Source organism: Hyaena hyaena, unplaced genomic scaffold, assembly GCF_003009895.1.
Source record: "Hyaena hyaena isolate Hyena2069 unplaced genomic scaffold, ASM300989v1 scaffold_260, whole genome shotgun sequence".
In the NCBI taxonomy this organism is placed as follows: domain Eukaryota; kingdom Metazoa; phylum Chordata; class Mammalia; order Carnivora; family Hyaenidae; genus Hyaena; species Hyaena hyaena.
The window spans coordinates 1,363,500-1,435,588 of record NW_024080892.1 but is presented as its reverse complement, the minus strand read 5'-3'; the positions used below and the strand labels follow the sequence as shown (position 1 = coordinate 1,435,588).

At 40.1% G+C, this 72,089-nt stretch overlaps 2 protein-coding genes, 1 long non-coding RNA gene and 1 other non-coding gene across 4 annotated transcripts; 2 read left to right on the top strand and 2 right to left on the bottom strand.

Annotated features, from left to right (window-relative positions):
• The first annotated feature begins 17,069 nt into the window (after window positions 1-17,069).
• On the top strand, window positions 17,070-29,246 carry ZBED3 (zinc finger BED-type containing 3). Its single transcript, XM_039245570.1, has 3 exons — window positions 17,070-17,156; window positions 25,276-25,399; window positions 26,336-29,246. The coding sequence occupies exon 3, from the start codon at window positions 26,350-26,352 to the stop codon at window positions 27,055-27,057; it is 708 nt and encodes a 235-aa protein (XP_039101501.1). The 5' UTR covers window positions 17,070-17,156; window positions 25,276-25,399; window positions 26,336-26,349; the 3' UTR covers window positions 27,058-29,246.
• Window positions 21,303-26,398, bottom strand: LOC120240738. Its single transcript, XR_005530710.1, has 2 exons — window positions 26,315-26,398; window positions 21,303-22,348 (listed from the first exon to the last, which is right to left on the bottom strand). It is a non-coding gene; the product is annotated as an uncharacterized LOC120240738 (long non-coding RNA).
• Window positions 22,978-23,115, top strand: LOC120240745. Its single transcript, XR_005530715.1, has one exon. It is a non-coding gene; the product is annotated as a small nucleolar RNA SNORA47 (small nucleolar RNA).
• Window positions 29,247-41,320: 12,074 nt separating the features above from the next.
• On the bottom strand, window positions 41,321-70,686 carry AGGF1 (angiogenic factor with G-patch and FHA domains 1). Its single transcript, XM_039245558.1, has 14 exons — window positions 70,102-70,686; window positions 67,121-67,223; window positions 65,966-66,165; window positions 64,460-64,624; window positions 61,505-61,693; window positions 58,247-58,577; window positions 56,608-56,719; window positions 55,399-55,450; window positions 53,319-53,420; window positions 51,463-51,628; window positions 49,658-49,740; window positions 45,365-45,492; window positions 43,684-43,783; window positions 41,321-42,385 (listed from the first exon to the last, which is right to left on the bottom strand). Exons 1-14 carry the CDS (start codon window positions 70,309-70,311, stop codon window positions 42,185-42,187), a joined length of 2,142 nt encoding a protein of 713 aa, XP_039101489.1. The 5' UTR covers window positions 70,312-70,686; the 3' UTR covers window positions 41,321-42,184.
• Between the last annotated feature and the right edge of the window lie 1,403 nt (window positions 70,687-72,089).

The window sequence follows — 72,089 nt, the reverse complement described above, 5'->3', positions numbered from 1 at the left end:
AGAAATGAAATTCTTCTTCTGTTTATCACTTGGGCTTCACAGGAGACCCAGGTTGGCCTTCACATGGTGGACACCAACTTTCCTCTGCACCCAGAATACCCTGAAGTACCTCAGGACTCTCCAGTATCTAGGACCAAGAGAACAAGCCTGAGAGAGAAGACCCCACCACTCAGTTTCTCCTTCAGCCTCCCCTAAGCTTATGTTCTTTCCCAACAACAGAAATAAACCTTAGAGTTTAAATGAGGCTTCTAGACTTAAATACAGAACTACCAATCAGAACAGTGCCTTGTGTATATGCGTTCAGTAACTATTGGTTGAAAAATAATGAATACATATGTGAACAGATGCAGAATTAAATGACAGGACAAAATATTATGTGGTAAACACACACATATCACACAGAATGATACAAAGCGCAAGTTCCATGGAGAGGTCCAATTATGGAAGAGGAAAACACACACTCCTCTCTCACCTCTCAACTGGTCTGGGGCTGATCAAACCTGTGGCCTCACTACTCCCAACCATGCCCAGGAAACCCCCATCAATACCAAAGGCCCTGAGGAAGCCAAAGACACACAGGTGATGGCAGACACAGGTGGTAGCAGCTTGGGTACCATCTCACACTCACCACCCCCACCTCCAGAGGAGGGAGTCCATCTTTGAACTCTGCAGGCTGTGACCACACTGCCCAGGTCTGAGTCCCTGCCGGTCCAATGCCAACAAAACAGGGCAGGAAGAGGTTTCACCCATCACAGAGTGCGTGCAAGCAGCCTCTGCTTGGGTGGCTATCAAGAGCAGTTTGAAAATGACTCAGAGTGGACAGCTGTGATTCCCTGACAGGCAGAGGCTCTAGAAATATGTGGCACAGACGGGTTGGGTGTTGGGTGATGGCTGGGGTGAAAGCCATGGAAGTGACAACTGGAAAGTGCCCCACATTCTCAGTAACAGCAGAAGAGAAGGCAATGGAGGAGGGGATGGCAGAGAAACCAGTAGGTAAAGAAATAGATGTGTCCAAACTGAGCTTTGTTGTAAGTGTAAAGTGTACACTAGATTTCAAAGACTTAGTACAGAAAAGAGAATATAAAATATCTCCATTTTTATACTGACTACATGTTAAAATGTTATTTTTGAAATACTGCATTAAATAAAATATGATTTAAATGTTTTTAATGGAAGAAATCAATAGGTAAAAATGGACATGAAAGATTTATGAAAGATGAACAATCTGAACTGAACCTTGAAGGGTAAGTGGGATTGAGCTGGGTGGGAGAAAAGGGAAACAGCCTATGAGAGAAGACCCTGCCTATACAGACCTGAATTCTTTCCGATGACCCTCTTCCAGGCTGAAGTTAACTTTCACTGCAGTACTGAAAAGATCAGAGACACTACCATCAGAAGATTTAAATTTAGGGGCACCTGGGTAGCTTAGTCGGTTGAGTGTCTGACTTCAGCTCAGGTCATGATCTCAAGGTTCTTGAGTTCAAGCCCCACGTCAAGCTCTGTGCTGACAGCTGGCAGCCTGCAACCTGCTTCAGATTCTCTGTCTACCTCTTTCTCTGACCCTCCCCTGCTCATGCTGTCTTTGTCTCTTAAAAATAAATAAATGTTAAAAAAATTTATTAAAGAAGATTTAAATTTAAAATCTCCTTTCACCGTTGATTAGTATTGAACAAATCAATAAATCTGAGGCTCTGATTTCACATTTGAAAGCAGGTATCAGAAAAATTCTCTCATATGGCTATAGTGATACCTAAATTAGGTAATATGTTAAACAGCTTTATTATCAAGCATCTTGAAATCTATCATTCTCACTTCTTTTCAGTATTTCAGAATTGGCACATCTTCCCAACCATTTATTTCATAAGCAGTGCGTTTCTCCTTCAGTGTGCATGTGTAGTCAGGGAGGCCTGTGTATTTGAATATATTTTCAGATGCTTGAAAATACCTCACTCCCCGACTGAATACACGTCTCTCCACAGATAGCAGACTCTTCCAGTTGACTTTAGGAGGCCATGGTATAGAGAGAGTAGGGTCTCTGCAGAGGAAAATATACATGTCTCATCTTCTTGGTTTTCCTGCTCGGTGAGCGGCAGCACCATCCATCCAGCTGACTGAGCTAACACCCAGGAGTCACCCTCACAACGCTCCCTGAATCCCCATATCCAATCTGTGAATAAGCGCCATCTGTTCTGCCTGTCGGACCTCTCTCACCTCTCTGACTGCCACCCAATCTAAGCTTTAATTTTGCCTGAACTACTGCAATAATCTCCTAGATGGCATTATATCCTGACTTCTGCTCCCCTCTCTACAATCCATTCTGCATTCTGCAGCCAAAGTGATTTTCTCAGTATTAGGAAAAAAGCATTCACTCAGGCACCATTCAGTATGACGTTAGCTGTAGGGTTTTTGTAGATGCCGTTTGTTAGGTTCAAGGAGTTCCTTTCTCTTCCAAAATGGCTAAGACATGAATGGGTGCTAAACTCCACCAAACACTCTTGTGGAATTATTATAGTTATAATTTATAATAGTAAATTATAGGGTCTCTGCCTGTTACCTGAGTATTGAAGGGAATTAGCTAAATGGGAGTTAGAACTGGAAGATTCTAGAGCCAGATGACAGAGCAAGATGACGCGGTCTGAAGTAAACGGTTGCATTATGGCCTGGTAGAAGGGAGACAACTAGAGGCCATCTGGCGGTCTCTGCTGCCTCCATGATTCAAAGGCAACGGGGTACATAGCATGTACTGTGAAACTAGTGATTCCATCTCAGTCTGTGTTTGACAACTGAGATTCATTCTCCAACTCTCAGAGCACTGTTCTGGGATGCCCATATAAAGTTTCAGTTAATGTTCATTCTCTCTGCCTTGCTGTCCTTCAACAAACAGCAACTATGACATCTCCAACAAAAAATTAGGGAGGCAGGTTACTGATTATTTACAGACAGTCCTTGTAATTAGCTATTAAACTTCACTTGCAAACCCCAAATGCAAATTTACTCATCAGAGGACAATTAATTAAACTTGACTTTCTCATTAAAAACCTATAGTTTCCCTAACCTTTCATTCGGGTCATGTATTCCATGTGATAAATGTCACCTTAAAATTTGTCATATCAGGGGCGCCTGGGTGGCTTAGTCGATTAAGCTTCTGACTTTCATTTAGGTCATGATCTCGCGGTTCATGGGTTCGAGCCCCGAGTCGGGCTCTGTGCTGCCAGCTCAGAGCCTGGAGCCTGTTTCAGAGTCTGTGACTCCCTCTCTCTCTGACCCTCCCCTGCTCACGCTGTCTCTCTCTCTCTCTCCTAGAAATAAATTAAAAAAAAGAAAAAAGAAAAAAAATTTGTCATATCAGTCAGATCACTCTATTTTACCCAACAGAATGGGAGAAAATATTTGCAATACATAAATCTGACAAAGAACTTGTATGGAGAATACGTAAGAAATTAATACAATTCAACTATGATGACAGAGGGGTGCCTGGGTGGCTCAGTCAGTTAAGCGTCCAACTTCGACTCAGGTCATGATCTCACAGCTGGTGGGTTCGAGCCCTGAACTGGGCTCTGTGCTGACAGCTCAGAGCTTGGAACCTGCTTTGGATTCTGTATCTCTCTCTCTGCCTCTCCTCTGCCTCTCCCCTGCCCCTCTCTCTCTCTCTTAAAAATAAACATTAAAAAAAAAATTTTAACTATGAAGACAGAAACCAATTAAATATAGGCAAAATATTTGAAATCACACTTCACAAAACAAGCTATATGAATGACCAATAAATATATGGGAAGACCAAAACATCATTATCCATTAAGAAAATGCCAATTAATGGGGTGCCTAGGTGGCTCAGTAGATTAAGTGTCTGACCTCAGCTCAGGTCATGATCTCGCGGTTTGTGAGTTTGAGCTCTGCATCAGGCTCTTTGCTGTCAGCACAGAGCCTGCCTCAGATCCTCTGTCTCCTTCTCTCTCTGCCCCTCCCCCACTCTCTCTCTCTCACACTCTCTCTCAAAAATAAATAAACATTAATTTTTTTAAAAAACTATGAAGACAGAAAGCAATTAAATATAGACAAAATATTTGAAATCACACTTCCCAAAACAAGATGGGAAGACTTCAATATCATTAGCCATTAAGAAAATGCCAAATTAAAACCAAAAGGAGAGATGGGGCGCCTGGTTGGCTCAGTCGGTTAAACGTCCAGCTTCCACTCAGGTCATGATCTCGCGGTTCATGGGTTCGAGCCCCACATCTGGCTTTGTGTAGCTAGCTCAGAGCCTGGAGCCTGTTCCGGATTCTGTGTCTCCCCTCTCTCTCTGACCTTCCCCAGCTCTCTCTCTCTCAGAAATAAATAAAACATTAAAAAAAAACAACCAAAATGAGGGGGTACCTGGGTGGCCCAGTCAGTTGAGTGTCTGACTCTTTATTTCAGCTCAGGTCATGATCCCAGGGTGATGGGATTGAGCCTGGGATTCTCTCTCACTCTCTCTCTGCCCCTCCCCCCAAACACAGGCATTTTCTCTCTTTCTCAAAAAACAAAACAAACAAAATGAGGTACTACTTCATACACACTAGAATGACCAAAATGTAAGAGACAGACCATATTAAGTGTCATTATCACTACTTTGGAAAACATTTGGTAGTTTCTAACAAACTTAAACATATACTTACCATATTATGCAATAATTCTACCTAAGGTATCTATCCAAAGGAAGTTAAAATATAGATCCACAGAGGGGTGCCTGCCTGGCTCAGTCAGAAGAGCATGTGACTCTTGATCTCTGGGTCATGAATTCGACCCCCACATTTGTAAGGAGAGATTACTTAAAGTAAATAATTAATTAAAAAGTATATATATCCACACAAAGACTTGTACACATATGTTCATAACAGCTTTTTCAAAATACTGTATAAATAATACCCTCAAACCAGAAACAACCCAAATGCTCGTCAATAGGAGGGAATGGATAAACAAATTGTGGTATATACAACTCAGCATTAAAAAAAAAAAAAAGAATTCACTGATACACGCAACACAGCTGAATCTCAAAAGCACTACCTATGATAAATAAAAGAAGCCTTTCATATTCTATTTCTATGAATTCTAGAAAATGAAAACTTTTCCTTAGTGACAGAAGACAGATCAGGGGTTGCTTGGAGGTGGGAAAAAGGAAGATTTACTGAACAGGATATAATAGAATTTGAGAGAGGTATGGAAAGATTCCATACCTAGATTTAGGTGGGGCTTACATAGCTGTATGCATTTTTCAAAACCCATCAAACTATGTGTTTAAAGTGGCAGCATTTTATTGTACATGAATTGTACTGTAAAATTCATCTTAATTTTTTAAATTTTTATTTTGTTTATTTAGAGAGAGAGAGAACACTTGCACAAGCAGGGGAGAGGGGCAGAGAGGGAGAGAGAGAGAAAGAGAGAGAGAGAGAATCTTAAGCAGACTCCACACTTAGTGCAGAGCCTGACGTGGGGCTTGATCCCACGACCCTGGGACCGTGACCTGAGGTGAAATCAAGAGTTGGGCGCTCAACCAACTGAGCCACCCAGGTGTCCCTGAAAAATTCATTTTATTTTATTTTTTTTAATGTTTTTTATTTATTTTTAGGAGAGAGAGAGAGAGACAGCGTGAGCAGGGGAGGGTCAGAGAGACAGGGAGTCACAGACTGAAACAGGCTCCAGGCTCTGAGCCGGCGGCCAGCACAGAGCCCGACGCGGGGCTCGAACCCACGAACCGTGAGATCATGACCCAAGCGAAAGTCGGACGCTTAACCGACTAAGCCACCCAGGCGCCCCTGAAAAATTCATTTTAAAAAGCAACAATAGAAAACAAGTTCCTCAATGCTCCACCAGCTGCCCATTGTCACCCAAGTCATAAGCTTTTAAAGGGGGCATCTACTGTACTGCGGCTCCTCCAGTCAAATGTGTGCCTGGCTCCCAGGCCATCATGTAGTCTCTTACTGTGGTGAAGAGATCTAGCGCCATGAGAACCCCAAAAAGGGGTCTGGACCAGAGGCGGTTGGAGGGCCTTCTGTACCACCCTCACCCAGAGATCCCCCTTAGCTTTTTCAAGGGAATAAAGGGCACCTCGTCCCAAGTAGGGAGGTCAGCCGGTCTCAGGAGGAAGAGGAGGAAGGGTGCAAGGAACAGAAGGTGTCCCTTGTCCTGCTTTATAACTCATTCAGGGACAATGACCATGGTTGACTAACGACTCACTCTGGGCGAACACTGTGGTGTGAGTTTTCCACGTGCTATCAATATTCCATTCTCGTCAGGATGCTAAGTGTACTCCTTCTGTCATGCAGTTTAGATGGGAAAAAGCGAAGGAAGCAGAGAAGCTAAGGAACCATTCCAAGCTTTCAGAGCTAGTACATGCCAGAGCTGAACCCAAGCAGCATGTTGTCAAAGCCTGTGTTCTCAACCACCACCCTGCCTTTGCTTGTGAACGAGCTCCACTCCTGACTGCTCACCCCCCCCCCCACCATCCCTCCCCTCATCACCCTGCACGATGTGCACACAGCAGGGGACAGATTCAGAGGACAGTGTTCTGAACAAACAGGACCCCGGCTGGCCTGGAAGGCAGAGTCCTGTTCTCCCCCACTCCAGCTATACTGAGAGCGCCCAAAGTTCAGAATTGTATTAAGTCATTTTCTCTATAATTCAAATATAGAAGTACTTTTGAGAGACACACGGCATTCTGGCTATCCCGTGTACTAGAAATACGCAATTTATGGGGGAAATGGGAACTCTGTGTCACATTCAAATTGAGAACTATCTGAAGAAAGGAGAAAAATATCCCATCTTAGTGAGTCATGAGGGAAAATGCTTAGAGTATAGTACAGTAAACTAGTAAATAGGAATATAAAAATAGCTTCTGTTTGGAGGCACAGATCAAATGTTAATGTGGCCTTGAGTTCATTTCAAGTATTTTTCATGAAGCTTTTTCACTCTCACAACCTGATAAGTCCCCCATATTAAACCAAAGTGAAATGATTTTAAATGCCAACTTGAAAGTCCTTAGGATCAATGTGTTCAACTCCCTTTGAAAAGAAGAAACAGGGGTGCATGGTGGCTCAGTCGGTTAAGTGTCTGACTCTCAGTTTTGCCTCAGGTCATCATCTCACAGTTTCATGGGTTCAGGCCCCATGTTGGACTCTGCACTTGCTGGGACCCTACTTGGGAGGTTTTTTTCTCTCTCTCTCTTTCTCCCTCTCCTTCTCTCTCTACCTCTCCTCTGCTCACACTGTCTCTGCCTCTCTCAAAATAAATAAATAAACTTAAAAAAATGTTTTTAAAGAGAAAAGAAGAAACATATGTAACTGTCTTTGAAAATAGACATACAGGTCATTAGTCATTAAAGAACAAAATCCTTGAGGGTAGGGTCCTTGGCTGATTTTTCTTTGCCTTGCCCAGGGCACAAAGCTGTGTGTGCGGTGGCCATTTTTCTTGGCCCAACACCCCTTTATTTCAGGACGCAGAACTCATCACTGGAAAAAGTCCCTTCCCCACTCCGAGTCAAGTAAGAGCAGCCAAATCCGCCCTCCTGGCCACACAGGGGGGAGAGCCAGCCACGCTGGGTCCTGACATGTCTTGTCCCAAGATTCTCCGCACTTGAAAAGCCCGAGAGCCCAGGAACTTCTGGCAGCTGTGTTTCTGGCTCAGATCTGAAGTAACTTGCCCACATTCACATCATCACTAGCCTTTTGCCCTTACTCTGAGGGCAACCATAACACTGCATGGTCTAGATTTGGACTCCTAACCATTCTTGTGTAGGCATGAATTACGAAAACAAATCTAAACTAAAAGCCTGGTACAATGTTCTCATTTTTTTTTTTAACCATAGAGCTGGGAAGTGGGAAGCTGGACTCACTCCCTCGGACTCACTCCCTTGAGCTTACCCAGCAAGCCCATCAAACTGGAAGTTTCATTCACACACAGTATTGACCCTGCACAGGGGCGACAGGGAGGGCAGCTGAGGGTAGAACTAGGGAAGAGCCTCAGATTTCTGCAGAATGTGACTTTTTGAAATACTTTTTCCATTGTGGTAAAATATACATAAAACCTACCATTTTAACTATTTTAATATATACACTTCAGTGACATTAAGTGCATTCACAGTGCTCTGCCACCATCACCAACCATCCATGTGAAGAACTTTTTCATCTTCTAAACTGAAACTCTGTGACCAGTGAACATTAACTCCCATTTTCCCACCCTCCCAGCCCCTGGCAGCCACCTTTCTACTTTCTGTCTTTTTTTTTTAAAATTTTTAAAAATGTTTTATTTACTTTTGAGAGAGACAGAGTAGAATGGGGGAGGGGCAGAGAGGGAGGGAGTGACAGAATCTGAAGCAGGCTCCAGGCTCTGAGATGTCAGTACAGAGCCCGACGTAGGGCTCAAACTCATGAGCCATGAGGTCACGACCTAAGCTAAAGTCAGACTCTTTTTCTTTTTTTAATGTTTTATTTATTTCTAGGAGAAAGAGAGAGACAGCACAAGCAGGGGAGGGTCAGAGAGAGAGGGAGTAACAGACTCTGAAACAGGCTCCAGGATCTGAGCTGGCAGTCAGCACAGAGCCCGATGCGGGGCTCGAACCCACGAACCGCGAGATCATGACCTAAGCGAAAGTTGGACACTTAACCGACTAAGCCACCCAGGTGCCCCAACTCTCTGTCTTTTTGAGTTTGACTCCTCTGAGTACCTCATATAAGTAGGATATTATATGCTTTGAATTTTCAATTCCTCCAACTATTTACTGAAACCTACTATTTGTCTAGCACTGTGCTAGGCTTCATATAAAATATGAGATCTGGTTCCTGCCACTGAGATGATTATACGGTTGACCCTTGAACAACACAGTGTGAACTGCATGGGTCCACTTACATGTGGATTTTTTTTTTTTAATCAATACAAAGCTGTAAATGTACTTCTCTTCCTTGTGATTTTCTTAATAACATTTTTTCTCTAGTTTTCTTTACTGAAAAAATATTGTATATAATACATATAATGCACGAAATATGTGTCAACTGACTGCTTATGTTATTGGTGAGGCTTCTGACTTATAGTAAGTTACCAGTAGTTAAGTTTTTGGGAAGTCAAAAGTTTTGTGCAGATTTTTTACTTCACAGGAGAGGGTCAATGCCCCAATCCCGGTGTTGTTCAAGGGTCAGCTGGACTTGAGCTGTGAAGGCAAGGCTAGCTTCTAAGAAACAATGCGAATGTGTACGTGCATGATACCAACCTGGAGGGCAGGAGAAACTTAGATGAAAGAGGTCCTTATAAGCTAGCATAGCTTCAGAAGTCTTCATAGGAGTGGTGACTCAAGGAATGAGAATGAGGTTTGGTTGGGCAGAGAGGAAGGTTCTAGATTAACTAAATCATTCATACATGCAGACGGGCTGGATCTTCCCAAGTAGCCAGAGCCAGAGCCAGTGTGCTACAGCATTTTGATCCTGTTTCTCTGAGGACAGGATTATAAACCCGAGATCCGTGAATCAGACTTCTGGTTGCTGACCCAAGCCACACAGGCAATGGCTTCTTTTTCTCCTATTGCAAAATAGACACCAAAGAAAAGCAAAGGTTCCTTGTTGTTGTTATTCTTTATAATTATCTCAGGAAATAGGCCAACCAGCTCTTTTATGCAAGTTTGTCTTTCTCCTCTGGCAAAAGGAGTTGGTAAGAACTTCTGAAACTTGTGTGGAATGTCTGACACCAGGGTCAGGTCACATCAACTCTGACCACAGCGGGGGACACGGATCCCTGGGGTTCTGGTGAGATAAGCCTCCAGATGCACATGCTAACTGGCCACACAGGTCATTTAAACAAGCAGTCCACAACACGTCCCCACCTCCACCTCAACCGCCACCAATACTTAGAGCAAATGGCCAACGGAGTAGCACCCAACACATCACTTTCTAAGCATAACCCTCACAAAAGACTCTGTATAAGAACAGGAAGGCCTGCATTGCTGCATCATGTCTCCTTATCTTTTTTTTTTTTTCAAAATATTTTTATTTATTTCTAGGAGAGAGAGAGAGAGAGAGTGTGTGAGTAGGGGAGGGTCAGAGAGAGAGGGAGTCACAGACTCTGAAATAGGCTCCAGGATCTGAGCTGGCAGTCAGCACAGAGCCCGATGCGGGGCTCGAACCCACGAACCGCGAGATCATGACCTAAGCGAAAGTCGGACGCTTAACCAACTAAGCCACCCAGGTGCCCCTCTCCTTATCTTTTTTTTAAAACATTTTTTTAAGTTGATTTATTTAGAGAGAGCGAGCAAGTGAGGGAGGGGCAGACAGAGAGACTCCATGCTGCTAGTACAGAATTTGATACAGGGCTCAAACTCACTAACTGTGAGATTATGACCTGAGCTGAAATCAAGTCAGATGCCTAACCAAGTGAGCCACCCAGGTGTCCCCTCTCCTTGTCTTTCCTTGTCTGTTCTTTCTTCCCTTCAAGATGTGGTAGTAAAAAAAAGGTACTCCTGACTTCAGATGTAAGCATTCCTTAGTGCGTCTCACAGCAACAACGTTTGATTCTGTCCATTCAACTGTATGTATGTCAATAGAAATTGCAAGTGTGGGGCCAAGTGAAGTGGCTAGAAAGTGCACCATGAGCCTTTATGAGGAATTTTACAACCCTAAGAGAAGGAAAACATAAAATGTTACCAGGTGTGTCCCGCAAGCCTCCCACAGTCATAGGCATGGAGTGGTCTATGGTGAATGGATGCACATAAGTCAAAACAGAACACAGGATGGGGAACCAATGGATTTTGCAAAGGTACTGAAATTCTGAGATAAATCCTGGTACTATTTCTTCCTAACAGTTCTGAGAAATAGAAACCCTTGTCTAATGGCTCACTGAGAATTCCCATAGGAAGGGCTGCCACCATGTGCTTTCTTCTCATTCCAGCGACCTAGAAAAGGCCCCCTGGGAAGCACTGCTTTCCAGAGGTGAATACGCAGGGTGTTGCTGTCTGATCAGGAGCTCAGTCTCCTCAAGGACACCAAGGCAAGTAAAAGATAGCAGGGAGATGAGGGAGTTACTTACTACTAATACTAATGCATCATCCACCCATTCTCTTGGTTATTACTTTCCACTACATACTGAGTAGGGTGAATCTTAAAAAGGTCTCAGCTCTGGGCCACAATAGTGCAACTGTCCAACAGGCCTACAGGTCTCTCTAGTCTGTTGTCTTCAGACACAGTCCCCTACTTACCCAAAGCGGTATACTTAAAATATAAATGTCACTATTAACCCTCTTGCTTAAAACTTCCTTCAGGATTAACTTCAAGCTTAGTTCACTATGTTTTGAGCAAAAAAGAAATGTGCATTTACACATAATTACAGTGAAAATGTAAAGGTTCAAAGATACATCTAAATAGTTTCATAAATCTTCAAACAAAAAGCAACCAATGAAAAAAGCACAGTCTATGTTAACATTTTTTCTAAACACTAGATGACAGAAAATGAAAAAGATAAAAAATGAGGAAGTTGGGTCTGAAAAAGCCTAGAGGTGAGGATTGAATATAGTCTACTGTGTGGGAATAACTTTTGTCACAACTGTAATTGGAAGTATAAAATGAAGACATTATTTGAAAGACACACACTTAGAGTTAACAAACTAAGCCTCTTCATTTTGGTGTGCATTTCTTTCTTACTCCTACTGCTGCCTGGGCCTTGCTTCCTGTGATCACCTCTCAGACCACCTGCATTCAGTTCTTGTCTCAGTCACTGCATTCAGGGGAACCACAGCTAAAAGAGTAGGTCCCAGAGTTGCCTCAGAAAGGAGAAGCTTAGGACCTCCAAACTTCAGCATGGGATTCTGGAACTGGATTATTTACCCTTCTGATGGTACCAAGAACCCTGTTCCTAGCAGTAATGGAGTAATGATAACTCTTGGTGGGCCATAATGGTAGGAAAAAGATTCTCACCTGTAATGGATTACAATAAGGAATAGATGAAAGAGGAAATGTTGGTTTATTTGATACCTTTGACTGATTCTATACAATATAATCCAGAAGCAACTAGCCTAATATACCATTAGAACAGCCTATTAAACTGTCAGCTAAAATGTCATTTGGAGAATAATATCCTATAAGGGTAGGGTGCTGTCCTCTAGGGTAAACTGTATGCATTAAATCAGTGATTTACGGGTCTGTGTTCCCAATAACTAGAATACATGGGTTCTCAACACTGTGTAAGCTTTCAAGCACCACAAAACCTGAAGTCTATTAATATGGGTATTAAAAAGTAGCTAGATGAGAATGAAATCTTGCCACTTGCAACAGCATGGATGGAGCTAGAGAGTATAATGCTAAGTGAAATAAGTCAAAGAAAGACAAATACCATGTGATTTCACTCATATGTGGAATTCAAGAAACAAAACAAATGAACAAAGAAGAGACAAACCCAAAACAGACTCTTAACTATAGAGAACAAACTGATGGTTTCCAGAGGGGAGGTGGGTAGAGGGATGGGTGAAATAGGTGGGGACTAAGAGTGCATTTATCATGATGAGCACTGAATAATGTACAGAATTGTCCAATTGCTGTATTGTACACATGAAACTAATATAACACTATATGTTAACCATACTGGAATTAAATAAGGAAGTACATAAATATTTTTTTAAAGATAGCTAAAATCATACCCTTCTCCCAATTCTCAGCTCTTCAAACTACCTTCCACTCTTCTCTAGATCAGCTAAGCTGTAGGTAGCTACTAACCACTGCTCCCATTTCCCCTAAAACAGTAATTCTGAAAACACTTTTCCAGTCAGTCTTCCCCATCCCATTCCCCATTCCTGCAACTCTGTTCCCCAAGTTCCATGTCTGATTTTTCTTGGCAAACTTTCTTCCTCCCTCCCTTTCTCTCTTTTATTCCCTCCTTTCTTCCTTCCTTTCTGCCTTCTTTACTTCAAATTCTGCCAAGATGCATATAATTAAGAAAAAGACTAAGTAATTCAGGGCATCAGGACAAAAGGAAAATAAAAGATTGGCACAGGAATTGGTAGGTAAGTGTTACAAGTGGAATTGTGTACCATTCCCCCCAGAAAAGGATATGTTGATGTCCTAAGCCCAGGTACCAAACCTAGGGTTATTATTTGGAAATAGGATATTTACAGATGTCATAAAGTTAAGATGAGGTCACGAGAGTAGGGCTTAATCCAATATGACTGGGGTCTTTATAAGAAGAAGGAAACCTGGATACAGACACACAAAGGAGAAGATCATGTGACAAGAGAGGTGGAGACTGGAGTGATACAGCTGCAGGGAAAGCAAGGATGGCTGGTCACCACCACAAGCTAGGAAGAGGCATGGAAGGATTTTCTCTGCTCATTTTACAGGGACCATGGCCTTGCTGACACCTTGATTTTGGACTTATAAGCTTTAGAACTGTGAGAGAATAAATTCCCATTATTTAAGCCAATGAGTTTGTGGTACTTTGTTACAGCAGTGCTAGAAAACTAACGGAGTAGGCATTCCATATTTGACTCTTAGTCTCTTCCTAGCAGCTGAAGCAAGAAAACAGTCTGTTAAATGATTCACAGTGCCCACAGGATTAAAAGGTCCTATTTGTTCAGGGGATGTACAGCTTTTCATGACACTGAGAGATCAGAGAATGGTCTCCTCTACCTCCTACATAAAAAACAAAACAAAACAAAACAAAAAAAAAACTGCTGTGGGAATCAATGGACAACTATAGGGGATGACATCATGACACTACCCCGATAAGAAATTTTATGCAGCTATTTCCTACAAGGTGCACATCAAAATGAATCAGAAATGAAAAAGGAGACATTACTACCAGCCTTCCAGAAATAAAGGTTTAATAAAGGAATACTAGGCACAAGTGTACACCAACACATTAGACACCTTGGATGAAAAGGACAAATTCCTCTAGGAATTTGATAAAACTACAAAACTGACTCAAGAAGGAAGAGACTGAGATGCCTGGGTGGCTCAGTCAGTTGAGGGTCCAACTCTTTATTTTGACTCAGCTCATGATCCCAGGGTAATAGGACTGGGCCCTACATTGGGCTCCATGATGAGCATAAAGCCTGCTAACAATTCTCTCTCTCTTTCCCTCTGCCCCTCTCCCCCACCTGGGCATGCTCTCTCTCTAAAATAAAAGAAAATAAAGAAGGAACAGACGATCTGAATAAATAGACCTATGACAAATGAAATGTATGAATTAGTAATCAAAAAACTATTCACAAAGCACAGGCTCAAGTGGCTTCACTGGTGAATTCTACCAAACATTAAAACACACACACACACACACACACACACACACACACCACCACCACCACCACCAGTTCTTCACAAACTCTTCCAGAAAAGAAGAAGGAATACTTTTCAACTCATTTTATGAGGTCAGTATTACTCTGAAACCAAAACCAGACAAAAACTCCACAAGGAAACTACAGACCAAAAGCACACATAGAATGTACCAAAAGAGTATGGTCCAAGTACAGAGCTCTATAATTTTATGTCTTTGAGGTCATCTCCATAAATAGTTTTCTCACGATGGCTTTTTGTTAAGGTCAGACAGCAGATTTCAAGACTATAATCTTTGGCAAGCATCTGGTAAGTAAATATTTTGTGTTACCAATGATATGCAGGTCTTGATGCTTTGCCAACTTCTAAAGCAAGGGAGAGAAATAAGGTCTTCTGAAGAAAACCAAATGTTATGTATTTATTGTTAAATGGATGATGGGGTGCCTGGGTAGCTCAATCAGTTAAGGATGTGAATCTTGATTTCCGCTCTGGTCATGATCTCACAATCAAGAATTCAAGCCCCACATCAGGCTCTATGCTGTGTCAGTGCACAGCCTGCTTAGAATTCTCTCTCCCTCTCTCTCTACTCCTACCCCACTCATTTCCTCTCTCTCTCTCTCAAAATAAATAAACTTAATAAATGCATGATGAAAGTTAGGGGAACTGCCACTACCAAAACAAGAAGAGTGTTTTTCTTGCTGAAACTTGAACAAGGAATGTGGGGCAAAGAAGAAGAGTTATTAGGTATTGAGATATATCTTATAATTTATTTAAAATTTAATTTAAAACTATAAGAGGTTTTAGATTATAAGAAAGTTTAAGCACTGACTCAAACACAGAAAAGAAAGGCTTTGTTTTTCTGGACTTTGAAAATAAATCCAAAACACATCTTGCTAGGACAACAAACACATAATTTCAGGAGTCCAAATCCTACCTTTTTTCAAGTCTTGGTTAAATGCTGTCAGTTTAAAAAAAAAATGTAGTTGTTCTCAAATTGGTGTGGCACTTGAATGTTTCCTCTTATATAATTTTCCACTTTCTTCTTGGAGTTGCATTTGTCTTACTGTCTTACTGAAGTATACTCTTCCTGAGGGCAGGAATGGTTTCTCAAATCTCCAGACTCCTAGTCAGGTTTAGGATAGTGCTTTGTTCATAACCAGCAATTAGTAAAATCTATTCTATGAACTAATGAAAATAGCATGTACCTCATTACATGGTCAGTCTAAAGCCAAATGGATTTTTAAAGTACTCAAAGTAATAAAGCCTCTTGTTAAAAGGATTGCCAGATACAATAAACTTTAAAATTTTGTTTATGAGGGGCGCCTGGGTGGCTTAGTCGGTTAAGCGTCCGACTTTCGCTTGGGTCATGATCTCGCGGTTCGTGGGTTCGAGCCCCTCGTCGGGCTCTGTGCTGACTGCCAGCTCAGAGCCTGGAGCCTGTTTCAGTCTGTGACTCCCTCTCTCTCTGACCCTCCCCTGCTCACGCTGTCTCTCTCTCTCTCTCTCTCCTAGAAATAAATAAAACATTAAAAAAAAAATTTTGTTTATGAATTGTCATGAATAAGAGATGACTTAACCAGATTCATTTATACTAGTTACTATTCTTTTAATCAGACATCCACAGCATTAAGTGTCCTTCTGAGAAGAAAAACAATAACCTGACAGTTAATCTTCACATTGCAAAATTATCCCTTTTAAGACACCCAACCAGTTTCTTCTGAAACCATTCTTGGAATGGTAAGGAGAAAGTCCATTAATGGGCTTTGAAACTTAGAAAAATTTCTAATTTATAGGAAAACAAGGTTGAAAAAAATTACTTGAACCAAAGCATGTAAAGTGGATTATATTATTGTAACCAAGAATTCCTCTTCCTCCTTTTAAGAGGATTATACAGTCTCTGCCCATTGTCATATAACTTGCAAGGTTTCCTTTTGAGAATGTACTTTCTGGCCCATTGACAACAGGTTTGTCATATGACTTGCTTTGACCAATAAAATGTGAGCTGAATCCAGGTGCCCAGAATGTGAGCTGTTTTAAGTTTTAAGAGCAGCATTTGCAAGTGGTGTATAAGAGCTGATTGTAACATTTCCAGAAATTAGGCAAGTCTCTTGTTAAACTTGTTAAAAGCAGCTTGAAATCAGCCATGGTGGGAGTATTTACAACACGGAAATAGCAAACACTACAAACCAGGACTTCTCTTCCCTCAAAGTTGGTTCCAGCACACGGTGGGTGAGTGTATCCCAAAAAAGTTGGTCTTTCATCCTGGAGCCTGGAGTAAAGGAAACTAGTGGAATAGAGCCAAAGCTGCCTGCAGCAGTTGTAATTTGCTTGAGAAATGAATCTTTGTAATTGTAAATAACTGAGTGGTAGGGGTTGTTATCTCAACATAATCCATGAAAAGACAGCGCTAGCGTTATTAAGTTTCAGAGCACCAATAAGCCCTACCTTTATCTGTCCTGACTCTGGTTCGCTGGTAACAACTTGAACCATGAGACACCTTGAATCTGAAAGGATGCAAACTGCACTCAGACTCAAGACAGGAATCCAGGTCTTGGAAGATTAATGTAAAAGTATAAAATAAAAATTACATTTTTAAAAAGCACTAAACAATTGCAACATTTTTAAACCTTGGCAACCACAAGTCTGTTACTTGTGAACCTGGATGGGGAAGGAGTGATTCCCAACCCTTTCCCCTATAGGTCACACGTTACCATCCCCCCCGTTCACCCCCAGACGCGTGAATTGAACGCTGTGTCTTTAAGGGAGACGCGCGCGGAGGTTTCTGCACAGGACAAAATGTCTGCGAGGATCCTGGAGGGGACCGACGATTCCAGACTCCCAGCCCGCCTTCCGCTCCCGCCACGCTTTGGGGGTGATGGGGTGAGTGTGCGCCGCCACGCATGCTGTGGCGCTCCCGGAGGCTGGGTCTGGTCGCGGCAAGCCCAGGGGCCAGGGTGGGGTGGGGGGGCCGGCGAAAGGAGCGGGGGTGGGGGTGGGGGGACCAGCACAGGCTTTGGGGGCCGCAGGTGAGCCTTCGACCGGCAAGGCAAACGCCACTGTCCGATATTATCACCGGCTGGTTTGTGCAGAGGCTGCCGGACGTGCCCTTCCTTCGCTATGGTCAGGTTATCCCTAGTATAAAAGATGCGTGTGGCCCCAAATTCTGAAGAAAGGCACCGATCAGTTTCTTTCAAGACCTCATTTTTGCTCCTTCTCCACAGTTTCCCTACAAAAAAGTTATTTGGGGATATCGAAAATCGTCTGCCCTCCTTTGGAGTAAAACTGCCTTTTTTGCAGTCACACTTTTAACAGCGCAAGTGGTTGGGAGCCCTGTGGTGTATCTTTATCTGAGACTTTCTCAGTGTCTCTAATTTTAGAGACTAGAAACGGAATGCGAGCCCAATGCTCAAACAATCCCATCCCCCACCTCCATGATACTCAAACAAAAGAATTTTGTCTTCCCTAAGTATACAGGAGCAGTTTGCTGTAAGTGCTTACAGTAGCCAAATGCTCGAAGGTTACCAAGCAAAATTAGTTTTCCTTCCATGAAAGAAAAAAAAATAACCACCATCCGAACTTCTAATTAGCCCAGACTATATGGATATGGTCTTTAAGAGACGCTGTGTAGAAAGAGCTTAATAAATTGACATAATTAGGGTAATTGTTTTATGCACTTTGCATTAATGTATTATTTGTACACCGTTTTTGGCCAAAAATAGTTTGAGGCAAAGGGCAATAAAAAATATTCAATAATGTGTAAAATGGCCAAGAGCCAAAACAAGGTAATTCTCAATGAAAAATTCTTTATGTTGCAAAGGCCTTCAAAGTAGGGCAGTCTTAAATTCTTCTAATTCATATCAAAGGATGCATTTTACAAAACAAAATGGAACAACACCCTTCTTTTCAGGAACAAATGTATTAAAGTAATGTAGGCCTGAAATAAAGGTCCACTTTAGGGTAGAAAATTTCATTTAAAAAAATGCACTAATAGAGAATACATCAGAGCCTTTTAGCTAACGGTAGAGGTATCTAAGAGTTTGGCTTAAGACATGTTGAGAACATCTCTGACTCTCCATATAATTAGCTGTGGGTCCAGTAAATTTTTTTTTTTACAGTCCATGTGTAACCTTTATCTAATATTTTCACACTCACCCTTTCTTGTTTGAGCCAAGTAGCCACACTTTACAGTTTGGAGGCATTTTTACTTGCTTTTTAACTTCATCTAAGTCTTCAGCCTGGTGATTCCAGACTAGTTTTTCTCATTGTCCCTATTTTTTTTTTATAAACAGATTAATTCATGGTAGTAAACTAGTATTTCTACAGAGATGGACAAGTAACAGATGAATGAATTGTGGTTTCCTTGGTATTTGGAAAAACTGTCCAGGCTAATTATTTGTTTTAATTATGTTCTGCTTTGATTAAAGTTACTGGTGAATGAAGTAAATGAAAATGTTTTTACTGTTTCCACACAAGTCTATGTGGATTTCACATTACTGTGAATTTCTTACTAAGATCCAGGCTCAACCTACACATATTTGTTTGTAACCCTGCCAGATTAATCCCTCTGAAGTGATTAGCCTTGGCTGTGGAAGGACAAATACAGCCATAATTCATCTGTTATTCCCTTGTGACTGCCTGGTTCTTTGGTCTTTAGCCTGCCTAATATTTTGTCTGTGTTCAAGTAAGTATAAAATTAAAACATTAACTTGTTGTATAGGATGATTCGTAATGTTACAGGCATGTATTTTATGTATATACACATATTTACACAAATCACTCATCCAGGTTTTCATCTCCCTTATTCTCTATACTGATATTCAGGGAGATCATACTTAAGAATCTTCATTTTAATCTGATAGGTTATTAGAAGACTAGAACTTCAGAGAACTGCAAATAAAACTTCAAATGCAATTTGAAGTAATTCATGTGAATTTATTATCTTCCACAGGCTTTAACTTTCTTATCATCCCTTCCAGATAACGGATACTCAAGTGAAACTCACGATGGGAAAGAGCAGAGGGGTACTATACTACTCTCCCCTCTTCCAGGAAATAACTAAAATCTACTTTTCTTTCAGCTTTTTTCCCCTCTGAAACTGGACTAAAAATTTTCCCGTTAATTTCATGCTAGCTACTTCCATTTAACATCAAGAAATTTTTTTTAGGAGCACCTGGCTGGCTCAGTCAGTAGAGCGCCCAACTCTTGATTTCAGGGTATTGAGTTCAAGACCCATGTTGGGCATGGAACCTACTTTAAAAAAAAAAGACATTTTATTTTAAAATATGAGCTGGGGGTCACCTGGGTGGCTTAGCCGGTTAACTGTCTGACTCTTGATTTTGGCCCAAATCATGATCTCAGGGTTTGTGAGATTGTCAGGCTCTGTGCTGACAGCATGGAGCCTACTTGGCATTCTGTCTCCCTCTCTCTGCCCCTCCCCCACTCATGTTCTTGCTCTCTCTCAAAATAAACATTAAAAAAAAAAATACGAGCTTGGAAGCCTATTTATAAGACTAAAGAACTTGAACTTGGTGAGAGTCAGCATATGTTTTGGGGCCCTGAAGGAGGTGGGGAAGGGAAGAGATGCTGAAGCAGTAATCTCTGCATGAACAGTTGTGGAAAAGGCCTACCCTTTTCCCAGCATGGACACCGTGTGATGGAATTCACCCTCATGAGTGAACACTGCTATGACCTTTACCACCTGTATCAGAATTACTGCTGGAAGGATCTCTCCTCACTAGATGGTGAGCTTCTGGAGGAGATAGACTATGTGGTTCTTGGTATCCTGGGTAGTAAGACCTTGCCTGACCCTGAGCAGGTGCACAATGAGCAACTTGAATGAGAGTGGATGGAGTGAATGGGTGTAAGCAAAATCACATTCACTGGCACCTTTCTTATAATTTAAAAACTGTTAAAGGAAAGGGGTGCCTGGGTGACTCAGTCTGTTGAGCGCCCTACTTTGGCTCAGGTCATGATCTCATGGTTTCTCGGTTCAGGCCACACGTTAGGCTTTGTGCCAACAGCAAGGAGCTTGCTTCGGATTCTCTCTCTCTCTCTCTCTCAAAAATAAACACAAAAACAAAACAAAAAGACCAGCTCCGTCTTTAAAAAAAAAGCTAAGGAAAAATTAAGGGAGTTCTTATTTTTCAGTTTCTTCATAGTAGCTAACCATATAGTTAATAGGTGTGTGTGTTTTGTTGGGTACTTGGTAAGGAAGAAATGCATATCAAAGGACTCCAGGTAACCAGACCTCCTCATGTTTTTCCCCCTATTATTTTCTCCCTGAGAGGTTAGCAACCTAATTTGCATGCAGGTCAATTTAGGATATGAAAATAAATTTCGTTGGGGAGAGAAGGTGGATCTCTGATTCTGTTTTTTATATTGAGAAATCCTCACGAGAATTCTTCCAACTTAAACTACCTATTGTACTGAATAATAGAACGTCAGAGAGAAATAATACCGCCTTTAGCTACTAAGATCTTAATTTGGGCATGTTTGAGCAGTAAATGCTGGTAGCTTCTTTTTGTTCATGCCTTGAATTTATGAGATAGCAGTGGAGAGTCCAATAGTGAGATCGTTTGCATTATTTGATTTCAACCACCAGTTTAGAGGCAGATCATCTTATCATTTCCCTTGACAGATGGGGAGATTGGGACGTGGTGAGCTGGGTCTAAGAAAAGTCAAGACAGGTTAATTACATTGAATGCAGCGTCCCTGCAGTGCTTGCCTGTACCAGGGAGATGAGTGAGGTGGGCAGCTCTCCATGGCACCTCCATCTCCTGTGGACACAGACTCTCCTTCTGCGCAGGCAGGGTACAGCAAACCACCTGACACTGGGCAACTCTCCACACTGGGTTCCCTCCATGGCCAGATGGCAGCACACTATGCCCCATATGACTGTCCCCTCCAGTCTCCATAGTCAAGGTTGCTTAGCCCAGCCTGAGCTCACATACCTGAGGACTGTTTCATTAAATTATTTTGTATTTATGCTGTCACGAGCACTCTATGAAGGCATGTACACAAGTCGTATCTTCCCACAATGCTAGCTTTATTTATTTAATCATAAAGCAAGGTTAACATAATTGTAAAGCAGATTCAGAATTCCAAATTCAAAGACATTCCAACACGCATTTAACTTGGTGTCGTACATGACACACAAAACAAAAAAGATACAGTAAGGGGTAAGTTAATGAATGAAAGCAAAGTCCGTACATGAGCACACAGTTGCGATGAGGCCTTGACCAGTGTGGATCCACTCTGAGCTTCCTGCTTACTGTGTTCAAGCAGTGAAGGATCTCTGTCACTTTCGGAGATGAAACAGGCAGAGCCTTCGGTGGCAGTTGCCTGATGCAGTGAGACATGGAAGGGTCAGCGTCTAGAGAATCCGGGGGTTTGCTATGAAAATCTTCCCATTTTAAAGGAGTTTGATCAGTCTAGCCCTTTCAGACTTCTTCTGGGTCTAATGATTATCAATTCTCAGTTCTTCCAGGCTCTCTTGGCTTTGCTGGTTATCAGTTCTGGGTACCCCCAGGCTGTTAACAGTTCTAGCAGTATCTGTTCTCAGCTCTTCACCCTTGTCTGCTTTCCTGATTCATTACATCCTTGCCTCACATGAGTGACTCCATCTTGCTCCCCACATATGTGTAGATGCTGTGGTATACATAATCTACCTAAATGTGTCCACAGATGCACATGCTTTCCTAGTCCCTTATTTCTCTTTTGTGTTGACTGCTTCCCTTTCTCCTTTCACACTAGCTGCCACACCCTCAACCGTCCCTTAACCAACAGTGTATCTCCTTCCTTATTTTTCTTCAGATATACATAAAATCTTTATATACCTGACACAGATCTATATATTATTTAATAATAATGATATCCTTTATATATACTTTTCTTCATCTAGCTTTTCTCCCTGAAGAGTTCCAACAGAAATCGCTTTAGGTCTTCTAGCAGAATTCCATTCCATCCTTTGAATGGCTGCACAGTATTCCCTGGTGTGAACACCCATTGTTTACTCTGCATTCTCCAGCCGGCAGGCGTTCCATGTTTCCAATTTTTTGCCATTCCAAATAATACTGTAATATCCGAATACATTACTTTACATATTAGTACTTTCAGTTCTACAGAACAGATTTCCAGGAGTGGGATCCCTGATTACGTCTATTTTTAACTAATAGAAATTGCCAGACTGCTTTCCTAAAAGCCTTCACATCTCCACTAGTAATGCATAAATGTACTCTTTTCTTGGCCTCCCTTCTAGCTTTAACCGACAGACCTCTTCATTTCTGTTAGTGCGATGGATGTAAAATGAGACCTTATTGTGACTTTAACAGCACTTCTCTGAATAGAAGTGACGTGCATCTTTTCACAAATTTCTTGGCCATCTGATTCTCTTCTTAGGTCATTTGCCTACTCATATTTCTTGCCCATTTTTCTCTTAGGTTATATGTCTTTTTCTTGACAGTATGTAAGAGCTCTTTGTGTATTAGGGTTGTAACTGAAGATACTAAGGCTTCTCTTCCAAGCCAAGATGGTTGGCTAGGAGGCTTCCCTCCCTCTGCACTGCAGGGAAAGGTGAAACAAGCTGAGGGGTTGTTTAGCAGAACCAGGAAGGCTGTTATGACTTGTGGCCACAGACCGCTAGTCACTGTTTAGATACTTAGTCTGAACAGAAGACTGTATTGAGGCAGAATGTAGCTGTATGCGGAGGACTGAGAAGGTGAGGCAGTTCAGTACTGTGCTGCCTTCCACCGGTTAAGACCTCCGAGAGCGAAGGCCTGCCAAGGCAGAGGATGTCCCTCTGCTGCCCTTGGAGGGGCAGCGCTGTGCTGGCCGACATTTATGGTGCTGCTTGTCCCTGGCTCAGATGAGGCAATCCGCTAAGTCTAAAGGATTAAGACATCAGAATCAGTGCTTCTCACTCTTGTTTCCACCTTCACTCTTATAACAGATGGCATTCATGTAGGTGGCACTCCTCTGGGCACCCCAGATTTTGAAGAAACTCAGAGGCATCTTGTAGGGAGGTAAAGCATGACTAACTGGTCACCTCTGGCACTTTTAGGGTCACATCAGTAATGATCAGTCTCAGACTCTGGCACAGGTAAGACAGTCTACAGCTTATGTATAGTTTTCAGCCCCCAGCTCAAGAAAGCATATCAGAATTCAAAACGATAGTCTTGATATTCTACAATACCTTTAAATCTTTTTTAATTTATTAAAAAGACAAGGATTCATAATACTATCCTCTCCACTTTTGTGTATGTCTAGTAATAAAAAAAAAAAAAGGAACTCTGAAAAGAACAGATTCCAATGTAGAGGAAATGGAATTTTTAAAAAAAAAATTTTTTAGGTAAATTTGGGTCACAAAAACAATTTCTAATACTAAAATCTGGTCTGTTTACTAACCATAGTGTTACATAACCATAATGTTCACTAAGCATAACGAAAATTATTCTCGAAGGTGGTCTGTCCCTCCCCTCCTCATCCTATTACTCCCCTTTTGTGAACCTCAGGGATTTAGTAAATCTCTTGGAAGAAGTCTTGCCTTTAATTTTTAAAGACTTTTTATAGTAATTGGCCTTCATGAGTAACCATATTCAAATCAATGCCTGTTGTATCAGAAGGTATGTAAATAGCTATGTCTATTGTTAGAAGAGGCCTGGTACTTGTCTTGATGATTCTGGTAAATTCGTTCTTTTTTAAAAATACAAGCGATATATTAAAGGTTGTGCCTGAGCCTGATTAGACTAGCTTGGTGGGGAAAAAATGAGGCTTAGAAAACTGTAATAGATCTGTAACGAATCTTAGCAATTGAAATAGAAGCTTACACGGAGCACTACTGCTATTACAGCAACTTATTTTTCCTGTTCCCAACTATGCCTTCCCTCATTCCCAGTTAAGTTTAACCAGAGATATCCTGGAACTGTGTCATCTCCACTGCTGCTGGTTCAAACCCTGACAGTATGAGTAGCCACTGGCTGTCTCACAGTGCATCTTGACCTTGATATTCCCCCTGAAATAAGTTCTCAGACCAGCTCCAAGTCTTCCACATGTTCTCTTATTATTTTTAAGTTTTCAAAACAAATTTGTTTAGAATCACACATTTGGTCCTTTGTGAAGTCACTTCCTGAAAAACCGACTTCACCTTTTCTACCCCCCTGCCTTGTTTGATAGGTTATTGCTGTGATAAACTGTTTTTTTTTTTTTAATGTTTTATTTATTTCTAGGAGAGAGAGAGACAGCATGAGCAGGGAAGGGTTAGAGAGAGAGGGAGACACAGAAACTGAAGCAGGCTCCAGGCTCTGAGCTGACAGTCAGCACAGAGCCCGACGCGGGGCTCGAACCCATGAACTGGGAGATCATGACCTAAGGGAAAGTCGGACGCTTAACCGACTAAGCCACCCAGGCGCCCCTGTGATAAACTGTTTTTAACAGAAAAGACTTTGCAGTGACAGTCACTGGGTTGTGTCTGGATCCTTTTTTTTTTTTAATGTTTTATTTAATTTTAGGAGAGAGAGAGAGACAGCTTGAGCAGGGGAGGGTCAGAGAGAGAGGGAGTCACAGTCTGAAACAGGCTCCAGGCTTTGAGCTGGCAGTCAGCACAGAGCCCGACGCGGGGCTCGAACCCACGAACCGCGAGATCATGACCTAAGCGAAAGTCAGACGCTTAACCGACTAAGCCACCCAGGCACCCCATGTGTCTGGATCCTTTTAACAACATATTTGTTGGACAGAGCAAGAAGTTATTACTTTTCTTTATTTTCTTCCTTCATTACAAGTATTGATCAAGCTTTCCATCTTTTAAATATACAGAGGGGAACACGGCATTGAGAAGAGCAATAAAGAAAACAAATTCTGTTCTGTAACTGGAGCACCTGTCACAGGGTCAGAAGAAAATGAACACTCCAACACGGTGCTAGCCAGCATTTCTGGTATCTGTGTTTAGGGGGCAGTTTGATGAATTTCTTTTTACTCACTGCCTGTCCTCTGAATTTACTCCTAGCACTGCTGATGGCTCTTCAGAACTCAGGATTCATGCTGCAGTGTGTCTCACTGAGAACTTACCATGAGGCAATGACAGGGACCCCCCAAGGCCCACAGGACATGGCCTAATATCTAATTTAAAGGTAACAATTTAGCAAATTGCTTTGTATCTTTGTTTTCCTAAAGACATATATTTTTAAAACTAAAGTTTTAGTGGTTTTTAGTGCTGCCATTTTCCTCATAAGCATATTGTTTTTAAATCCACAGAACAAAGGCTTATTTTGATAAAAGTGCCCTCATTTAGAGGTTTTTAAAAGGCTGTCCAACTGGCACTTTCACCCCTAAAGTTTAAGAAACACACTTTTCATTTCCAAAGCCTTCTTTTCAGCTAATTTCTACAGTTTGTTCCCTAACACTAAGAGAAGTAAACGAAAGGAAGCCTTGCTCTTATTCTGAAAAGACAGTAACTTTTTAAAAGAGAGAAAGGGGGGCACCTGGGTGGCTCAGTCAGTTAAGCCTGTGACTTCGGCTCAGGTCATGATCTCATGGTTTGTGAGTTCGAGCCCCATGTGGGACTCTGTGCTGACGGCTCAGAGCCTGGAGCCTGCTTCAGATTCTGTGTCTCTCTCTGCCCCTCCCCATTCACGCTCTGTCTCTCAAAAATAAATAAAAATATTTTTATAAAAAACAGAGACCAAAGGAGACTAGTTAAAACTCATACAGACAACAGCACTTATTTAGCTGGTTTTTCCCACTGAAGAAGCCTGGCTTCCCAGTTTTTAGTGTAAATACCTGCTGGCTGCAGACCCACGTGATTCCGAAGAGCGTTCCTAGTTAAGGGAAGCAGGGCGGGACACGTTGAACATTTTCTGAGGAATAAACAGTTAACACTGAAAAAGAACCCCGGGTGCTACCTGAACGGACCGGACCGCAGGGTTTTCATCTGGAACGAAAAGGGAGCCAGGTTTCCTCCTCGGCAGTGGCTGGTCACACGGGGGGTGGGAGGGGGGTGTGTGGGGTGTGTGTGTGGGGGGGGGTAGTCTGGTGGCTGGCCTTACCGGTTTCTCCCTGGAACGCAGACGCCGCGGAGAGAATGAGGAGTGACGAGCCGACGACGCCCATGGAAGACAGCTGCGGGGCCGACGGCGCCGCGGCGCAGGGCGGCCCGTGTCCCGGCCTGGCTCCCGCCCCTCCCGGCCGCCTGGGGGCGCCATACTGCGAGGCCTGGGGGTATTTTCACCTGGCCCCCGCGCGCCCGGGCCACGCGGCGGGCCAGTGGGCCACCTGCCGGCTGTGCGGAGAGCAGGTGAGCCGCGGCCCGGGCTTCCACGCGGGCACGCCGGCGCTGTGGAGGCACCTCAAGAGCGCGCATCGACGGGAGCTGGAGAAGAGCTCCGCGCGCAACTCGCCGTCCGCCGCCCCGGGACTGCCGGTGCCGCCGCCGCCGCCGCCGCCTCCCGGGCTCCCCGCCGCGGCCGACGGCGACTGGGCGCGCCTGCTGGAGCAGATGGGCGCGCTCGCCGTGCGCTGCAGCCTGCGCGAGCGCGAGCTGGCGCGGCGCGAGGCGGCGGTGGAGCAGGGCGAGCGCGCCCTGGAGCGGAGGCGCAGGGCCCTGCAGGAGGAGGAGCGCGCGGCGGCCCGGGCGCGGCGGGAGCTGCAGGCCCAGAGGGAGGCGCTGCAGGAGCGGCTGCGGGAAGTTAGCCGCCGCGAAGGCGCCCTGGCCTCTACCCCGGTGCAGACTCCGCTCAAGCAAGAGCCCTTGGGGGAGAGGGACGGCTACATAATTACCAAGGTCCTGTAGGTGTGGGCCGCTTTCACGCCCAACCCCGCCCGTGCCAGCGCTACTCCAGGGGTGGTGCGCGGATCAGCCTCATCCGGGAGCTGAGTCGCAGGCGCGCCAAGATCTCCAAATGTGGACCCTCGAGAAGCACTTAGGCAACCAGAGCAGAACCAAAAATCACTTAATGCGCTGTGTCCTCCCCGCCCCGCGGCAGGGTGCCTGGGAGCACAAGCTCCAGGCCTGGCCTCCTTTGCTGTCGGGCTTCGGTGCAGGAGGTGGTTTTCCTCCGACTGCTTTTGGAAGGACGGCTCCATCCCACATTGTCCGGAGTCCTTTAATTTCCCTATGTACCAAAGACTATCACACCACGTGGCTGTACACCCGCCAGGGCACCCCAGGGTGGAGGGGGCATGGAAATGAGGATCGGGCGTTTTATCCCAGAAGAGTTTTATTCATTTCCTAACCAATAAATCTTTGGCGAGTTGGCTTTCCGCCACGAAGTTCTGAAAAGGGGGTCATTTAGCTTCCACAACTGCTCTTTTACCCTGTCATCCTAAGTGCCTCATCAGAGCAGTCTGGGAGAACCCCTGTTTACTCCCCAGCTTGAAGACAGCACCAAGCGCTCCCTGCCTCACCCCAGCTGTTTCCTTTCCGTTTCAGACCCAGTGGCAGCTGTGGTGAGTTTCTGCCTCACACTTCTTACTAGCAAAACATGACCCCCCTCCCTTGTTAGGAGGGGAGCTTGGTTCCCCACATGACAGCCCTCACTTCTGGCCACAGGAGAAGACGTCTCTCCCTTCTGTGGTCACCTCCACCTCTTCCTGTTTTCATCCATTCGAATGCTCTTCCACCTTTACTGGACCTTTGCTCCATTACGGTTTCTCCTTTCCCTTGACTCATCCCCTCCCTTCCCCAGACTACTCTTGCTCCTCAGCAGCACCCAGGCTCCCCTTGGACTAAAAAGATAAAAGACTCGCCCAGCTTGGCTGCCCCCAGCTTAACTGTCCAAGAGGGGCCCAGTTATCCTTGCTGCCTGTACTTCCTCCCCATAGTTCAGCCCTTTACTAGAGGTCAGCTTCCCATTCTACGCTGGACCCTTAAGCTGAATATGATTTATTTTCAGCCTTCATCTTGCTAGTACAATGAACACCCGCATATACCCTCCACCTAGACTGAACACTTATTAACATTTTGCCTTATTTTTTCTGCCCTCTACCCAAACATATATGGCATTTCATCCTGAAGTATTTTGGCCTATTTATCCTAATAGCCTCTAAAATATCCCCATTATCTCAAATTGTATCTTTCCTAAAAAACAGGGTCCAATCAAGGTTCATACATTACTTTTTGATTATAACTTTAGTCTCTTTTGGTCTAGAATAGCTCATTTATTTTTTTCCATGACACTTTTTGAGAGTCCCAGCCCTCTGTCTTAATATAAGGTCCTTTATTCTGGGTTTGTCTGATTGTTTCCTTAAGCCGATTTATGTGCTCATTCTTGGCTTATGTGTCTCTGTGCCAGTGACTCCTGACTACCTCCAGCCTCCCATTTTCTTCCCAAGTTCTGTCCTACGTGTCCAGTCCCTGCTGCGTGTCTTCACCCATCCTTGTATAGCCTGCCACTGCAGATGGAAAGGGCAAATCTATTCAGTTCCACACGCCCACCCCTCACCCAATAATATTTATGGGGCTCTGAAACTGTGTTAGGCATATACTGCACACTGTACATGTATCATTTGACTTTATTCTCATAACAGCTCCTTGAGGAAGTATTAATACCGTGCCCATTTACAGCCAAGGAAACGGAGATAGAGAGGGGTTAAGTAGCTTGTACAAGATCATGCTGGTTAGTAGCACTGAGATCCAAATCCAGTCTCTACCTTCCTGGCTGCTGTACTATCTCCCTTGCTAGTCACTGAGCCGACACCAGCTTCCTCCCTAACTCTAATTCCAGGTAATACTGTCAGTGACATTACCATGTGCTGAGCATTCACCATATGCCAGAGCTGTGCCAAATGCTTTACAGGAATAAGTGCATGGGAAGCAACCCCATGACATCATTATTCTCATGCCCATTTGGCAGAGGAAAAGACAAGCTCAGGGAACTAAGTAACGGTGAGGAAGAGTGGGATTTGAATTCATCTCACTGAGGGACACCTGGGTGGCACAGTGGGTTGAGCATCCGACTCTTGATTTGGGCTCAGGTCATGAACCCAGGGTTGTGGGATCTGTGTTGGGCTCTCTGCTGAGCATGGAGCCTGCTTAGGAGTCTCTCTCCACCTCCCTGCCCCTCTCCCCCACTCACACACTCACTCTCTCTAAAAGAAAAAAAGATAATGAATTTATCTCACTTAATCCTGGGCCCCTAATCTAATGAGTCTATTTCTATAAAGTGTCACACCTGCCTTCCCCTGATGCCATCTGCCAAAATTCAGGCCTCGTTTACCATTCATCTGGGGTTCAGCTTCCCATCCTTGTCTTCCCAAGCTGTCCCCTTCATAACACTCAGCTTGGCCAAAGAACTGTTCTAAGCCAACACTGATTATATAAAATTCCTGCTCAAACCCCCCCACCCCCACCCCATCACCCATCTCTAAGCTTCAACTCTGTGGCCTGACATTCAAGTGCCCCCACGCTGGTGCTAGTCTTATCTGTCCCTTCCGCTATATGTACTGTATGCTCCAGCCAAACTGGACTCTGTTCCTGGACATGCCCTGGTCTTATGGCTTTCCCTCCACTTAAAATACCCCTTTAATCTCTGAGTATAAAAAATCCCACCCATTTCAAAGACCATGCTCAAATCTGACTGCCTGCATGAAGCTTTCCTTGATTCCTAATTTAGAGATGATTCTTTACTTCCCTGGACTCGTGGCATTTTATATGTAAGTGTCCATTATTGGGCTGTTTGGTTTGAATCCAATCAATTGTACTAGTCTGTCATTATCAGGAATGTTTTTCTTAAAACACTTTTTTTCATTACACAAGTAATACAAACACAGTGCACCAATCTAGGAAGAAATCAGAAAGCAACAATCCCCCGGGGCACCTGAGTGGCTCAGTCAGTTAAGCGTCCCAACTTCAGCTCAGGACATGATCTCAGTCTGTGGGTTCAAGCCCTGCAACAGGCTCTGTGCTGACCGCTCAGAGCCTGGAGCCTGCTTTGGATTCTGTGTCTCCCTCTCTCTCTGCCCCTTCCCAGCTCATGCTCTGTCTCTCTCTCTCTCTCTCTCTCTCTCTCTCTCTCTGTCTCTCTTCTTCAAAAATAAACATTTAAAAAATTTAAAAAAACAATCCCCCAAAGTCTTGTCATCTTAGTAAAACTGCCATAAATCTTTTAATGTATTTTATTCTTTTGTCTTTCATCATTCTAATAATAGTATGTTATTTCTATTAAGTACTGAAATTTAACTTCTTCACGTGAATTTAAAAGTTGGGCTATATGATGTGAATTTGAATTTTTTAGAAGGAAAAAGGAACTTCTATTAATGTTACTCCTCTATTCTGCCAACTGTTAGAACCATTAATGCCAGCGAAGACTGAGTTTTAGAATTTTATCTGCTCCTTCAGGAAAAGATGACTAATGGCAGCAGCAGTAGCCTCTGTTCAGGGGACAGAGGGAACAATATCAGGAGCCTGCTAACTTAGTGCTGGTTGTGGGAGTAAAAGGGAGAGAATTTACTTTCTCTTTTATATATTTCTGCATTGTTGTACTGTTTTTTATACCAAGCATGAATTACTTTTATAATCAAAAATAAAATGATTTACATCTCTCAAATGAGAACTCCTGACCTTCAGCATTCCACTTCCTTAGTTAAAATAAACAAAACCTCCAACACAAGAACTGATGTAATCCCCACTTTTAAAATGTAGCCCTTTTCCAGTCTAATGCTATCATCTGACAGAGGAGAAAAAAAAGCCCCAGAGTGGCTTGTCCACACCCAGGAGATGGTGGCTATGATGGTTCACCTGACTCCAACCTCTATAGATAACTGTGCCTCTTTGGCCTTGGGGACTTCTGCTGGCTCGTCCGGCAAAGCAGGAGGGCTGTCAGGACTTGTAAGCCTTCAGTGGCCTCTCTGCCTGTGACAGCTCAAAGGCAGTTGTCATTGCTGACGGGTGACAGTACAGGAGGGTTATGACTGTGACACAGTCGGCTCACAGAGTTATTGCAATGGGTAATCGCGACACACCTTGCCTATACTCAGAAGCAGGGCTTCTCTGACTTACGTGACTGAGCTTACTAAGAGCGCCACCCAGGTGCTGCCTTTGAGTGCGGTGCACACAGGGGTGAGGTGGGTGGCTGGAATGGGGGTGCGGAATGCCCTGAACCCCTGCCATGATGTAGAGTGCTCAGTCACTTCCTTAAGTTAATCTCTGGCAGGGAGGAGGGGCAGGCAAAGCAGAGTACTAACAACCAGGGCTGAAACAGCTGGGGCCCTTTACACATCCTGGGAGCTGGAGAAGGGAAGGGCTTGGCTTGGTTTGAGCTGCGTTTCGATTTTAAATGACCTTCCATGTCTTAACATCTTGGAAGGGATTCATAAAGACTGGGCTTTTATTTTGCTGCCACTCATCAGGGAACTACTGCATTTCTAAAGGTTTCTTACTTTTCCAGAACCTGAATCTGTTTCTTTGAAAGATCAATGAGATTATCATTAAGGTCCTCTTTGGCTGTTAACATGGTAGGATTCCATGAAATACAGTTAAACATCAATTGACCTTTGAGTCAATGAGTCATTCTGTTTCCTTGGATTTTCTTGTTAACTGCAAATTTAGAAGTAAATGTTGAAAAGCGACACGCTTATTGAAAAAAATACTAGTGGTGGATCAGACTTCTTCCACAGTACTGAGGTACAACTTTATCATTCACTCCCCAGAACTGAAAACGCGTACAGCAGTAATGCCTACGTTCTCTCGTACCCACTCGTTTTGTCCTCACCACACCCTGCAGGCGGGGCAGGTTTAACTGCCCATATGTTACAAATGAGGCCACATACTTCAAAAAGGTGAAGTGGTCTTTCAGCTGGTCACTTCACCTTGTTGAAGCGTGTGGCCTCACACCACAGTTTGGAGGCTGGGACTCAGTCCATGGATCCCGGCCATACCTGGGGCCAGAGCTGCACTTCCTTCCAGACCTCCCTTCTGCTCCACCTCCTCACCAGTGCTATCCTGGCCAGACCGCCTACAGACACTTGGGTTGATGTTGGCTCCTCTCCACCCACAAGCTCTTGTGCTGATGTTAAGGCAGGCAGGCCTAAAGCAAGTGAGGTTGGCCTTTGTATTAGTTTCCTACTACAGCTATAATAAATTACCACAAACCCAGTGGCTAAAAACAACACAGGTTATCTTATAATTGCAGGTCAGAAGTCTGAGGTGGCCTCAATGTCAGGAAGCCTGTGTTCCTTTCTAGAGGCCCTGGGCGAGAATGTCACCTTTTCTAGCTTTTAGAGGCTGCCCACATTCCTTGGCTTGTGGCCCCTTCTATTTTCAATGTCAGCAAGGGCCAATCTTTCTCAGATTGCATCACTCTGTTACCCTCTTCCATATTTAATGTACTCTCTCCTTACCTTACTGTCAGCTGGTTAACAACCTGATTCTTTCTGCAGCTTTAATTCTTTTTTTTTTTTTTTTAATGTTTTTTTTATTTATTTCTAGGAGAGAGAGGGAGAGACAGCGTGAGCAGGGGAGGGTCAGAGAGAGAGGGAGTCACAGACTGAAACAGGCTCCAGGCTCTGAGCTGGCAGTCAGCACAGAGCCCGACGCGGGGCTCGAACCCACGAACCGCGAGATCATGACCTGAGCGAAAGTCGGACGCTTAACCGACTAAGCCACCCAGGCGCCCCACTGCAGCTTTAATTCTTCCCTGCCAGGTAACACATCGATAGTTTCCAGGGATTAGGACACAGATATTTGCTGGGGGGCAAGGGTGGGAGTCTATTACCTGCCCATCACAGCATTATTCCTGCCTGGCTAAGATTTGAGGGTATGTAAGAAAGGCAGAGCTTGAAGGGGAGCCCCTATTCCTCTTGAAGGGGAGCCCCTATTCCTCAGAAATCAATACTTCAGTGGGGGTCCTAATCTTTCCCCCCTTGTAAATCTGTTCAGTGCAGGGAGTGCTCATAGACTTTTCTGAGACAGATACCTGAAAGGTGGGTGTGAAGGATGTCTCGGAGGGTAAATCAGACGCCTCCATAGTGTCAAGAACTATAAATATCTGTGCACTAACTAGGATCTGGCTGACTTGGAAGGCTAGGTGGTGATATGTGAGGAGCTGATCAAGTCTTTGGAGTCAGATATGAATTAAAATTTAAGCTTCTAAAAAAATAGAGAGAGTACTCAAATAGAGAAACATATTGAAAGATTTTTTTAAAAATCTAAGCTTCCAACCAGGGTAGGTTTGGTGTCACCTTGGCAACCACCTTACCCTCTCTGAAACCCAGCTTCCTCATCAGTAAAATGGAGATAATACATACCTTTCAGGGTTATGATGATGCTTAAGTAAGATGTTATTCAGGCAAATTCTGACACAGAGTTTAAACTCAGTAACTGAGACTTCTTTTTTTTTCTCTTACGTGAATGGGAGTGCAAAACCAATCCGTAAAGGATCTCAGAAAAAGCAGGTTCCCTCAGATGATTCATGAGAACAGCTGTTCACAGGCCACAAAAGTGGTCCAAGTCATTTTCCTTCATGATAGAACTCTTTTTCTATCAAGACATAAATTCCATACCTGATATCACAAATGAGCTGATCCAGTCAAAATTATATTATGACTTGTAGACTATAAAGTCATCTGACCAATCTTAAAAGTGAATATATCAAAACCTATCCATTTAAGCACTTTTCCCTTCAAAGTAGTCACTTTGAAAGACTAAACAGTTATGGAGCATCTGGGTGGCTTCAGTCGGTTAAGCATCTGACTCGATTTTGGCTCAGGTCACGATCTCACAGTTTGCAGATTCGAGCCCCGCATCAGGCTCTGTACTGATGGTGCAGAGCCTATTTGGGATTCTCTCTCTCTCTCTGTCAAAATAAATTAACTTTAAAAAATGAAAAAAAAATCAGATTAAAAAAAAGAATGAACAGTTATTCCAGAAATGTTTCCATGCTTAAAACCTCTCTGGTACTCCTCTTCTGGGTTGCTCTCATAGTCTCTGGCACATGCCTTAAAATATCATTAAGTTGGCAAATACTCTTTCCAGGAAAATTTCAATTTTTGAAAAAAGCTGCCAGTCATTCAGAGCCCAGGCTGATTAATAATATGGTAGATGACTAACCAGATTAACATTTCAGGTTAATAAGGTGTGATTATAATAAAGCAATGATTATTTTTGTGTGGCTCATAAATTGGTCTTGATAGTGTTATATATTAAGGTTAAGTAAAGGTAGCGTGGCCATAGTAGACATTAAAGCCCACTTTAGTGGGTTTATGATGTGAATTAATTCAGATAGCGCTGGGAGTCATTACATATTTAAATAGTATTAAATGCTTCTTTTCATGAAAATCTTAATTATGACATTCTCTGAAATCCGGTTTCATAGTATTAAAATAAAGGCTTTAAGGAAAAGCATTAAGTGCTAATGAAAGCTTTATTATTTCGGTATATATTCTCCTGGGCCTTTGGTCAAGATAAGTAATGATCAGATGAATGAGCTGGCAACCTTCCTGGCCTCTCAAGTCTACTAGTAATTGGAAGCTAAGTAACACACTGTCACAGGTTTAAATATATTTAATAATATTCCACCAACTTCTCCCTGTCTTTTGCTTTCTGGACAACGAAATACCATGGCATCTTAACACAGATGAAAAAAGCTAGCTCTTTGTTGGAAGAATTTCTGAAAAGTCATTCTGACGTAAGCAGGCGGAAGACATTGTTTGCCTCCATTCACATTAACCTCCTCCCCAAGGGTGTCTGCTTCTAGTTTCCAGGGACTTTCTGATTTACATGTTCTCCATCAACTCCAATTTCCAATGACCTGATTCATGGTTTTGTTTTGTTTTGTTTTGGTACTTCAATGATCTATTGTTCAGGCTTAGAGCCACAATACCCAATGTCTAAGCAGGCAGAGTCATTATTATTCTCAGGTAGCCAGAGGAGACACATAATTGAAGGGCTGTGGCCTCAGTAAGGTTTTATTATTGCCTATATATCCAAAACCCTCAAAAACATGAATACAAATTTTTTGAAGGAAGACCTTATAAGATTCCCCTAAAAAGGTCTGATTTAGAGACAGATCTGAAAACATCAGAAAAACACAAATTGCTCCACCCAGAGAACTTTTGCAAAACTTTGAAATGAACAGAAACTGTTTTGGATTAATACTCTGAAACTATCAAGGGCTTCATGTAACTACTTGGCCTCTACATTCTACAAATACTATCTAAAAATAAACGTAAGCAGGGTGCCTGGGTAGTTCAGTCCATTACGTGTCTGAGTTCGGCTCAGGTCATGATCTCGTGGTCCGGTCCGTGGGATCGAGCCCTGCATCAGGCTCTGTGCTGATAGCTCAGAGCCTGGAGCCTGCTTCAGATTCTATGTCTCCCTCACTCTCTGCCCCTCCCCACTCACACTGTCTGTCTCTCTCTCAAAAATGAATAAACATTAAAAAAAAATTTTTTTTTAATGCAAGCTCCAAGATGATAGAGAGCCTTGTCCCATTTACTACTATATCACAAGTGTCCAGGACAGTGCCTGGCCTGTAGTAAGTCCCTCAAGGCTACCTGCTGAATGAATGCATGCTGTCCAAAGATTTTACTGTCCGAAATCTAGTTCCTCTTGAAGTTCTCTCTATAGTTCTGCTCCTAATGTACCAAGCACCAGGGTGGTACCGAAAATGTCCCTATCACTTTCTCCAGAGGCTTCATTCCCAAAGTCATGCAGAATCCACCCCTTCTTGAAGGATGACCTCAAAGGGTCACCTACAATACCTTCTACCCTTTCTCACCGTCTATCATCTACTAGTCTCCTGCTAATTCTGCAGTACTTGTTAAGAGATCCAGCTCCTGACTTGGGTCTTCTAATCCACACCTATCTTCTATCACCAACTCAGGGAGTGAAGGTGAGCCTACCACTTACTCACCCCTCCCCTCTGATTTCAATAACCACGGTACCCACTGCAGGATGCTACTCCTAAAACTGTGCCTTTGCTATGCATAGCGTGGCATACTAACATGAATAATTGCTAATATTTGAGGGCTTATTATGCACTGGACACTATTTAGTACCACATAGGCCTTATCTCAACTTCCCAGTAGCTCTATGAAGACATTAAAGTATACAGGCTTAAATAAATAAACTTTTAAACATCACTCAGCTCAGGAGTGGTCGAGCTGTAATCAGAATCCAGGTCAGTCAGACTCGTAAGCCTGTGCTCATAACAGTCCACTGAAATGAAAAGAATCAAGAGTTCAACCCCAGTTCTGCCACTGTGCCACACAGACTTTTTGACTTTTAGTAAAATAAAAACCTCTCCAAATCTGTTTTCTAATGCATAAAATAGTGGCAGGAATTAAGAAGATAATGTATGTCAAGTGCTTAGCATGGTATCTGACAACACAAATGCATGTTCCATCCATCCTACCGACAAATGCTCATTGAGCACCTCCTAAACATACAATGCTGTGACAGGTACTGAAGACAAAGGCCCCTGGCTTCACAGGTCTGCACAGCTCCTGATGGGTACTCAAAAAATACCTGATAGATGGAAAAAGCCCTCACAGTGGTCTATCAGCCTCCACTCTACCCCTCTTCAGTGAGTCACAGCTATTTTGCTATAAAGTGATGTAATGAGAATTAGATTCCCTGCTTAAAATCCTCCAGGAATTTCCTCACTGCTGATGAGATTAAAAATCCAAATGTCTTCACATAGTGTTTGAGAATAGCTGTAGGTACATGGTTCAGTTCCCCACTGGCTCCTCTTTTGTTTAAAAAAAAAAAAAAACTTTTTCTTAATGTTCATTTATTTTTGAACGGGAGATAGAGGGTGTGTGAGTGGGGGAGGGGCAGAGAGAGAGAGAGAGATAGACAGACAGACAGAATCTGAAGCAGGCTCCAGGTTCTGGGCTGTCAGTACACAGCCAGATATGGGGCTCAAACTCACGAACCGTGAGATCATGACCTGAACCAAAGTCAGAAGTTTAACAGACTCAGCCACCCAGGCATCCCTCCCCCCAGCTCCTCTTTAAGCAGTGAAACCCTTTCTGCAAATGAAATCTATCTGGAAGCTTGAATTGTAAACCACATCAATGTAGACCAATTCTGGAAACAGCATGAGAATGAGAGTCACCAATTTGGTACCCTAGCTCCTTTCCATCCGATCCCATCCCATCACTCATTCTCTCTCCCTCTCTCTCTCTCTCTCTCTCTCTCTCTCTCACACACACACACACACCTGCAGTTCTGTAAAGCAATGCCAATGCCATAGGCTCTGTCAAACCATCTGAAAACCAAGCTTTAATTCTGGATATTTCCAATTGTAGGACACAGCCCATCAGCAGATTATGCAATCAATTTAGTGGCTGGAATCAGTGACTTGGAAAACAAAAAAAAGGGTCCATTATGTGAACTAACAGCTAAGTACTGGTGTATAGAACTTGTTATAAATGCTTACCTAAGACATGTACTGAGCTGTCATATAAACTGTATTTCTCAACATGGATCATGGTCAAAATGGTTTGAAAGTCATTACTTCACACCCTCTATGTAGCCTCAGTTCCTTCCCTGTTTCCTCAGTTACACAAAACCCCACCTGTATCAAGCCACTTGCAGTGCCCCAAACCCACCTTGCTCTTTCACTGCTTGCCTCTAAGTGTATAAGCCAGGCTGGGTACTAGGAATACAACTGTGAGAAAAACCCAGGTCTTGCCCACAAGGCACTTAAGATTCTAGTCAGACAAATGCTATTATTAATCACACTTACCTATGTGAACTAAGTAGTCTAAATGAAACAAATATGGATTTTTAAGAACATTTATCAAAGGCAATCAGTCTAGGGGACAAGGGAGGCATCCCTGAAGAGAATCAATTAGCAGAGATCTAACTGTCAGAGTTAACTCTAAGGGTATAGGAAGAACATTCCAGACATAATGGAATATAAGTGGCCCTAGGGTAAGAGAAGGTATGGCATGTTTGAGGAATTGAAAAAAAGGTTCCTGCTGACAGGGACTGGAAAAGCTGGCAGTGGTTACGCCAGGTAGGGTGTTACGGGCTAAGACTCTGTTTGCTGCACTCAAGAGTAACGGGAAGCTACAGGAGGATTTAAATAGGAGGAGATGGAAGAGGGGTTGTGAAGACACTATGTCTGTAGTGTGGAGGATGGACTGGAGAGGACGGACTGACTGCAAGTCGGCCATTGGGAAGCTAGTAGAATAGTTCGTGTGGAAGCGGACAGTGAACTGATTTACTATATAAGAAATTAGGGGGAGGGGGAGAGGGTGGGTGTATGAAATAGAGGCAGACTCCAAGGTTCTAGCTTGTACAACTAGATAGATGGTGCAGCCAACAGAAAGAACAAACTGGAAAAGGCCAGGTTTGAAGACTATGGATTCAGTCTTAAAAAAACTGCATTTAAGGTGACTGAGTTGGATATGTATCCTGGCTAAGACAACCTCAAGTAATGGCTGTGTCTGTATAGTAAAAGAAATTGGGCACATGAGAGTGAGGAAAATGCCTGGGGTTGAGCCCTAAAGGCCTATACATTTCAGTGTGTTGTATTCCTACTCATTATAAATGTGAATGAATATATGTAGGTTAAGTACACAATTATACCTGCTTCAAAGGTCACGTATAGAAATAATAAACTGTGAAAGTCTGCTCACTTCTTGGGCAATTAACATTTACAATTCAACATGTAACCTTGTATTTTTTAAAACATGAGATTAGGCTATACACATTTTTCTGCAATCTGCTTTTTAAAATCAGCAATATCCTGAGAATATTCTACATCAGGGTATAGATAGCTCTAACTTACGCATTTGAATGACTCTTAATTATTACACAGTAGAACTACAAAACCAATTTAACCAACCCCATAGGGTTCCCACTAATGGACAGTTGGGTTATCTGACAGACAGTCACCTGCCCATTCAATATCCACTGTCCCCTTTTTGCCTTGTCCACTGAACCCTGATTGTGTTCCAAAGGCAACATATTCAGCCCCAGGTGATGTTTCATGAATGGCTTAAGCCAAGTGAGACCATCCTGTTGCCCAGCTTTTCAACTTCCCTTGCAGCCATCCGTAGCCATTATGAGGTTCTGGCTAATGATCCTAAGAAGCAGTTTGGCTATGAGAGTTTCTGAGTAAGCTTTTGCTTTCCTGGCAAAACTAACACAAATACTGCTCTCTTTGCCCTTTCTTGTATTTTGGACACGAATATAATGACAAAGGAATTCCAAGTTATTTTGCAACTCTAAGGCCATAAACCAACGCTGAGATTAGTAAAACAGAAGGTCAGAAAGAAAGCCTGGGCCCTCATACACACACACAAACACTTAACTCTTTTTAAAGAATCCAAGTGTGTATTTCCACTTTCAGGTCCAAAAAAGGAAAACGAAGTATTCTGGATTAAAAATTCAGAGTGGAGATACAAGTGATGTCCTACAAAAATAAGATGCATGCTTACAAGATGATGGGGAAACACTGAGAACACCCTTTGGTGTCAGGTCCGGAAATGCCTCGCTAGCTCCCTACCAAGCACATCCCTCTGTCCTGCAACCTGACAGACGGTCCTTCTACACAATCTCTGACACCTCTTGCATCAGGGATTTCTATCTTCTTTTGTGTTCTCTTTGAAAATGTGCCAAATTAAGAAATAATCTTTTACATGAAAAGTTGGAAGATGTTTGATTTGGGTGAGCCATTAATTTTCTTAAGTTCACAATAGAGTAAAAATGAAACATCAGAAGTAAAAACTTTTAAAAGCAGGGGGAAAAGTCCTTTATGAGGAAAAAGTGCTACGTAGCTATTTAATTCTAGAAAATAATTTCTGTCATTTTACTCTAATTCTGATGGTTTCTTCTGTTCTCAAATTTTGCCAACTTCTCATGTTCTGGCAAAAAAAAAAAAAAAAATCAGCAACCTTAGCTCTACTTAAACCCTTAAAGGCCACTATAATAAATTTATAATGTGTGAATATAATTTAAAATATGAGACACAAAACAATTTTATGTGTAATCCAAATTGTACATAATTCACATCTACGCTTCTAAACAAACAGAAGCTTTCATCTCTGTACTTTTACAGTTTACAAACTTTTATATACATTTTCTCATTTTCTATTCAAGACAGACATGTGAGATAAATATTTTTTCACAGATGGAAATAGACTCAGACATTATTCAGTCCTTTATCTACCATACACTAGAGCCCTGAGACTTTAGATCTGCAAAGGGTTTTAATAACGTAAATAACACATATATTTCCATTTTTATCACCATTTTCAAGTCTCCATTTTCTTAACAAAAGAAAACAATGAAAAAAGTTTTCCACAATCTAATAATAAAAATGGGAAATACTATATACACAGTTGTACTTTACTCAGCGAGTGAAATCTACCACAATTCTACTTTGGACCTCCTATACTGTTACCTATATACAGGGCCCAAGTACCAGAACCACATTTAAATACCTTTTTTCTATTTTAGAGAAAATAATGCAGAACACTCCTGTTGCCTTCAAGTCTGATGTACATACAGGAGTCTCAGGATGTACAAGTGGCTAGAACAGATACAGAAAATGACTTTTTGCAGATCTGGAGATATAGGTCCTCTGATTATCACAGTTTAGGCCTGTAGGGTCCTGACAACTTGTTTGGTCTGATGTCTCATCTTTATTAATAAATGTATTTTTCTTTCCCCACCCTCCCCTTTTCTTCCTAAGTACCCTGTACCATCCAGAGTAGAAAGTCCAACAGGGAGTCTTTCTGAATTATCTTCTCCCTTGTATACTTTTTTTCAGAATTTTCTTTTCCTATTTCTAAATCCTAAAGACATTTCTTTCTAGTAGATGAGGGAGCTATAGCTTATATTCACTGTCAGAAAAGAGAAAGTCCCAGCAATAATGTCCCAGCAGAAAGCTGAGAGAGAAGTTGAACAGAGAGGAAAAGAACAGCGATAACCGGCAGGGCAGGGACATCTGCACTCAGAAAGCTGTACTGCAGTCTCCAGTATCTGAAGTTACCCTGTTGTAACTGCCTGCCAATTTAAAGGGGAGAATTCTGGCCGGTGGTGAATTCAAAGCAGACCAATATGTTTAAAACATTGGTTCAATGAATCACTCTTTTTGATGTTATGATTATAATGTTTTTATTGCATTTGAAGACATTTTCAATAAATATCTTGAGTTTGAGGCCTCGGCTAGGCAATCCTTTTGCAATAGAAATCAGATTTTTCTGGCACAACTCCATTGCCAGCAATGGGATTTATCAAAACTATAAATGCCAGCACATGGAATAGTTCAATACTGTACTCAATTGCTCATATCTAAATATTTCAGCTATAAAACAAACCAAGTGTAAATGCTTAATATATAGTACAAATCAACAAATTCTTCACAGAAGAAAACAATGAAAGACTAATTTTCTATAACATATCACCTGTTCATTAGTTCTTCAACAATATTACTTAGAATATTTCAAGAATAAAATTTATGCACCACTACCCCTGTTTTCTCAACATTTTTCATCTAGGTTCTAAAGCGCATAAACAAGGATGCTTGTAATCGTACTTGTTTTTATAAACTTTCGACGTTTCTCTTGTTGTATATCTTATAGTAATGAATATATGGAGACAAGGACAAATGTACATTTAAATCATTACTGGTTATATGAATTTTGCTTATATGGGTTTTATAAATGACAAGATAAAACAACAAAGTTTCATAAACTCAGCCGTGGCCTGTGAACTTTGGGTTGCTCACAGCATAATCTAATTCAGTTACTATTTATTAGTTTAAAAAAAAATGCTTTTTAAAAGCTGCAAACCACCCTTTATTACACATTTCTGAATCATGAGGGGGTAAACTGTGATACAGTTCCCTCATGCCGTGGACTCTTTTTGGAGGGAAAATTTTTGCAATAAAGTAAGTTTCCAAACTCTTTAAAAAAAAAGAAAAGAAATAAAGAAAGCTTGAATTGTGTTCTATGGCTGACATTCATTCTACAGTTCCTTTGACCCAAGGGACGGTCCCTGGCACATCCTTCTGAGATTTTGTTTCTGGGAAGTTCTCAGCAAACCTCTCTCGTGCTTTCTCCCAGTTCTTTTTGCTCTTGTTTTGGAGGAGGTGAATGTCTTCAATTGAGGATGGCTTGCCTGTCCCCAAGCCTGCATGAGTTCGCCGAAGCTGAAGCTGGATCTGTTACCAAAAAGCGAGATGACTTAGTGCAGAGTCTGAATAAACTGAAATCTGCTGTACCTGACCTGGTACTTTAATTCTTTGACTTAGAAAGACTGATGCAAAAGAAAAACCTGTCAAATCCTTCAAATACATACAGAAATACAGACAATTATACACAGAACTTGAATTCATTTTTCTACAATGTCTTGCCTGTCAATAATTGCAGCTCTCCCAATACAGAAAGTGCTCCTTATTAAACAGCAATCACCAAATTTCAATGAGATGCTACACAATCTGTCATCCCACTGTAGCCAGAAGAAAAGACAATACTACTGTCGTTCTAGTCTCACCTAAGGAAGTGAATGGGTAGATTAAACATTCAGAGTCATAAAGAGGGACAACAAGAGTCATAAATAAAACCTGATTGTTTATTTTCATAAAAAGAGGGAGACGACTTTATTTTGAGAACCATTAAAGACTACCAGTTAGTTACTAAGTGCCTACTGTACATCAGGTACCACATTTAGGACTTTACCTTTATGATACCTCTGAGAAAGCAGTCCTTATAATCCCCATTTTTACTTATGAAAACTGAAGTCCAAACTTGCCCTACATCACAGAACTAGTAAAGTGATACAGCACCTACTTTAACAAAATAATTCTATTTGGTAGGTTTGACTATAAAATCATTCTTTTCATTGTACCTCGTAGAAAATTCACATTAAACCTAATACTGATGTATCCATTATTTCTTTAGGTACCAGGTAATTATCAAGAAAGTTCTTTAATCATGTTACTTTGTAAGGTTTTTCTAAAAGATAACTTAAGCCTCTGATGAACCATGGGGACTGCAGAATTAAACCACTGTACTGTTTTGCAGACATTATTCCCTCTACTGCTTGTTACATGACCTGATTATTAAATCTAAAACAGATTATCCAGCCTGTACAGAATCTGCCTATGTACAGTAAATAAAAAGCCTTACTTTTTATTGTTTCCACAATATTTAGTACCACACATAGCATGGAAATCATTAATAGCAACTGAAAAACAGTAAGAACCTATGGCTCAGGAAATGACATTTATTTTCCTAGCTTTGAGGAAGGAAAAAACTTTTAACAGGCTTCCAAAAAACGTTAAAAACAGAACACATACATATATATCAGGTGATTATGAATATCACAATGACAGTAATCCTGTCTGTTCGTGCTTGATATTAAATTCCTGGAACGTAAGGCAATGCCTGGCACACAGTAGGTATACAAGTAAATGTATCTGCCGTAAGAATAAAGAACAAAAGAAAACACAAGTCTTACCGGAATTTTCATTCCTCCACCATCCTTCCCTAGGCCCTCTCCTTTCTTCCAACCCATCTTCTCCAACATCTTCCGACCTTTGTTGCTATCAGTAATTTCACTTTAAAGAAAATTAAGATAGTAGTTGCTTTCTAAAAGACCATGTAGGTCACATTTACAATAAACTAAAAATAAAAGTAACTGGTACAAATACTCAAGAAAACTGTTTGGCATTACCTAATAAAGATACACAAATTCTCCTCCACATACTACTTAACAGAAATAGTGCACCAAAAAGATACGTACAAGAATGTTTCCGGAACAAATCTAATTAACAACTGTAAGTGGAAAATAACTCAGGTGTCCATCAATGTAATATGTATAAATTGTGACATTCTCATGTAAAAGGATATTATACAGCATTAAACATAAAATATATCTAACAAAATAATGTTGGACAAAAAGAATATAGACACAAAATAAATACTGAATTACTCTAGTTATTTAAAATTCAAAACCAAGTGAAATTAATCTCTTCCTGTTGGCAGTCAGGAGAGTGGCTGCCTTTGGAAAGGAAAAAAAAAAAAAAAGAAATAGCTATCAGGAGGAGGCACTAGGAGGGTAGGTTTCTGGGGGTTACTGATAATTTTCTATTTCTTGATAGATGTGTATTCTGCAATGTGTTAATTTTATATTATTGATATTTGTATACTTTTGGTATATCAGTTATGTATCAATAAAAAAGTAAAAATAAAATGAGACAAAAACTCTCATTATTTGCATCTTGTTCTTTGACTTTATTTTCTGCCAGTTTAAGGGTATTTTATATTCTGACACATTGTATTTTCAGTACTACAAAATATGTTAATTAGCTCTTTAATAACAATAAATCAAGCAACGTCCGACCAATGTATTTCATTTTTTATTTCTGCCTTTAATTTCACTCTAATATAAACTTCATATTTTCCAGCAATTACATAAAAAATATTAAGCTTTAAGAAATGTATCATGATGTTGAGTCTACCTAATTCAGAATACTATATTCTATCAAATCTGACAGATATGTTTTATGTACCGTAAAGAAAAAAAATGCTGTCCTATGTAACTAAAACTCTATCCAAGTGGTGTATCTTAGAATAAAACATATTTAATCAAAGTTTATAATCAGCTGTCAGTCCTACATGAAAGATTTAAATTCTAACTCACTCCTGAATTTATATTCTCAGGGAAAAAATGTAGCTGATACAAGATTAAAAGCAGAAATATGGTCATAGTGTACAGGCCTCAAAATTATATTCTTCGTATTATCACTGCCACTTTACCCAAAGAACAGAACTGAATCGAAGAAAAGAGAAAGAGTATTTCAAGGTCAACAAGAACAAAAGTGAATGAGTACTGAAATAGTTATAAAAAATATCAGTCCATACTAATTTCTTACTAGCCCAACCTTCTAGATACCTAGTATATATGTTTACTCAAGTGGGTGGTGAGAATGTTACCTATGTGTATATATGTGTTTAAGTATGTGTATGCTACGTAATTTTCTAGGGAATGCAATTTGAATCAGAGGAATACTTCCATCTTCGTATGATTCATTTCTTTAAAGGCTACTTCTAGAATATATAACCCTGTAAATTCTAGCATCCTACGAATGTGATTATGGTACAAAGAATGTTTCAAACAATTAAAATGTAATACTTACGAATGAACTGACGCAGGAGCATCATCTCTTTGGAAAGTTCCTTCACTTCCAATCTGCTCCCTACGTTTTCCAGCTCTATCTTTATATTTTGGATTCTTCAGTGCCTTTTCATCTTCATAGTCTGTATTCTTTATAAACATGAAATATTCATTGAAGAAAATAAAACTGATACATAAAAATGTACTACCTGCATATTTGCTTTACCTGGCAAATATGGTTCAATATGGTCTCTATTAAAATAACAAAGCAGGCCATGATATAAATTGATACAATTACGTTAGAGAATGCTATTTTTATTCTATCTCCTTTATTTATTTATTTATTTATTTTTATTATTTCTAGGAGAGAGAGAGAGAGAGACAGCGTGAGCAGGGGAGGGTCAGAGAGAGAGGGAGTCACAGACTGAAACAGGCTCCAGGCTCTGAGCTGTCAGCACAGAGCCCGACGCGGGGCTCGAACCCACAAACGTGAGATCATGACCTAAGTGAAAGTCGGACGCTTAATCGACTAAGCCACCCAGGCGCCCCTATTCTATCTCCTTTAAAATGTATATATTATTTCACCCTGTGTCAGTCTCCATGCCCAGCATGAATCCTCTTAAGAGTCTCTCTCTTCCTCTCCCTCTGCCCCTTCCCCCAAATCACGTGTGTGCTCTCCACACCCCCCAAAAGTTTATATTATTTCAAGTTGTACAACATAAACTGTATGTAGAATATAAATCATACATAAATCGTAAAATGTAAGAAATAATACAGTGAAAATATAGTATATCTTGACTTAATACTATGTATTCATAGTCTCATATGAACTGAGTATTCAAAGAAATATGTAGAACCCCTGGGGTTGGCAAAAATCTGTTTCTCCTTTTCTCTAAGGAACTCAAAGTTCTAAAGGACCTAAAATAGTGTGGTATTATTCCTTGAAAGGGAAAAATGTAAAAGTGTGGTACTACTCTTTTACTGTGGCAGTAATAATAGCTTTTTGCTTCCACAGAGTTCCATTTATATGATTAGACAGCCACTCAAGAAATGTTTACTGAATAGGGACGCCTGGGTGGCTATCAGTTAAGCATCCAACTCTTGACTATGGCTTAAGTCTCAGGTCATGATCTCATAGCCGTGAGGTCGAGCTCCATATCGGGCTTTGTGCTGGGCACAGAGTTCGCTTAAGATTCTCTCTTTCCCAGTTTTTCTGCCCCTCCTGTGCTCACACACACACACACTCTCTCTCAGAAAAACAAAAAAAGACATCTAATTCTGTCATTTAGCAGCTGGGTAACCCTTAGCTTAGTTTCCCAAAGGAAAACTGGAAATACTAATTACCTTCCTGGTCGTAGGAAGGTAACTTAGGAAGGTATAATTTAACTTATACGTTAAATGGTAACCCCCCCTTTGTTTTTTTTTAATTGTTATTGCAATGTAACTATAATAAATTGCACATAAGGTATACAATTAGGTGCTTTTGAGATCGTAGACACCTATGAAACCATCACCACAATGAAGATAATATATCCATCTCCCATGGAAGGATCTTCATCTTTCTCTGGAATCCATCACTGCAGACTCCCCCTGTGCATCCGTCCTCTCTCATATCCAGGAAACTACTACACTTTCTGTTGTGGTATGCTAATTTGCTCTCCTATAATTTTATATAAATGGGTGTATACAGTATGTACCCTTGTGGTCTGGCTGCTTTCTCTCAGCATAATTATTTTGAAATTCTTCTATATTGCAGCCTGTATCCAGAGCTCATGCTTTTCCACTGCTAAAGAATATGTGACCATATAGATTTACCATAATTTGTTTATTCATTCATGATGGATATGTGAGTCTTTTCCAGTTTCTGGTTACTGGAAAAAAAGCTGCTAATGCCACAATGAAATATCCCTTCACACTGATGACAATGGGTAATATGCAAAAGACAAAAGAAATAACAAGTGCTGGTGAGGATGTGGAGAAAAGGGAACCCTCATGCACTGTTTGTGGGAATATAAATTAGTACAACCACAGTGGGAAACAGGATGACGGTTCCCCTCAAATTTAAAAACAGAAATACCATAGGATCCAGGATTTCCACTACTGGATATCTGCCCAAAGAAAATGAAAACACTTCTTCAAAGAGACATACCCACCCCTAAGTTTAATGGAGCATTATTTACAATAGCCAAGATATGGAAGGAGCCCAAGTGTCCATCAAGAGATGAATGGATAAAGATGTGGTACACACACATTACTCAGCCACAAAAAAGAATGAGTTCTTGCCATTTGTGATAACATGGACAGACCTAGAAGTTACTATGCTAGGTGAAAGAAGTCAGAGAAAGACAAAAGCAACACAATTTCACTTATATATAGACTATAAAAACCAAAACAGACCAATACCAGAAACTGACTCATAAATACAGAGAAGAAGCTGGGGTTTGGCAGAGGGGAGGGGAGGTAGGGGATGGGTGAAACAGGTGAAGGGGATTAAGAGGTATAAACTTCCAGTCATAAAATAAATAAGTCATGGAAATGGAAAGTACAGCATAGGGAATATGAATATTTTAGCAACACTATATGGTGGCCAATGGGAACTCCACTTACATGGTAAGTGTCATATAATGTATAGAACTGTCAAATCACTATGCTGTATACCTACAGCATAGTGTGTCATTGTATGTCAACTACACTTTGGTAATAAGAGAGAAAAAACTTAAAAAAGTTTAAAAGAAGGAAAAAAACAGTCACAAACATTTGCTTACTAGTCTTTGAACATACACTTTCATTTCTCTTGGGTAAATACCTTGCTGTAGAATGGTGGAATCACATGGTAGGCATTCACTTAACTTTTGAAGAATCTATTTTTCAAAAACAATCAAACCACTTTATATTCTCACCAGCAGTATATGAGAATTTCCAATTCCTCTACGGACCTACCAATACTTGGTAAGGATAGTCTTTCTAGTTGGTTTTAATTGCCAATTCCCCAGTAATACTGGACATCTTTTCATGTGCTTAGTTGCCATTTGTACATTTGCATTGGTGAAGGGTCTATTCAAACCTTGTGCTCATTTTCAAATTGTTTTCTTATTTAGTTTTGAGAGTACTTTATATATTCCAGATATAAGATCGAGGACTTTTTACCAAATAGATGATCTGTAAATATTTTTCCAAGTCTGTGGCTTATCATTTCACTCTCTTAATTGTGTCCTTAGAAGAAAAGAAATTTTGGAGGAAATTCATTTTATTAATTTGCTGTTTTATGGATTGTGCTTTTGGTGTTAGAGATCTTCAAAAATCTTTGCTTTTTTTTTTTTTTTTTGAAGTATGCTCCTAGTGGGGCACCTGGGTGGCTCAGTCGGTTAAGCGTCTGACTTATGCTCAGGTCATGATCTCACAGTTCGTGGGTTCAACCCCCGCCATCAGGCTCTGTGCTGACAGCTAGCTCAGAGCCTGGAGCCTGTTTCAGATTCTATGTCTCCCTCTCTCTCTCTGACCCTCCCCTGCTCACACTGTCTCTGTCTCTCTCTCTCAGAAATACATAAAACATTTAAAAAAATTTTTTTAAAGTATGCTCCTAGAAACTTTATTGAGGTTTTAAATTTATACTTATGATCCATTCTGAATTTATTTTTACATATGTTACAAGGTTTAGGTCAAAGTTCTTTTGTTTTTGCAAATGGCTGTACAAGCATTCCAGCACTCTTTACTGAAAGAGACTATCCAAAAATCATACACATTACCCCAATACTATCTATGTCAATTGTGTACTGTCTTTTTTTTTTTTTTTTTTTTTTCCTAGAGAGAGAGAGTGAGCAGGGGAGGGTCAGAGAGAGAGGGAGTCACAGACTGAAACAGGCTCCAGGCTCTGAGCTGGCAGTCAGCACAGAGCCCGACGCGGGGCTCGAACCCACGAACCGTGAGATCATGACCTAAGCGAAAGTCGGACGCTTAACCGACTAAGCCACCCAGGCGCCCCAATTGTGTACTGTCTTAACTACTGTACTTTATATGTCTTGAGATCAGGCAGTATCAGTCCTCCAACAACATCCTTCAATGGTACCATTTTAATTAAAATTTTTCAAAAACCAGAAATGGCTATTTGAATGTTGGATATTATTATCATTTTTCTCCTCTAGCCTTGACAGTTGTTCAGGTAAACAGTAACCAACTAAAAGAAATAACATAAATCTCAAAATCATTGTAAACAGCTCTACTTTCACATGTAAAATGGACGATGTATATCTAAAGACATTTTTAACTTAAAATCAGATGTACAATTAATACACGTAACAATATTTAACATCCTTACCTGCAAACCATATTTTACTCGTATTTTCTTCAATTCTTTTCTTCTTTCCAATTCTTTTTCCTCCTTACTTAGTGCTGGACCAACTAAAAGGAAAAAGTGAGTTTGGTTTAAAAAAAAAAAAAACCACTAAATCTAGCAGACTTTACATAAAATACTGTTATATAATAACAAGATTAATACTATTCTACCTGCATATTAACTAAAAGTTCAAAAAAAAAAAAAAAAAAACTAAAAGTTCAAATAAACATTAATATAAAAGAATCTTGGGTTGTGGTGATGCCATTTCAGCATTTTGATAACTAAATCTACTTGGAAAGGAAATCGAAACCCAGAAGTTATAGAAATGTTACAGTACAGATACCAAAAGAAACACTTAAGTTTTAAATATTAAATTTAATGCTATCTTAATTTTTTATTATAATAGAATCCCCAATAGAGAAATACTGTTAATTTTCCAAAGGAATATAGGTATGTTCAAAAGAAAAATCACTGAACCCAAGGTTCACATTATTATGTAATGTACTATACTCATTTTCATAATCTAGTATCAGAAAACAGAAAATAGGGGCACCTGGGCGGCTCAGTTGCTTAAGCATCTGAGTCTTGATTTTGGCCCAGGTCATGATCTCAAAGTTCATGAGTTCAAGCCCCATGTGGAGCCTGCTTGGGATTCTCTCCTCTTTCTGCCCCCTCTCCCCACTCACACACACATTCTCTCTCTCTCTCTCTCAAAATAAACATTAAGAAAAAAAAAAAATATATATATATATATATACATGAACATTTACAGTTCATATTTGTGGGGAAAACCTGATGTGAAAAAGAATTACTTCTTTCTTACCGTAGTAGATAGGAGATACTCAAAGTATCCATTTAAAATTTAAAAGCCTTAGATGAGTGGATTTTTTTTAATGTTTATTTAAGAGAGAAAGAGAGTGCACCTGTGCACATGCACACACACACAAGTGTGCACACATGAGTAGAGGAGGGGGTAGGGGGAAGGGGAGAAAGCGAAAGAAAGAGAGGGGGGCCAGGGGAAGAGAAACCCAAGAAGGCTCTGTGCTGTCAGTGGGGCTCGATCTCACCAACTATGAGATCATGACCTGAGCCAAAATCAAGAGTCAGACACTTAACTGACTGAGCCACCCAGGCACCCCTCGATGAGTGGATTTTAAAGCAAGATAGCACACTTGTGGGGATGAGCACTGAGTGTTATGTGGAAACTAATTTGACAATAAACTATTTGTAAAAAAAAAATAAAATAAAATAAAGCAAGATAGCAACCTCTTATGGTGTTACTATAGAAAATAATGGTATATACACAAATGATACATCAACATAAACTGTAAGTAGGAAAGCAAATGCATCAACCAATAACTCTTAATACACTGGTCTATTATTTTCTAATTTATTACTATATGACAGAGTTTGAGTGTGGATGATTTCTTCATATCCACAAACAGAAGTCAAAAGGAAACCAATCTTTAGTATAATTATGTCACAATTATTCTCTCGAAGGACATTTAGCTATCAGTGCAGTGCTGCTTCTAAAGCCTACTAAACTGGATAGGCAAAAAAAGCTAATGATTACATGTCAGAAAGCAACCCAACACTATAGCAGCACAGGTAAATTGTTACATGGAAAAATCAACTAAAATCATAATTTACTAGTCTAGGTTTCAAATGTCAAATACATCTCATTTCTTAGTCTCATGTGATAATATTCACTGAAATCCAAATGTACCTCACTCCAGTGAGTTAAGCAGAAAACCTATCATGACTACACATAACAATGTTTCACATACCAAAAGATTCATCTTTCTTATCAAGACGAAGGTGAGCTCGAACCTGTCCTGGTTCACAGCCGTCACAGGTATCACTGCCAGGGTGGATATGAAAGGACAGTACAGTCTCTCCAATTTTCACTTCGTCACCATGCTCAAGTACATAAGGATCACATTTAGTTTTAGGCTAAAGGAAAAAATTACAAAACAGAAACCCAAGCATTACATAAGATTATTTTGTGTCTACTCAAAGTAATGTCTGATTAAAACAAAAAATATTCAGGATGGTTCTCACAGAGATAGACACACATATGCACATACAGCACACATTTTCACAGTGTGAGGATGATATAACTTTCAACTAATGGAGAAGAAGGCTGAACTGAACAACTTCTAACTTTTCTATTATCAGAAGCCCCTAATCTCCCTGTCTCTATGCATAATCCTATAGAAATACACAACCCAAACATCAAAGAATCTATTACCAAACCAAATTATCTATCACAGTCAAAAAGATAAAATGTTACGGAGATAATGGCATATTCTCTTTTTCCTCTTATTTTCTCTGATAATTCAGTTTATTTCATTTTTTCTTCTTACAGACTAAGAATTAAGGTCTCCCCCACTCCTTTCCATATAGTTTCTTATTATGTGCTAATAAGCACCTTAAAGAGTTAACGGAATAGACATAGCCCCTGCCTTCAAGGAGTTCCCAGTTTTGCCGTATTTCCATTAAAACAATTTTTTTAAAACCACCAAAAAAGGAGTGCCCCTAAAGTTACTAAGAATGTTTACTCCAAATAGCTTTAAAATGCATTTATTTCTAAAATAATGTAAAATATATAATCATGATAAAATTGAAGAATTAAGTATCCACTTCTATACATTTTTCAGCTCTTCCTGGGAATTCCCTTGCACATAACACATTCGGGCATGAACAGTAATCTGAACCAAATAAGTATAATAACTATGGCCTTCAGGAATACAAATTTCAGTTCAATTTTTAAAACTAAAGTGCAAGTACGATGCTCAGCATCCCTCCTCATCAGGGAAATACAAATCAAAACCACACTGAGATACCACCTCACGCCAGTCAGAGTGGCTAAAATGAGCCAATCAGAGAACTCTAGATGCTGGCGAGGATGTGGAGAAACGGGCACCCTCCTACACTGTTGGTGGGAATGTAAACTGGTACAGCCCCTCTGGAAAACAGTGTGGAGGTTCCTCAGGAAACTAACAATAGAACTCCCTTATGACCCAGCAATAGCACTGCTAGGAATTTACCCAAGGGATACAGAAATGCTGAGGCATAGGAGCACATGTACCCCAATGTTCATAGCAGCACTCTCCACAATAGCTAAAACATGGAAAGAGCCTAAGTGTCCATCAACAGATGAATGGATCAAGAAGATGTGGTTTATCTATACCATGGAATACTACATGGCAATGAGAAACAATGAAATCTGGCCATGTGTAGCAACATGGATGGACCTTGAGGGTGTTATGCTGAGCGAAATAAGTCAGGCAGAGAAGGACAAATATCATATGTTTGCACGTATAGGAGGATTAGGAGGAACTTGACGGAGGAACAAGCGGGAGAAGAAGGGCGGAAATGGTGGGGGAAAGGGAGAGAGGCAAACCATGAGAGACTCTTGAATGCTGACAAAAACTGAGGACTGATGGATGTGGGGGGGAGGGGGGGATGGGCATGGAGGAGGGCACTTTGGGGATGAGCACTGAGTGTTATGTAGAAACTAATTTGACAATAAACTATTTGTAAAAAAAAAATAAAATAAAATAAAAAAAAAATAAAAAAAAATAAAAGCAAAAAAAAAAAATAAAACTAAAGTGCAAGTAATTAATAAATATACACTCACCTGAAGAATCTGTTTTCCATTAACAATAGTACCATTTTGACTACCTTGATCCACAAGGACATAACTTTGTAAGTCATGGTCAAAATAAATTTCTGCATGAAACTTAAAAAACAAAACAACAAAAAAAACCCTCAGGTAATTACAAAATACAATACTTTTTAAAAACTACAGATAATTTCTCTATGATAGGATAAGATAGATTTAAGGCTTTGATAACTTAACTTTAGCTATTTAAAACAAATTTTTTAGGGCCACCTGGGTAGCTCAGTCGGTTAAGCATCCAACTTCAGCTCAGGTCACGATCTCAGGGTTTGTGGGTTCGAGCCCTGTGTTGGGCTCTGTGCTGACAACTAGCTCAGAGCCTGGAGCGTGCTTCAAATTCTGTGTCTCCCTCTCTCTCTGACTCTCCCCTGCTCATGCTGTCTCTCTCTCTCTCAGAATAAAACATTAAAATTTTTTTTTTAGAGCCCAGTGTGGGGCTTGAACTCAGAGCCCCGAGATTAAGAGTTACAACTTATACCAACTGAGCCAGCCAGGTGCCCTAACTTTTGCTATTTTTAATACTTTTTTTTCTGAATACACAAGTATTGTAATGCCCCAGCAGAAATGTTATGGCTACAGAAAAAAACATAGTTGAGATTATATTGCATACGCAATTTGAAATTATTTTTTCACCTAATGTATTAGTCTTTATCATTAAAAATTCTTAATACAAAAGGCGATTTGAAATACTCAAGGTGAACTTTTTAAAAAAAAATTTATTATAGTTTTTAACTTTAATTTATTTTGAAAAAGATAGAGAGCAAGCGAGGGAGGGGCAGAGAGGGAGACAGAATTCCAAGCAGGCTATACGCGCTATCGGCCTGATGTAGGGCTTGAAACCACGAACTGTGAGATTGCAACCTGAGCTGAAATCAAGAGTTGGGTACTTAACCAACAGAGTCACCCAGGCATTCCTAAAGACTTTATTTATATAAGTAATCTCTACACCCACACCCAACATGGGGCTCGAGCTCACAACCCCGAGATCAGGACTCACATGCTCTACTAACTGAACCAGCCAGATGCCCCTCAAGATGAACTTCTCAGGGAAGTTTTCCAGATTTTCAATACTCAAGACTAGGCATTCTCTCCTTGTTAAACAGTACTTTGTTTACATGGAGCATCTGCATGGCTCAGTTGATCCATATTACAGTCTACTAAATAGCAACAATATGGGGATGATGAAAGGTCAGAAAAAGAAAAAAGATAACCATAAAAGGAGAAAACAACAGAAAATACAGAAGAAGATAAATATCAAGTATCGAGAGTCTCAGTAGCAAAACCTTTTGTTTTTCTACTTGTAACTAAAATTGTAACTCTGGGGGCACCTGGGCGGCTCAGTCTGTTAAGCAACCGACTTTGGCTCAGATCATGATCTCGCTGTTAATGAGTTCAAGCCCCACGTTGGGCTCTGGGCTGACTGCTCAGTGCAGATTCTGTGTCTCCCTCTCTCTATGCCCCTCCCTGCCCATGTTCCCTCTCACTCTCTCAAAAATAAACTTAAAAAATTTTTTTAATAAAAAAAAATTAGAACTCTGGTCTATTTATTTTGAAAACCCAAGTGTTCTTTTTCCTGAAACCATGAGAGGAGTAATTAGGAAGAACTATAAACGGAGAGCCTCGGGAGGTGGAACAGATTGTTACAGAGTTGTAAAATGCTCTGGACTCAAACATAACCATCTAATAACATAGCCTGAATCCAGGTCTGATTCATTTTTAAACTCCAATCATATCCAGCACATTTACTTCATGCAATAAATGTTTGTTAAATGGGTATTACTTTAATACTTAAATTAACCCACATTTCCACTCTTGCTCCAGACTATTAAAAATTAAATATAATTTCATTCTTTCAAATTTTGATAAAACATTATTTTCTCAAGCAGTGGAATAAATGAATCTAAATTTTTTTCATTACCATCACTACCTAAACTATTAAATTTCTGCTAAATGAAAAAGCCTCTAAGTTTTCTTACATAATGAGGATTTATAAAATCATCTATGGGGCTACATTTGAAGAACCAAAGAGCAAGCTTACCTTACTAACACCAACTTCAGGGATTCGGAGAGTATGCTCCATATCTTTTTCTCTGCAAAGTAAAGTGTCTTTTAATAATTTTTGAGCCACATATAGATTAAGCACAGTTAACAAAGAAATAATTGTTTTAATATTTATTTATTTTTGAGAGAGAGAGATAGAGAGAGAAAGAAAGAGAGAGACACAGAATCCGAAGCAGGCTCCAGGCTCTGAGCTGTCAGCACAGAGCCCGATGAAGGGCTCAAGCCCACTAACTGTGAGATCACGACCCGGGCCAAAGTTGGATGCTTAACTGACCGAGCCATCCAGGCTCCACAACAATTTTTTTTAAGATTTTGTTTTTGTTGTTTTAAAAGATAATGTTAAAATACAAGTCTTTCTACCACACTAAGTCCAGTTTCCTTAATCCTACTCTAAATTTCCTGTTTGAAAGGAAGTTCCAGGATCACTTTTATTTTTGGATATATCTACCCCAAGTTAACAATAAACATCCAGTAGGACACCTGGGTGGCTCAGTCCATTAAGCATCTGACTCTGGATACAGGGTCAGGTCATCAGCTCATGATTCTGAGATGGAGCCCTGTTTGGGGCTCAGCATGGAGTGTGGAGCCTGTCTGGGGTTCTCTCTCATCTCCCCCGCCCTCCCCTCCACTCATGCATGTGCGCTCTCTCTCAAAATAAACATTTAAAAAAATAATAAACATCCAATGGGACAACATATCCTATGTACTAGTATCAAAAGTTATTCCAGATCTGTTGACTATTTACCACTTCTATTACTACATGTAAGGACCATACTATTCTCAAGAATTTAAAGTTAAGAAACTGTACAGAATCTGAATTAAGAATAGATTTTCTTTCTGGCTGGCAAGAAATGCAATTATCCTACTCATGATTAAAACCTACCTCTCTACCAAGCTGGTTAGGAGTCACAAAGGGGTAAATGAAACAAAGGAGAAAGATTAAATATCAGACAAACACTGGATTTAAGTAATTTAAGCCTAAAAAGGCAGTACAAAAAGAAATGACAAAATTTCTGTGAGAAAAGATAAGTACCAACAATATTTTCTGAGTGGGAGGAACATGGATGTCACTGAGTGTTTGCACATTCAACAAGTACCATGCACATTTCATGATAACTGCTTAAGGAACTTACAATCCATTGGAATAAGATAAATATACAAACATAGTAACATTAATCATTTTTACCTTCCAATTGTAGCAGGATTAACAGCTGTAATGATAAAAAGTGATCCTGTCTGCAACACTGGTGATCTAATAACAATTACTCTAATACATGGGGGCCAAATTTTTTCTTCATCTGTTAAAGAAAAAAATGAATTAAGTATTAACTCAAACGCTATGGGAAAAATTAGAGATGTCTAATTTCTAGGCAGGAATAAGAAGCATCCATAAAATAAAATGTATTGATCAAAAATCTTAATTCTGTTTAAAACAACCTTATTAAATTCTGCTATATGACATACACATTAAGTAAGGCTTTAACACTTACTGATTTAAAGGAGTCACCTTAGGGATGCCTGGGTGGCTCAGTCAGTTAAGAATCATGATGTCACACTCCTGAGTTCCAGCCCCACATCTGTCAGCAAGGAGCCTGCTTACCATTCTCTCTCTGCCCCTCCTCCGCCGGGGCATGGGCAGGCACTCACTCTCTCTCAAAATAAACAAACTTTAAAAAGAAAAGGTAAAGTGGGGGACCTGGGTGGCTCAGTCGGTTAAGCGGCTGCCTTCAGCTCAGGTTACGATCTCACAAAGGTTTGTGAGCTTGAGTTCTGCATTAGGCTCTCTGCTGTCCTTGCAAAGCCCGATTCAGATCCTCTGTCCCCACCTCTCTGCCCCTCCCCCACTTGTGCTCAGGCTCTCTCTCAAAAAAAAAAAGCCTAAAAAAAGGTAAAGTGATCAACCTGAAGGTACTCAGCATTAAGCACAGTTACAAAATAATCAATTTTCTCTCCTTTTTAAGGTGTTGGAATTTGAAAATATCCTAAACAAGAATTTTTATATTAACTTAAAAAACTGAGTCCTCCTTAAAAAATAAAAAATGGTGACTGAAGAAGAAAACCCATTTTCTTTAAAAAAAATTTTTTTTATCTTTTATTTATTTCTGAGAGAGAAAGAGAGAGAGAGAGAGAGAGAGAGAGAGAGAGAGAGAGAGCAGGGAGGGTCAGAGAGAGAGGGAGACACAGAATCTGAAGCAGTCTCCAGGCTCTGAGCTAGCCGTCAGCACAGAGCCCGACGCAAGGCTCGAACCCATGAACCACGGAATCATGACCTAAGCTGAAGTCGGACACAAACGACTGAGCCATCCAGGCGCCCCAAGAAAACCTATTTTCAAGAAGAAAATAAGTTCATATAAACTAATAGGAAATATTCAGTTTTAAAAGTATGCCTTTATGACCTCAAGTTGAAAAATGTAAGATGTACCATAACACCTATGTAGCTCAATTTATGGACTAACCTTTTTAAAGGCAATTTATTTTTTCCCCTCAATTACAAAAGTGGACTCCAAATATCTAACCCACTCAGGCAGACAACACATGTATCTTTAGGGTTAGAAACTATGTAACTTGGTTTCGTTCTACTGATTAGGGCATTCAATGCAATAAAACTTTAAGGCCCAAGTATTAGCTATTTATTCAAATCCTTCCCTCTAAAAATAACCAAGTAGTAGCCCACATAATTTTGAACAATATCATTAAAATAATCAGCTTCAAAAAGTTAATTTTTGGCAGACACATTCCTCCATTTCTAACATTTTTAACGTGTTGCTTCTACAATGATCAAACTGGGTTCCTTACAGAAAATTAAACAATGGTTATTTACTCACCTTCATCCTCAGTATCTTCCGCACTTACGTTGTCTTCACTGGTGATGTCTTCATCATAACTGTCCTCTGTCTGAGAGTCTGTAATTTCACCTTCTTCTGGCTCACTATCAGTCTCCACGATTTTCTCATCTTTAAATGATGCTGAATTATAAATGTTTTCACTGAGAGAAGATTCTACAGTCTTTCCACTAAGTGGAACAGTAAATTTGGTGGGACTCTTTTTATAATGAATGTCCATTTTGGCTTTCTTCTTCACATTTGCAAAATCTTCTCCCTCACTGCAGCTTATATGTTCAACACTGGATGCTTTTTGATCTTCTGAATTCAAATCCTGGAATGAGGTAGGTAAGGAGGTGGGAAAAGAGAAAAATGTCTTAAACATGACCATCTTCTGTTTAATGCCGAATGTTTCAATGAATTAGTAAAGATATATGTACAATATTATATATGAAATAGTAATAGCTATTACATATAATCCCTCTTCCTCTCATGTTCCCTTTCTTGTTTAATAACAGTACCACCCATTTATCACCCAAATAAAAAATCTTATAGTTACCTTTGACATCCCCCTCACTACCTCATGGAATCAATTAACAAGTGCTATAGACTATGTTTCCACGTTATCCCAAATCTCTCTATCTATTGTCCCTGTACAGGTTCTTATCACATATTGCTTAGACCATGCGACAGCGTAGACCACTGCTGTCCAAAAAATATATAATGTAAGCCATGTATATACGTTATATTTTTCTAGTAACCACATTAAAAAAGTAAAAGCAGGCAAAATTCATTTTATTGTTTTATCTACCCAATATACACAAAATCTTATCATTTACTATAAATAACATTTTATCACTATAAAATGATTTATGAAACATTTTACATGGATTTTCTGCACTAAGTCTTCAAAACTGAGTACACTGTAGTTCAGTTACAAACCTTAATTAGCCAGGTTCATTTCAAGGGCTCACTAGCCACATGTAGTTAGTGGCTACATTAATGGACAGTGCATGCCTAGAGAATATGTCTACCCTAAATTTTCTTTTTGAACTTCTAATCAATTATTAAGTCAACACACATAAAATACAAAGTCAGTTTTAATTACAACACTGATTTAAACATCCAAATGTACGAGGGCACCTGGGTGGCTCAGTTGTTAATCATCTGACTTCGGCTGAAGTCACGTCTCACAGTTCATGAGTTCAAGTCCTTCTTTGGGTAAGCCCTGCTTCTTTCTCTCCCTCTGCCTCTCCTGGGGTTTTTCCTGTCCCTCACTCACTTGCACCCACTATCCCGCTCTCAAAAACAATTAAATAAATAAATAAGGATCCAAATGTAAGGGTGCCTGGGTGGCTTGGTTGAGTGTCCCAACTCTTGATTTCAGCTCAGGTCATGACATCATGGACTGTGAGATTCAACCTCGTGCTATTAGCAAAGAGCCTGCTTGGGATTCTCTCTCTCTCCTCTCTCTTTCTCTCTCTACCCCTCCCTCCCTCACGTGTTTTCTTTCAAAATATGTAAACAGATAAACATTAAAAAAAAAAATGAAGATCCAAATGTGCCTATGTAGGAGAGCTATAGTTTCACTAAAATTTAGTACTTTTACGGGGTTGGTCTGATTAAACAAAACAAAGTAAAGTAGTTTAAAGTAAAGACAAACCCATTACATCTCTTTTATTCTAAAATTCTAAATTAGCTGGCTTAATTTTTTTATTTGCTATACATGTATAGTGGGCATATCTTATGACAAATGAACAAATCTATTATTTTAAACTTAAAAGAAGCAGAGTTATTTTCCTTTTTCTTTTGGTTTGTAACATACTCTAAATTTTCTTTGTGCCTAAAGCAACATGATGAAGTGAATTCATATGTTCTTCTGTTATTTTATAAAACGAGAGCATCTTGAACACATTTTTATTTTTACTATATTTATTTATTTTAGAGAGAGAACAAGTGGGGGAGAGGGGGGAGGGAGAGAATATCAATCAGGCTCCACACTCAGTGCGAAGCCCAAAGCAGGGCTGGATCCCACAACCCTGGGATCATGACCTGAGCCTAAATCAAAAGTCTGGTATTCAACCGAGCCATCCAGGTGCCCCACATATTTTTTTTTAAAGGTTTATTGGGGGGTGGAGGGGACATGTGCATGCAGGGAAGGGGCAGAGACAGAAGGAGACAGAGGATGTGATGCAGGCTCTGCCCTGTCAGTGCAGAGTCCACCGCAGGGCTCAAACCCACAAACTATGAGATCTTGACCTGAGCTGAAGTTGGACACTTAACCGACTAAGAGACCCAAGCGCCCCCGGTATCACAAGTTATGAAGTTCTCCTCAGTCTTTATGTATTTTAAGACCTAAAAGACCATTTTAAGACCTAAAGAATGCTTTTTCAATTAAACATACTACCATTTTCTTAACCAGTATCTTGCAGGCCATTTGAACTCTTCATTTTTTTCTGTTCTTACAAATACTGCTATATAGGGGCACTTGGGCGGCTCATTCAGTTAAGGGTTGAACTCTTGGTTTCAGCTCAGGTCATGACCTCAAGGTTTTGTAAATTCGAGCCCCGTGTCGGGCTCTGCACTGACAGTGTGGAGTTTGCTTGGGATTCTCTCTCTGCTCCTCTCCTGTTCACGTGGTCTCTGTCTCTCTCAAAATAAATAAACTTAAAAAATATATATTGCTATCTAAGGTATTTTTCTTCCTTTGGATTTTTAAAATTACCAGAAATGAAATTTTCCAGTTAAAAAACATGAACTTTTATGGTTATTGATACAAAGGGCCAATCTACTTTCCCCAAAGACACCAAATTCCACTTCTGATAAATACGTACCTACATATTTCTTAACATAATAGGTAAGAAATAGCTCAACATGACTAGTAAGTTGAACTTTTATCCACGTCTACATACAAACTGTGCTTTTCTTTTATTATTGTAAATTGTGCAGTGACATCAATGAATTGACTGAGGGTCTGAATGCTCTTCTTCCAAATTATGTAACACGTGAATATTTTATCTGCCCTGAATCTACCTCCTCCAAACTTTAAGAAATTCCTTCTACTTTCAGTGACTGAGAATTTATGAAGAAGTCCATGTTTGCCCCCATGTGAATGCTCCTTGGTTGACAGATTCTGATATCTTGTTATCTTAATAGATATTTTTGAAATACAGAATTATTGAATTATAATTTTCAGTTTCATCAAAAACTTTTGATATAATTACATCATTATGTAAATTTTTAAAATTTTGAAGACATTACCTTTTCTTCACTTGTTGTAGAAGGATCTGGATCCTTTCTTCTCTTCTTCAATTTTTTATCCTTACTTTGTTTTGTGCTACAAGTCTGATAAGGCTGCAAATCAACTCGAGAATGAAATTGGTATCGACCACTTTCCACATCACAGTAGTAATAAATTCCAGTGGAAGGATCATAATATAGTTGATTTTCCTTTCAAAGACAAGAAAACAGTTAAGTTTTATTCAGGTAAGATAAAATAAAATTTAAAAATAAACTTAACAGACACCAAATATATTCAAAAATAGTAAATTTTTCTTTTTTTATAAATGTTTCTAGTATTTCCTGAAGATAATGAGTAAAGATGACAGAATGGAAAATGCTTCTAATTTCCAAAATACTTTACCATTCAGTATTTGCTGTAATTTCCTAGTATGAAAAATGAGTATTTAAATATTAAATTGAATCTCATGAAATTGTCAATATTTGACCATTTTGGTACTTACAAAAACAGCAATTTCATATGGTTCAACTTAATACATTAATGAAAAATGATAAAAAAAATAAACCTTTTAGAAGTCATGAAAACTAAAGCTGACCATATAAAAGCAATTCCAGATTCATTATCCTTATGATTACACAATAATGGTTTGGTAGTATAAAACCCTCAACCCTTCTCTCAATGTCGTAAAACAAATATATGCCTTTTAGTGTTCATGACCAAAGGCTCTGAAGAAAAATTGAAAAATAAAATTAAGCTCTGGGGTGCCTGGGGGACTCAGTCACTTAAACATCTAACCCTTGATTTCAGCTTAGGTCATGATCCCAGACTTGTGGGACGGATTCTCTCTTGCTCTCTGTCCTTCTCCCCAGCTTGCAAATGCTCTCTCTCAAAAAACAAGACAAAAAAAAAAAAAAAAAAAGCCTCAAACTTATAAAAATTAAGGTTATAAATACAACCTAATAGTTTACGTAAATAAAGTGATAAATAACTGTCTTTGCTGGTTAATTCTACTGTAAGTAATGTAAAAGAGCCATGCAAAAATGAATTTTGGCAAATTATGGATAAAAACCAGAAAGATTAGGTTATATAATCATCTGTATTTATTAGATACTGGCCCATACTCTATAACCAAGATTTAATGGAACAACCCATGTTTTATTTACATCATAAACCGATACAGATCAGATGTGGAAACATCTTACAATATGCTAAGGTTAACCCACTAAACTTACCTGGAAAAGACTATTTTCCTAAGTGTTGATATTACTGCAATTTACTATCTTTAATTCACTTTGCAGATGTCTTATAAAAATACTTAGAATTCTATCTTTACTGTAACTAAAAAACTGAATGGACATGATGGTGATAACAAAACTTTTATAATTCAAGCTTATTTAATCTCCTATGACTTTCAGACCAAAACACACTTTTAAAAAAATAAAAAAAGCTAACTAAAATTAAAAATAAATAAATAAAATGAAAACTGGCACAATAAAAAGGGCAAAACAATGATGTCTCTATTTTACTAAAACATATAATCTATAGACCTATAAAATGTTACATATAACCATTTATAGAACAGACGAAGGAGTAAAGATGTAGAAAGGAAGGTAGAAGAATGATGAAGACTAACATCATACACTTGTAAACTCTGTATTTTCCTCAAAGCCAAATAAATAACAGCTACTCTCTTTGGTAATAAGAATTTAAAAATTAACTTTCTAGATATTAATTAGCATTGTCAATTAGCATACCCCTGTGAAAAAAAACGCTTTCTTTATAAGGGATTTATAAAGACTATCAAGAGCAAACCTACAAGCTAATGAAATCCTTTATCTGACTAAAATATTTAGTATTATCACCATGTTCCCTAGATTAGCTAACAATAATTCCAGTGACTAGAATGGTGAACATGTGCTCCACTTCTGGGTATCACATCCTATAATTCCTGAGGAGCAGATCACATGTTGAGACCACTGATGTTGAGGTAGAAAAGTGCCATCACTGTCATCAAATCTAAATGAAATCCCATTAAGTACCAAACGCCAAGAGCCATAATACTGAATTATAAATTATGAAGTTTATTTTCTCATTCTGTCCTTGTCAGTGGTCCATTATATGCATTACATGTCTGACTCCATACTAATTTCCTAATTCGCACTGTTAACACTGATTTTTAAAATAAATGAAATGCTGGGGCACCTGTGTGGCTCCATCAGTTAAGCATCTGGTTATTGATTTTGGCTCAGGTCACGATCTCACAGTTCATGGGATCAAGCCCCACGTCGGCCTCTGTGCTAACAATGTGGAGTCTGCTTAGGATTCTCTCTCTCATCTCTCTCTGACCCTTCCCTGCTTATCATGCTCTCTCACTCTCAGAAATAATTAAACTTAAAAAAAACTAAAACTGAAAAAAATTAAAAATGAAATGCTTAAAAGCCACAGAACTTTTAGACTAATAATAAACATGCTACTGAGATTTCCAGAAAAAGACTCCTTTTGGGGCTCAAATGAAGTATTTGAAACAACTCTAAAGTATCTCACGCCAAGCCTAGAGTTAACAATGTCACTTCCTTATCAATTCTATGAAAAAATGTTAGTTTAGGTTCTTAAACACTTTACAACAATGTAGTTAACAGTTTCTATTAATACTCTAAAATTGTGTCGCAGCCTCTTGCCTAAGATCGAATGTATTAATGCGCTAACATTTCTGCATGTTACTTTACATATAAAAGGTTATTAGATCTTTTGGAAATATTAGTCTATAATAATCACAATTAACTTATTTAATTAAGAACACAGAAACGTAGCTTCATAAGCTATTTTACAACTTTTTATTCATGTCAAATAGCTTTGAATCAGATACAATTTTTAAAAGCAGCCTCTTGCTTTTCTTAATTCAGTTTAAGGTTGAATACTTGGTATCAAGCAGCAAGAACACAACCATACAACACTACACAGTCTGAAATACTTACAGAATCGTAATAGAAGCCAGTGCTGTGATCAAAATACAGTCCAGTGTTCTCATCATAGCTAAATCCAGTCTGAGACACAGCAGCTTCTGCTGCAGCTCTCAAACTTTCAGCTAAAGAAGAACCTTCTAAGGATGTCTCTTCTGTTGCTAATACAGATGCTGGCTCCTAGGTAAGATACATTCATGTCAAGTAAGACAAATACTTACTTTTATCAATTTAAAAGTTAGCAGAATTAGAAAAAATAAATAGACTTAAAACAATTTTAAATAATAAGACTTCAATTTTTGCAATAGAAAGAAATGGCTGCCAACTACAGTGTGGTCCAGTGTAAAAAAAGTTACTAGTGTTTTAGTTGATTCAATTTTGACCTGGTTTTGAAGAGATTCAAAGTGAGTGAGTCACCATTACTCAAAAATACTGCCTGATGCAGTAATCTACAAAATACAGACTCTGAAATATTCTTTAAGAATATCTTGGGATCCAAGAAGATGTGGTTTATCTATATGATGGAATACTCCATGGCAATGAGAAACAATGAAATCTGGCCATGTGTAGCAACATGGATGGACCTTGAGGGTGTTATGCTGAGCGAAATAAGTCAGGCAGAGAAGGACAAATATCCTATGTTTGCACATATAGGAGGATCAGGAGGAACTTAACGGCGGACCATGGGGGAGAAGAAGGGGGGAAATGGTGGGGGAAAGGGAGAGAGGCAAACCATGAGAGACTCTTGAATGCTGACAAAAAATGAGGACTGATGGATATGGGGGGGGGGCCCACTTGTGGGGATGAGCAATGGGTGTTATGTGGAAACCAACTTGACAATAAACTATTTGTAAAAAAAAAAAAAAGAGTATCTTGGGACCCTAGGATTACTGGGATCCTGATTCAAATTGAAGAAACAAATTTCTATGACACTCAGACAATAGTGGGAAGGTATTTGATATAAAATAAGCATTAAAAAAATTCTTAGTGTGTGAGTGCCTGGCTGCCTCAGTTGGTGGAACATGTGACTCTTGATCTTGGGGTTGTGAGTTAAAGCCCCACACTGGGTGGAGAGGTCACTTAAAAAATAAAATCTTAAAAAAAAAAAATTTAGTGTGAACATGTTATTGTGGCCATTGCCCAAAAATTTTTGGTTGAGTCAAAATACAGTGACAAATTTTCTTTTAATTTATGTAAATCACAAGTTTTTAGAACACAACAGAGCAGAAAAACAATTATATATATATTAACAAGTTCCAATTTTTATTTCCTAAGAACTGTTTTTATTCACTGCATAACTATACATAAAATGTTTATAACTTTTGAATACGCTGTAAGGGACCAAAGAAGTCTATTTTTCTAAATAACAACAACAAAGAGATCTGTTTTGGGGTATCAACAGTTTGTTTTCCTTTTTAAGTTTTATTTATTTAGGTAATCTCTACACCCAACATGGGATTCAAACTCACAACCAACTGAGCCAGCCAGATGCCCCCTCAACAGTTTCAGGTTAAGCATTACCTGTAAATTTGAGGCAAAATGGTCTTCTGCATATTTAACATGTTCTGTTATATCAGTACCAGTGTAAGCATCATTTTCTACTTGTGACTGGTCTTCAGAATTAAAAGTAGGAGCTTCAATATCCTGATCTTGCTGAACTGACAGTTCAGTCTCTTTATTTGGAAGACTAACATCTTTATAGTATGTCTGATAATAATAATCTGTAGCAAAAACAAGGTAGGTGATATATTAGAAAAACGTACAAAAAAAAAAAGTTAATTCCAAACCCCTGGCAATGGACACAAAACAGCAGATAAGGCAAACATATATTATTTTTACAACTGTATTATGACTTAACAGACTAAAAGGGATGTGCAGATAAATCTGCAGAACTATGTATCTTGAATTGTAATGTCACCTTCAATACCCTAGTTGTCAAATTATAAGAAAAATGGTAAATTTGGATTTTCCATAAGAGTAAAAAAAGACAGCAGGCATATAGGTTGCATTCTGTCAAAAGAAATGAGCTTCTCATCACACACTACCTTAATATCGTTGCCTATCAAATGATTATGAGATAAAGATCAAATTGATTTTTTTGTCAAATTTCTCTCATGATGCTGACTTAAAAAAATATATATATATGTACCATGCATATATGTAATATTAATACTACTGCTGTGTTTAACAATTTAGTTAAATCACATACTGAATAAAACAAGGCAAAACTTAACCTGAAAGATTATTTTTTATGATCTGTATTTATTAAAAGTCAGTTGCTCAGTTATTTTGCCTCACAATGCCACTGATGAGGTCATGGTTGTGAGCTCATCACTCTCACAAGGGCCTAAGAGAATGGCACTGAACACAACATGAAGCCGAATGCATCAACAGGAAAACATACGTGCCTGGTCACAAGGAAGGCCAGAGTAGATGGTTCACAGCATGGCAAACATTACTCAGTTAAGGTGCCACTGAAAACATATTAGCAATACTATATATTTACAGGAATGATATTTCTATTTTCCCACCAGGAGAGCATACAGATTACCTGAAAATACCAAATAGTATGGATAAAAGTCAACATAACAGTTCTCATACTTAGTTTTAAGTTTAAATAAAACTCCACCTTAGCAGGATATGAATGTAACAACATTAAGATAACTTCATTAATACCTGAGATTGACCAAGGAGGATGGTTCTCTGTTTGTACTTCTACATCAGATTTTTTATTATCCTCGTTTCTCTCACAATGGAGTATTTTACTGAGCTCTTCTACCTAAAAAAACAAAAAAACAAAAAAACAAGACTTTAGGAAAATAAACCATATAGCAACCTAATATTATACATACCATCCTCCTGAAACTATAATAATTATATTTCTTGCTAAAGTTTTAGAGAAGCATCAAAGCCGCTAGTCTCCTTTTCAGAAAAATTAAAAATGCTATAACTGACTTTCATCTCTCACATCTGCATACAGAAATGTTTTTATTTTTTAGGTTATTTAAGTAATCTCTACACCAGTATTGGGCTTGAACTCATAACCCTGAGATCAAGAGTCACAAGTTCTTCCAACTGAGCTAGCCAGGCAGCCCAGAAATGTTTTTATTCTTATACTCTCTTGCTAAACTCAAAATATTCCCTCCAAAAATCAGATGAACTAAATTAACAGGACTTTTCAAAAAGGATCCCGTATTTCGATCAATAAGAATGGTTTTATACTAAATTTTAATCAGTTTTCCCTAAAGAATTAATCTAAAAAAACATTAATTCCTATTCATCAGATGAAATTATTTAGTATCATTCAGTGTCCTCCACCTAGAATTAACTATTCACCTAAATGTATTAATATTCATATACTTTAATGCACTTTTTTCCCCTTATTAGATAGTAGTCTTATGACTAAGTAACTGCAGCAAAAGGGAATGGAGGTGACTGTCTCAGAGGGGCATCTATCCTCCCTGTGCCTCACTGAATGCCAAGGCCAGAGCAGCAGTGGGGAAACACCCATAAGCAGATGAGGAACAATCCCGTAAACACATCTCATTTGGAAAGGATCTCAGTGTGAGACAATGTCTATTATAGGCATAAAACTAAAAAAATAAAAAAACGGGGCGCCTGGGTGGCTCAGTTGGTTGAGCATCCGACTTCGGCTCAGGTCAGATCTCATGGTTCGTGGGTTTGAGCTCCCACATTAAGCTCTGTGCTGACAGATCAGAGCCTGGAGCCTGCTTCAGATTCTGGGTCTTCCTCTCTCTCTGCCCCTCCCCCACTCATGCTCTGTCTCTCTCTGTCTCAAAAATAAACTATTAAAAAAATTAAAAAAAAATTAAAAAATAAACCCCCCCAAAACCTTAAATATTTAATGATATATAAATAAAGCTTACAAAGAGAAAGGTGGTCAGACTGATTACACAATTATTATCTAGGCACTTCGCTAGTTATCGGATCCTATTAGTATCACTCAGGGGAACTAAAGTGAAGCAAGCAAGGCACCTAGACTACACAATTTAAGGAGGCGCTCATTCTCAGCTTCAAAGAAGTAGAGGATCGGTACCAGACAATGACTACTCCTTAAATTTTTTGCCCTGGGTTACTGGTAGCCTTGTCCCAGTCCTGGCTCTGGCTACTATCACTATTACTATGAACTAGATAATTTCTTTAGTATCTTGCTACATCCTAGGCACTGAACTTAGTAGTCTGGATAACCTCTCATTAATTTTTCAAAAAAACCTCACAAAATAGTGACCCTCATCACCATTTTACATGAGGAATCTGAACAAAGTAATTTGCACAAAGTTCTTTTGACTCCCAAACCTGTATTACATTTGTCAGTTCACTGTCAATTCTCAAGCCACTCCAGATAAAATACTATTTAGAGATCTGGGATGACAGTTAACATTCAAACCATACCCACCACCAAGGGCGGCTCACTAGGAAGAGGGTAAAGAGGACTTAGTATCAACAGGAGATTCAAGGCTTTTTTGCATTTCAATTTTCATGTTAAGACCACCATATAAATTAATATTAATAACAAAATGCTGGCTCTTCAAAGGATAGAAAATGTTCTCTTTTAGATTTCGGTAGCAAGCTCTACTTTAATAATTTATAATTATAAAACTTTTTTTAAGGCTGTCATATTTTGCTTCCCATTCCCTCATTTTAACCATTTGTGTAATCTCCTAGCACAGTCTTTACGCATTCATTTTAAGTGTTCAAGAACTAATTACTGAGTAAACAAACATTTTCTATAACGTCCTATTAACAACCTATACAACGGACACACAAGTCACTTCATCTTGGCAGTTATCTTCACAGATCATTTGATAACAAAGCATAACAAAGTTTGCTGACATTTCATGTAGAGCCTTTATGTGTAGTTTTAGGAAATGTAACCAGTATACCACAGAGAACTAGACAACAATTCAACTTACATTAATAATTAAGGGAAAATAACTTGTTGGGAGAGTTTAACTGCCCAACAAATCAAGCTGGGGGAAAAATATTATGCTCGTTTTTAAAAGGGGAGGGGGGGAGAGAAATGTGACTGCTTAAATATTTATCCTTACTCCATTTTAGGGAAATGGAGTGAGCTGGTTAAAGTCTCTAACAAAGACAGTTTGAGCCTCCCTACTTTCACCAGAAAACTCAAGATGGTAAATGCCCAGAATAACAGCCTGCCAAATATATAGCGTTCAACAGTTTGTAAAACTCTAAAACCACTTGTTCACGCTTAATTTACTTGCGTGGTACTAACATTCTCATTCTACGGCCAACCGAGGCTCAACATCAGTTTCACACCGAGTGAGTGATAAATGGGATTCTACTTCAAGTCCAGAGCTTTAACAAATTCGAAAGCGATATAGAAAAAGTAATATAAACGTTCCTAATGCCAAGGGAACGTTAGTGAGAAAAGAAAACTAAGGTAATGAAGTTCACTTCCCACTATCAGGTCACGCACTTCTCTAAATCGAGGAACCCGAACTCTTACGCTAGTCCATTAAGTACTTGGATTTGTAACAGCACTGAACTTTTACTTCAGATAACTCTATAAACAGTTCTGGGCCCCGGCCAGGGAGCCCCTCCGAGGCTATCAAAGGCTTCAGAGGCATCGCCTTGGATTGGACAGGGCACGAGACTGGAGGCGGACGGCGCACCTGGGTGCGGAGCTCCTGGTTGTTGCTCTCTGCGCTCTGGTACAGCCGCTCCGTGTGATGCAGCAGCTTCTCGATCTCCCGCACCTGCCGCTTGCAGCTCCGCAACTCGCGTTCCAACTTCTCCACCTTCCGCCTCAGCTGGGCCAGCTCAGGCTCGGGGGAGGGAGGTGACGAAGGCGACAACGGAGGCGACGGAGCCTCGGAGGCCATGGAGTCTTGCGCAAGGCGGCCCGCGGGCGTGGAGGGACTGCGCTCACGCTGAGGTGGTCGCCGGCGGGATCAAAAGCCATGAGAGCGCGCGGGCAACGAAAGTTGGCCTCGGACCAACCGGGCCTGATCGGCCCCTGGCCATGACGCCTTAAAGCTCCTTGCCTGTAGCCGGAAGGACTGCGGGCAATACGCAAGGGGACTGAGGATGAGCCCGGCCCAATCCGCCAGACTTTGAAACGGGGAAACTTTATTGGCAACTACCTCCCCCAGCAACCGAAAAAAACTGGAAAAACGCTGGAGAAATGGTCGGCCAGAAAACCACTGGCCAGAAACTCGGAAGCTTCCTGGGGCGAGCCGGAAACGAGAATGCTGGTGGTGGGCGGGGCCAAAATGTAAAGGAAGCTACGGGTCCTGGGAAGGGCCTTACGACACATGCGCATTCTCTCTACCTTACCAAGCGGGCAATCTGTGCGACTGCGGAGAGTCTGATTGAAAGTGTACGCATGCATGGCCCTGTAGCTAGGTTGAAGGTCACTTTCTCCGCTAAAGGAGCAAGAACTCCTGTCTCCTCAAAGGTCCTTATAGCTGCACTGGGAATCAAATTCATATGAGACATATTAGTAGGAGAAAAATCAAATTTAGTAGGTGTGAGTATAGGGAAATCCACGTAGACGAGGAAATTTCAAAAATAAGCAAAATGAGGTTTTTATGTCATTCTGAACTAAAAAGATTGTAGAGAGTTTGGGACTTAAGAGGGAAGGAATGCACTTGCACTTTCGCAGAATGATAAAATAAGCGGATGTTTGGTAATTAGATGTGCGCCCTACCACGCAGATGGGTCACTACAGTAAAATAGATCTCTGTTAATAACCCTTGTTCTGAAAAAGACCCAATTTAGATTCTTCTGTGGTTAAGGAAGGACAACAATTTCTTCGAGCTCTCGGTCTCTAGTGACTTCAGCTCAAGATAATACACGTCAAAGTGGCACATTGGGAGGGGGGCAGTATCTGTCCTAAACCCCTTCACTTACTAGCAAAATGTTTTCACACTTTTTGCACAGTCCCTTTTCTAGCTCTTCATTTTACAGGTGAGAATACTGAAACTCCAAAAATAATTTGTCATGGTTTATAGAGATAATGCCAGACAAGGACTAGAATATACTTTTCTGATGCTCTGCTTACTTACCATTTCTGCTGATTTTGTGAGTTGAGGCCCCCAGGAGATGAAAGCAAATTCATTAGCTCTGAGTTGCAGAGAGGAACATCTCTGGTGAGAAAATAAGCAGCTAGATTCTGTGAAAGCAGGAGAGAAAAATGCTCTGGTTCAGCAGATATATTTGCTCTTTCACCTGTGTAGAACTGGCATTTGTTCACCACCCTTTAAACTGATGAAGGCCTCTTGAAATATCTTCCCTTCACCAAGGTCAGTTAGAATTATAGCCTGATCTCAGAAGGATGTGCCTGAGACTTACAGAGGTCAACGACTATTTCTTGCTAGTCCTTTCCTGTGGTCCAGCACAATGCCTGTCATAGAGCAGGTTTTTAGGTATTTGCTGAACCCAGCGAAACAAAAAAAATCCGGTGTGATGTCCTAGCTGAGTGTGCTTTTTGTCACTTGCACTGCCCACAACTTCAGTCACAGCCAGTGAGTTCTGCAGCAGCTATCTCCCCTTTCTCAGTCCTGCATACATTATACTTTAGTCCCTAAAAGCCCTTCTGCAAGGCACCCTATGTCAAGGGAACAGTGATACTCTAGCCATCAAAGGATATTTGGTGGGA

What these genes read in the sequence shown, in the direction of transcription:
- ZBED3 (XM_039245570.1), top strand. Translation starts at nt 26,350, where the DNA reads ATGAGGAGTGACGAGCCGACGACGCCCATGGAAGACAGCTGCGGGGCC.
- AGGF1 (XM_039245558.1), bottom strand. Translation starts at nt 70,311, where the DNA reads ATGGCCTCCGAGGCTCCGTCGCCTCCGTTGTCGCCTTCGTCACCTCCC. An exon ending in CTGGCTTCTATTACGATTCT is followed by an intron (nt 61,694 to 64,459) that starts GTAAGTATTTCA and finishes TGTCTTTGAAAG; the next exon opens with GAAAATCAACTATATTATGA. An exon ending in GGAAGATACTGAGGATGAAG is followed by an intron (nt 56,720 to 58,246) that starts GTGAGTAAATAA and finishes TTTCTTTAACAG; the next exon opens with ATGAAGAAAAAATTTGGCCC.